Source organism: Setaria viridis, chromosome 5 (assembly GCF_005286985.2).
Source record: "Setaria viridis chromosome 5, Setaria_viridis_v4.0, whole genome shotgun sequence".
NCBI lineage: Eukaryota > Viridiplantae > Streptophyta > Magnoliopsida > Poales > Poaceae > Setaria > Setaria viridis.
In genome coordinates, this window is record NC_048267.2 from 12,130,250 (window position 1) to 12,201,860 (window position 71,611).

General features: G+C 46.3%; 3 protein-coding genes, 1 long non-coding RNA gene and 1 pseudogene across 4 annotated transcripts; 2 read left to right on the forward strand and 3 right to left on the reverse strand.

Moving 5' to 3' along the window:
- Positions 1 to 557: 557 nt before the first annotated feature.
- On the reverse strand, positions 558 to 7,594 carry LOC117858262 (protein GRAVITROPIC IN THE LIGHT 1). The gene is made up of 2 exons (XM_034741301.2): positions 7,223 to 7,594; positions 558 to 2,426 (listed from the first exon to the last, which is right to left on the reverse strand). Exon 2 carries the CDS (start codon positions 2,339 to 2,341, stop codon positions 806 to 808), a length of 1,536 nt encoding a protein of 511 aa, XP_034597192.1. The 5' UTR covers positions 2,342 to 2,426; positions 7,223 to 7,594; the 3' UTR covers positions 558 to 805.
- A 9,936-nt stretch (positions 7,595 to 17,530) lies between these two features.
- Positions 17,531 to 19,641, reverse strand: LOC117858326 (uncharacterized). Its single transcript, XR_004640949.2, has 2 exons — positions 18,767 to 19,641; positions 17,531 to 18,020 (listed from the first exon to the last, which is right to left on the reverse strand). It is a non-coding gene; the product is annotated as an uncharacterized lncRNA (long non-coding RNA).
- Positions 19,642 to 52,569: 32,928 nt separating this feature from the next.
- LOC117856227 (uncharacterized) lies at positions 52,570 to 57,001 on the reverse strand. Its single transcript, XM_072293922.1, has 11 exons — positions 56,870 to 57,001; positions 55,868 to 55,964; positions 55,722 to 55,783; positions 55,270 to 55,326; positions 55,055 to 55,111; positions 54,381 to 54,436; positions 54,201 to 54,268; positions 53,958 to 54,035; positions 53,333 to 53,663; positions 53,117 to 53,264; positions 52,570 to 53,015 (listed from the first exon to the last, which is right to left on the reverse strand). Exons 1-11 carry the CDS (start codon positions 56,999 to 57,001, stop codon positions 52,926 to 52,928), a joined length of 1,176 nt encoding a protein of 391 aa, XP_072150023.1. The 3' UTR covers positions 52,570 to 52,925.
- Positions 57,002 to 57,145: 144 nt separating this feature from the next.
- On the forward strand, positions 57,146 to 60,850 carry LOC140222975 (uncharacterized; annotated as a pseudogene).
- A 1,351-nt stretch (positions 60,851 to 62,201) lies between these two features.
- LOC117856228 (uncharacterized) lies at positions 62,202 to 63,281 on the forward strand. Its single transcript, XM_034738636.2, has one exon. The coding sequence runs from the start codon at positions 62,202 to 62,204 to the stop codon at positions 63,279 to 63,281; it is 1,080 nt and encodes a 359-aa protein (XP_034594527.2).
- The last annotated feature ends 8,330 nt before the right edge of the window (positions 63,282 to 71,611 follow it).

A 71,611-nucleotide genomic window follows, 5' to 3' on the forward strand; every position in this document is an offset into this window, starting at 1 on the left:
TTGCAAGCAAAACTGGACAGGATGCAACTGCTTCAGAGTTTCCATTGCCACACCACACACACGCCGTGGCCTCAAGCTTGTCCTTTCCGGTGTCAACCAGGTGGCTTAATAATGGAGCGACAGTCGAGTTTAACTAGTGCTTGATCACACACTTTTAGCGCTTGATCACAAACCACCAAAAGGAGCCAACCAACTGCAAAACGGCAAATCACAAGTTCCAACACACCAAAGCCGTATCAACAAACGTCCAAAAAGAAACCATTATTGTTAGTTCCTCCTCAATTCACCTCCCCGATGAACAAAACAAACCACTACTCCATCAGTCGGGACCTCATCCATCAGATCGGCGGGCATGCAATGCCGGGGATGCAATCCATGGTCAGATTCACCACAAGATTAGAGCAATCTCGGGAGCTTCCGGTTCCTGCAATGGCAAGAACAACCTGATGAACTGGATCGGATGACCCCAGATCCACCAGCAAACATGGCATTCGGATTGCAGAGCACCATGCCATCCATCAGTAAAGCAACATGACAATAGCAGAGAGCAAGAACAATTACGGCAATGGCGCAATGCACGGATGCAACATTTGGAACTCCAAATACCATTTATATTACGATTACATTGCTACTACATGCCCTGACAGATTTACATAAGACCACCCGTCATCATCATCGCCACCGCCCCAGCCGGCTGCCGGCGGGAGACCTCGACGGCCGACCCAAAATGGGCATTCTTCCCCCATCATCCGCCGGACGCCGCAGGCAAGCACGACTTTTTCTTGGGCCACGGCCATGAGCGCCATCACGGACGCCGCACCGGCCGGGACAGGTAGACCCGGCATTGGATAAGCGTCCGGCCGACCCTGAACCCCGGCAGCACGGTGAACCCGACCACGCGGTCGTCTGCGGCCACGGCGGCGTCGTCGGCGCGCCCGTCGCTGACGCTCTCCATGTACACCTCCGAGAACCGCGCCCCCGTGCGCACCTGGAAGATGGAGGCGCCGTCCTCCTCGGCGCCGCCGTCGAACGCGAAGAAGAGGCAGTGCAGCAGCCACACGCGGCGGGCCATCTCGGCGAACTCCGCGAACCACGAGCTCTCCGGGAACCCCGGCCCGGCGCTGACGATGCCGCGCTGCTCGAGGCGGCCGAAGAAGGCCGTCTCCATCCGCGCGTGCACCAGCGACAGGTACTTTGCGCGCAGGAACTTGCCGAACCCTCCCCACCGCGGGTTCCTGACATCCAGGAAGGCGCTCGCCGGCTCCGCCTTCAGCTCCGTGAACTCCTCGAAGAACCGCCGCCGGTCGTAGAACTCCCGCTCATCCAGGAAGCTGAAGTTGAAGTCGCGGCGGTGGAAATTGGCGAACATCTTCATGGCGACGTAGGATTCGAAGACGAACTTGGTGTCGCCGGCGCGGCGCAGCGGGACGCCCGGGTGGACGGCGACCGCCGCCGCCGCGAGATCCCACCCGGCGGACTGCATCGAGTTGAGCATCGACTTGGAGAAGGAGCGGATCGACTTGACGGTGTGGCGGAGCGCGGTGAGGAAGTGCGTCGGGTTGAGGCCGGAGAGGTGGAGGTCGTCGAGCGACGCGAGGGTCCGGCCTGGGTGGAGCCGCGCCTCCAGGGCGCGCTCGGCGCGGAGCTCGGCGGTGAGGGAGCTCCTGATGCGCTCGGCCTCGGCGTCCTTGGCGCGGAGCTCCGACTCCAGCTTCCGCGCCGTGATCTGATACGTCTTGAGGAGGTGGCGCTGCTCCTCGGCGTGGGCGGCAAGGGTGGTGTGGCCCGCCGCCGCCGCACCCCGGGCCGCGGCGGCCGGGTCCCTGAGGTACCTGCGCTTGGTGTCGGACAGCCTGGTGAGCTCGGCGACGACGGCCGCGTCCGCGGACTGGATCGCCTCCGCGTCGTAGGGGAACTGCGCGAGCTGCAGCTGCGCGTACGCCGCCTTCACCGCCGAGACCCCCGCGAAGAGGGTCGCGAGGAGGGAATCCGCGGCGGCCTCCGGCGTCACCTCGCCCGGCGCCGGCCGCCCCACTCCCCCTCCCCCTCCCGCAGCCGCGGACGCCTTCTTCTCGGCCGCGTTGCGGAAGAAGGCGTCGAAGGAGTAGGCCGCGGCGAGGTTCCCCGACAGCTTGAGCTTGCTGAGGGACGGCACCACAGGCGGCTCCGTCCGCTCCTCCTCGTAGTCGCCGGCCCCGACCACGGACGCCGGCGCCTCGGGGACGCCCTGCGCCGCCGCGTCGGCGCGCTTCCGGCGGAGAAGCTTGGTGAAGGTGCGCGCCAGGTTGGCCGCCTTCTGCTGGTGGTGGTGGTGGTGCGGAGCCGCCACTTGCGCCTCCATTGGAGCCGGGTTGCGCTCTCACCGCCGGCTCCCCTCCTTCTCCAGCCTCCTCTCCCTCTTGTGGCGTCCGTCCGGGTCTGGGGCTCTGTGGGTGGGGGAAAACGCGGGGTGGGATTAATTTTTCCAGGAATATTTGGGGGTTACTGTAAAGTAAAAGGGCCTGCAGCAGCAGCAGGGCAGGGCTGCGCCTGCGCCTACGCCTACGAGTACTGTGTGTGCGCGTGCCTGCGTGGTTCGCCTACCGATGGATGCAGACGGTGGTGAGTTTAATTTGTGGAAACCTGGAGGGGCAAGCGAGCAAAGTTTCTGAAGCACGGCACCACGCGAGAATGGGACGGTTTTCTAGAGAATTCTTGTAGATACATCATAGGATTTTTATTGCCATCTTATGGTTATACCATTAATGAGACCATAGCTATTTGCGATTTTATTGGCATTAAAACCTCATCAATTACTTATTATTTTTTATCTATGAAACCATATACATCTATTCAAAAACTTGCAATGCAGTTAACTACACATAGCTTGAGCTTTCAGCACAAATCAGCACTACAACAATACAGAGATATTTCCTTATCTACATGTAAAACCTATACATAGCGTATGCATGTGTCGTGACGGGCAAATGATTGTTGGATAACTACGGTAACTGGTACCATATCATCAATAGCATAACGTCTCATCTCACCTTGTCTAGTAGAGTTTGAAGTTGCCCTTGTATCGCCCAACAGAAACCTTGTCTCGCCCAATAGAAATTGAAGTTGGCATGGTGGCTACTACCGACAAACGTAACGTATGAGCTAGAGAGAAGCAGGAGGGGCAATTTGACGGTTACAAACAACTATCGTGTCTTTGTCCGTGCCTGGTAGCATCAAGAGAAGCATGGCAGCGCTTGTTTATGTCATCCGTATCGCAACAGCTTTCCTTGTTCAATAAGGTTTGCACTCGACACGGGGGAGATGCTACCGACAAAGCCAATGCATGAGCTACCGACAACGGCTTTCCTCGCCCAATAAAATTTGTACTTGGCACGGGAGGTTTCAAGCGGGAGGATCGACAATTCTTTAAAACTGACACAAGGATTGATCGTTAAATTTTAAAAAAAAGATTATTCCATATAACACTTAAGATCGACTATTGTACCGTGTTACTATTGTACCGTGTTACTATCAGGGTGGGTGGAACTCTATCTAACGTGTACCCTCAACTTATTACAGCAACCTGATTTTAATTCTAAACACCAGAAACATTTTAATCTTTTTTTGGATAGAAAACATTTTAAATCTATAAGGAAAAGGGGCTGCATGTGCATCCATAGGAAGGAACGGATGAAAACGGCTGCGAGCGAGTTAAAAGGCATTCAAGACGGATAAAATCCGGTAAGCTCCAACTTTGACGCCCCAGGGGTGGTTTGCATCCAGCCACAAGCGCTGCTGATACATACCAAAAACAAAAGAGATGGCGTTATCCCTGTGCGTGCAGCGCAATAAATCCGCTGCGCCCGCGTACCACTCCATTGACCCTGCCTGCTTCCCCTCTCACCCAACCCACCGTGCGCGCGGCCCCGATCGGGAGAAATTCCATCGGCCATCACCGTTTCACCGCACACTTTCTCCCCCGACTCGACCCTCGTGGCCTCGTCCCTGTCCCTGTCAGTGACTCGGCGGTGACACGGCCAGGAGCCGGCCGGAACAGGCAGGCCACATCGACGCAGGTCAGGCCGGCCTCGCCGGAAACCGCAGGGAGTGAAGTTGGTGGCGAGCTTTCGCCCGTGCGTGCAGTGCTCGCCAGGGCATGGACACGATGCGCTGCGCGACACCGGCAACCAAACCAAACCCAGATGAGGCATGGTACGACTGCTCCACATGCAGAAAAACGAGGGCGAGAGAACGACGGCGCGCGCGCGGCTCGCGGCTTGACGGTCTTCAGCGCTCACACACACACACATGGGGGCAATGCCAGGGGGCCTGATAATAAAGGAGGGAGCTTTCCGTTGATAGCAACAGTTTGCTTTGGAGTTTTGCCACTGAACATATCATCAACATCCGTGAGACGAGGAGGTTGCTGGTATGGTTAGGTCTGCTCCAGCCAGGGATTAGGATTTCGTTTTTCGAATTCTTCCGGTCCACATTGAAAAGACCGATTTTTGCAAAATTTTAGCCAAAATTTGAACTAAAAATTTTGGGCAAATCGTAATTTCGGTCACCACCGAAAAAACCGAAAATTTGAACACCGGCTCCAGCCAAAAACTATAAAAATAATGAAAATCTTTGTTGTACTACTATACCGAGTTGGTAGAGTTTCGTGTTTGACCCATTTTTGGTGATTATTTAAATACTAACATAAATTGCTATCAGAAACAAAATAGGCAGGTGAGATTGTGCGAAATCAATCAATGGGGGTCGAGATCAAGCAACCCTAGAGGACCCCGAGAGTCCATGTCCCTCGACTGTCCACGGGGTCCTTTGCATTGCACCTAGTTTATTCGCTTCAATGTTGTTCCCTCAACTTGTTGGCAAACTAAACTACGTGCACGTATCTGACAATGTCCTGTTCTAGCGTCTTAACCCCTAGTTTATTTATAACCCCGGAATCCGAGGATAAGCTCGTACGCGGCCATAGATAATCTCTCCCGGACGAGCCAACCTATCTATCTGTTGTAACTGCCACTATGTCCACACCTCTATCGTTCTCTACGGACAGACAGTATCAAAAATTAGACCAACGCCGTGTCAAAAAAAAAACGCCTGGGGGAGGAAGTTGGCATGTGCGCGTCAAATGGCACGTTGTGATGGCTACGCCCAACGCCACGAAAAAGGGAGGGGATTTAACAGCGCACTGCGGGGTTCGGTCGCGCTGTAGCACTAATCGCTTGCTTTATGTTTGTAATGATTTCCACCACTCACACTTAGTGGTGGTACAAACTCACTAGTAAGACTGACACCCTCTTTTGTCGATCGATTGTGCGTGCGTAGTAGGTGAAAGATGTCACGTGCCTGGGCCGATATCTCGGCCAAGAGAGAATTTAGGACGGCCGCGTGGCTTTGGAAACATGGGACTGCTGGTGAAACTCTCAGAAAAGGGAAAACGCCTGACAGAGACGGTCTCTCTCACGGTCATGGCACGAACGCACATTCCCCCTCGAAGAAAAGGGAAAATGGAAACACACGCCTAATTGCTTGCAACTTGCAAGGGCGAGAACGTGCTACTGTAGGGGGCTTCGGTGAAAGTTGTGCAGTGCAGATGGAGATAAAGAAATCCCGAATGGTACAAAAAGGATACCCCTAGACTACGGGCTAATAGCACTGTTATTCCCCAGAAGACCGGCAGCGGTCACGTGCGAGCTTTCTTCTCCTCCATCCGAAGCACCACCGCACAACACAAGAAGTGACCGTGGTAACTTTTACTTTACCCAAGGTGAATCGGTAAATAAAGAATGTAAAACTGGAACAGGCCAGGTTAATCCCGGCCAATCAGTAGTGTTGCCTGCTTAAGCTTAGCAGTCGTAATAATTAAGTACAGTACCCTGCATGCTGTAGATCACGGCTGCGCTGCGCACGAGCCGCGGAAGTACGCCAGTACTGGAAGGGAAGACGACAGATACTGTTGCGGGTGTACAGGTATCTGGAGACTGGAGCACCCTCCCTGATGCCCTGGGGCTACTACTTGCTCTTGGTGACATGGCAGCGTGATGCGGCGGCACATGGAGGGGAATGATGCGCGTCGGGCTGGCGACACGATCGGGTTTAAACCAACGCCAGTGATCAGCGGCCGGGGTCGCCACGGATTCGATCCTGACCAACCAGAACGCGGGGATCGCATGCTAACACTGCAAAGCAGTGGCAAAACCTGAAGAAGGCTTTTTTACTAGTGGTGCTACAAGTCCTTTGACAGCGGTCGAAGAGCATGCATGGTCAATACGTACTGTATGGTGGTAATGTCTCTGTGGGGTTGGGGAGTGGGGACCACGGAGACAAAGGTCCACAAGTGGAGAAGCGGTGCGTGCACTGCAGGCATTCTGCAGGGCTCGCGTCAATTAAAGACTTGATTAGCGGCAGTAACAATCGTGCCCTCCCCTGCAAATGCTCTGCCCTGCGAATGGCCCCGGAGCGCGCGCATCACAACTGGCGCCCACTAGCGGCAGCAAGTCGTGTAGACCAGAGAAGAGAAGAGAACGCTACCGACACCCTCCCGATAGGGTCTGTACAGTCTACCGCGCGCGTAAAAACCAAACTCGGACCACGTACGCGTGCACTGTAGCGGCAGTGCAGGTTAATCTCCTGACGGGCTTTGTGTGGCTGGAGCGTGGGCCCCACGAACTATGTCTCCGCGACGTAGCTCTTGCATAGCTGAAAAAAGAAAAACGCCCCGCGAGCGAAGTCCATGTTTGTTTTCGCAGCGAAACTACACTCCGGCTCCTCTCTCTCTCTCTCTGGTCGACACTCGACAGCGACGTTTCGTTTCCTTGCCCCGTGCCAACGATTCCCCCGCAATTCTTCGGCCCCTCGCGCGTGTGATGCGGATCCTTCTCAGAGAAATCCAGCCGTGGTGACCTCGCGCTCCACAAGCTCTAGTAGTACATTTTGAAAAAACAGAGGAAATGTGGCCAAAGGAAGCCCGAAATCGTACTCTCCCGGGCGCCCTTCTTTTTTCATTCGTCCCCAGGACCCGAACAAGACACGTGCTGCTACGCTGTAGTAACTCGGTTACCGTCAGCAACGGAATTTATTTACGAAGCCCAAAGAGCGAGAGGGTGTACCGTGTACGTGGTGTGGATTCAGCAAACGCAAAGATTCAGAAATTAAGCACCGAGCGAAAGAAAGATCATCCGGCGAAACGTAATGACGAGCGATGGGAAGCGAAGCGGATCAAAGTACTCACCAGCAGATCAGCTGATCAATCGGAGAAGAAACAGCAACTTGATCCAGCTCGTCTCCTCCTGTCTCCTCGAAGCTGAAGCTGATTCGGCTCCCAAGCAAGCGAAAAGCAAACCCTTCCTTCCTTCGCTCGCGGCTCCAGCAGCGTCGAACCTGGGGAACGCGCGAATGGTCGGTCGGCACTCGGCAGGCGCCCCTCCTCCTCCTCCTCTTGAGGTGATCGGCACCGCCCGCCACCCGTCCCGGCCCCTCCCCGACGCCGACCTGCCGCCGTCCCACCCGGGCCAGCAGGAGGACGAAGCCGAGGCGAAGCAACACGCCGACCCGTCCGCGATGGGATTGGCCGCCGATCAAACGTTTTCTAAGGAGTTGAGTATTTTTCCATCCGTGCCCCACTATTTATTCCGGTCCAGGCCCAGCCCCCAGGCCCGGGAGGTTCATTTCAGATTCATCGAAATTGCGTGCCCACGTCCACGTGTGCTAGCTAGCTACCGAAAATGCCCTCCCCACCACGCGTTCCAGACCCAGCCCTATCCGATACGACCACGTGGCGGATCGACGTCGCTCTCCCCGTCAGATTTTGGGCCCCGCAGCGATTGCTGATTTCGTCCCGGTATTTATTAAACGAAAGAAGGGTCCCGCTGATGGGATCGTGGACGATAATGATATTTTTTAATGTGCTTAGTTTCATTGCACAGTTAACTAGACTGAAAATTAAGTAACACCAGAGGAGGATCATGGGATGAAACTCCTCTCTCATCCGATGAAACTTCCTCTATTAATTACCTCGCCAAGTCAGCAATACGAACATGACATTGAATTTAGGGGGTGTTACGCCCCACTAAAGTTTAGCACCTGTCACATTGGATGTTGGATGCTAATTAGGAGTATTAAACATATGCTAATTACAAAACTAATTGCACAGATGGAGTCTAATTGCACAGATGATTTGACAATGTGGTGCTACAGTAACTATTGCTAATGATGGATTAATTAGGCTTAATAGATTCGTCTCGTGAATTAAGGGTTTTGTAATTAATTTTATAATTAGCTCATGTCTACTCCTACTATTAGCATCCGAACATTCAATGTGACACTGCTAAAGTTTAGCACCTAGTATCCAAACACCCACTCCCTATCGATACTGGCCCAATACATCCTAACTTTTTTTGTGCGTGTGCGTGGAAAGCTTTGCAATTAATAAATTGCAATTGAGCGTCTCACCTCACCAGTCGCTTCGAAGATGGGCGGTACTGAACTACTGGCCGGCTGCATGCTGGCCCCACTGGACCAAATAATCTGCGTGGTGTGTGCAGACATGCGGAAAAATAATCCTCCACGTCCACATGTGCTGAGTGTATTGAATGCGGGGGAAAAGTAATGATACGTACGTATTTGCGTCCGATGCAAGGGTTCAGAGGAAATACCACAAGTAGTAGTAGGATGCACGGATTAGTGGCCCTATTGGACCAAACTTTTGTCGAGCAGTACGCGCCCTCCATTCCCCTTCGTGCTCCTGATATTCTTTCCTGCTCTTTTTTATTTTTTCCACCCATCTTTTTTTTCCTGTTTAGACCAGTGTTGTGTAAACATGCACTTTCTGCTCTTTTCGACTATTATTATCAAAACATGTCATTTTGGTTTTTTCCATGTGCACCGACGTCAAGTAAAAAAAAAAAGCAGTCCTCCCACCGCGGGGTAGATCGGGCAACCCGGTCTGGCTTCTGCTCCACGGCCTAACCAGGCAGATCTGTCGGGTAGTGGCGCCGCGCGAAGGTAAAGGGGTAAAAGCCACGCGGTATCGGCCGGTGTGGCAGGTGGTGAATCACTGAACCTGTGAATCTGGGGGCGTTTAGTTAGCGGGGTTAAACTTTAGTCCTATCACATCAGGATTAAACATAAGCTAATTATAAAACTAATTGCAGAACCCCTAGGCTAAATGACGAGACGAATCTATTGAACCTAATTAATCCATCATCAGCGAATGGTTACTGTAGCACCACATTGTCAAATCATGGACTAATTAGGCTTAATAGATTCGTCTCGCGATTTAGTCTAGAGGTTGTGTAATTAGTTTTATAATTAGTTTAGATTTAATACTCCTAATTAGTGTCCAAATATTCGATGCGACGGGGGCTAAAATTCTCCTCCCAAACACCCCTAGAGTCACCGCTGCAAAATTTACCGTTCACCAATCACCATCCACCTGCACGGCTGCACCCACCGGAAGTACGACCGAGACTGACCCACCGGCGTCAGCGGTCCACCCTGTCAGACCCGATAAGATTAGCGTGCTAGTTACCGATACCCGATAAGTATAGCAGTGGTGAATCTTTTTTCTTCTTCGTAGCAGTACTAATCGACGAGTTTGGATTTGAACCGACACGCCGCGACTGACTCAGGGTTCATCTCATTCCATCTGTTTCCTTCTTGTTAATTCTCTCCGTATATTCCTGCATTACTCCATTGCTTATTTTATCCCATTACTTATTTTCTTACTTATTTTGTCGGCCAACGCAACAGCGACGTCCTTCTCAGCGCGGCCGCGTGTGCTGGTTTCCACGGAAAGATTTTAATCGATTTCTCCACGATTCTCGGCCGTGTCTCACCTAACTTTTGTTGGGATTCGCCGGCCGGCCGCTTGCAGGAGACACGGCTAAGCTACTGAAGAGACGGTGAACAGCGCCGGCGACGGCGATGCGCGTGAAGACAGACGGGGGCGGGCGCCGTATCCTCTCCGGTGGCTTTTTGCGTCGCCGCGTTGCTTTCCTGCGTTGTCACGTCGCGCCCGGCATTCCCGGAATCCATCCATCGACATCGAATCCGGCCCAGCACGTCTACACTTGTCCAGCTAGATCTTTTTCCTGTACACTGTACAGTATTCTTCTTGGATACTCCCTCCGGTCGGATATATTTGACGTTTCGACCAGATGCGCTAGTTCCATTTACAAAGGCTGTTTTGGTCTGAACGTCAAATATATGTGACCGGAGGTAGTACCCATCCACAAATCAGAACATGTTTTTCTTTTTCCCTTTTGGTTTGAGCCTGGTCTTTCCCTAGCTTCTTAGCAATTGCAAGTTGCAATGCTTATCATTGATTGGTCTGAGCACTGAGATGTCTCCCTCCTCTTGCTTGCATTGGCATGCACGGTTTCGTGTTTACGACACACGCTTGTTGCACGGCTTTGGCAGCAGCGAGAGGCTTTATAGTTTCCTCTTTAGTTTCGTTCATGCGCGCGACATCCCCACGCGTGCAGTGCAGGCTGCAGGGTGCTTCTTCGCTGCTTTATTTGCAGGGTGACGAGAGCTCAGAGAGCTCGGCCATCATCGGTCATGTGCATGGCTCTGCACTACTGTGACGAGTGTCCGTCCAGTAGTTGCCAGTTTGGACACACACCACCTTTGGGCTTTGGATACGAATACGATGCAGGAGCACGAGCAGATGCAGGCAGCACTGTACTTGCATGCCCCCATGTCTCTTTCCACACGAACAACGCAAACATTATTGTCGCAGGCGCCTTCAAAAGAATCGAAAGGCATCGCATGCACATCAATGGATCATCAGCGCACCATTGACGCGGGAGCTTGCATGCATATCCACATTCTACTGCCAGGCGATCGATCGGCTAATAATATGATGTGTGTTGTCAGAATGTGTGAAATCTCGCAGCAGCTACAAACATCAAGCTATTAGTTATTCTAGCTAAATTGTAGATCATTTTGGATTTTCTAAGCTCATAGATATTATTATACACCTAGATAAAAGTAAAAATAATCTACATTAATCTACATTAACGGAGGGAGTATATCTTTAGGTCGTCTCTAGCTAGACTCTATAGACTCTAGCTTCTGTAATTTTCTTTTTGTTAGGAGGATATATAGGTCCGTAGAATACAGGTTACAGACTTACAGGACATATTCCCATTCACCTACCTACCAAGCTTTGGCTTTGTAGCCAATCAAGCCTAAAGCCGTGGCGAGACGGAGATAACGAAAAGGAAGACAGACCCCACCCCTCCAGCATGATGAGATGACAGGGCAGGACCCAGGTGAACCAAGGCTAGTGCATCTGAGAATATGATCTCAAAGCTAGCCACCGTGGGACCAGAGAGGCCAGTGTGTGCATGCAAATGCAATGCATGGTACTTTGCCCTTTAGATGACCGTCGCGTGGGCCCTCGATAGCTCACACTGCCTTCGAGCTATCATGCCCGGCTATCTTTTAAGTGCTATAAGGATGTTCGGATCCATAGATTAATTTTTAGTTTGGTTTATATTGGATGTTTGGATACCAATTAGAAGAACTAAATGTAAACTAATTATAAAACTAATTGCATAAATGAGAAGCTAATCATGGACTAATTAGGTTTAATAGATTTGTCTCGCGAATTAGTCCTCATTTATGCAATTAGTTTTATCATTAGACTATATTTAATACTTCTAATTAGTGTGCAAACATTCGATATGATAGGGACTAAAGTTTAGTCTGGTTATCCAGACACTTCCCCTAGAACATGTAGTACGCCGAAAGAAGAGTACGACTAGCCGGGAATAAAACTGATCGATCGGGAATCCAGTCATCATTCCCTGCATGGCTTTTTCAGTTTTCCATGTGATCGAGCTACTAGCCTACCAATGCATATATAGGTTCACTCACTCATTTCGCTCCCCATTCATCACGACCTCTCGCTCACCCGCGGTGGCTACGCTTCGCTTGGCTTTCCGTGCAAGTTTCCCGGCCGGCTGCGGAGCTCATGCATGATCGTTCTGGTTTTGGAATGCGAGAAACAAGATCATAATTTCCCAAAAGAAACGAAGATCATGTAGTGATGATCGAGCCGTGGTTGTAGTAGATTAAGCAACGTCGTAGTAGTACGAGAACAAAAGAGATGGCGCGCCTAACGTGTCATGGTGATGATGAGCTCTAATTGCGATCCAAGGACTCGTACAAGTTTGGGCTAGCTGGTAATGAGTGTCAAGCTAGGAGATCATAACAGGGCACGTATGTACGTACGTGGCTCATGATTCATCATACGAACACGCATGTATTCAGCTCAGTAGTCAATCGTGTCGGATGCACTACTAGCAACTAAACAGCTGGTTGCTCTTTCCCTCTCTTCGATTTCCTTGAGGAGAAAAACGGCATTATTAGGACCTTAAAAGATCGTGGAGCAAAGTCAGCATCAAGATTTAAAGACGAGTCATGATCCACATATATATGGTGCACTTTTAATTAACCAATACGGATTAAAGGCGAGAGCGAACTCGACTTGTGCAAACCTACAACTACAAGCCACAAACTACATAATAAACTGACAGAATGCTTGAGAAATTAGAATTATGGTGGAGCTTACAATGAAACCTATGCATCATTAGTAAACGGCCAAAAAAAAATCATTTTTATGAACCATGATCATCATGCGTGGCCCCATTAGTTTAGTAAGCAGCAGGGGTTTGCGCCGCCAGCTGCAGATTATCAGTCGGTCGGGTTGGTGGATGACATCATGATCCATCGATGACGGCCGCCCCGCGCGCTAATTTGCTGGTGTACGTATTAGCCAGGCAGGATTATTGATTGGCCTATATCCTTTGACTGCACGGTACGTGATCTGATGCTGAAGTGAAGTGCTTAATTTTAACATATTTGGCTATTTCGGTTGTGGCTTCTCCAGTGGAGTAGCTTTTTTTTTCTCGCCATCCACGCTGGCGTCAAGCTACAACGTCTCGGCGCCAGCCATCCTGACGCCAAGATCGATGCACAGCTGCTGACACGGGTGCCGATGTGGCGGGGGCTTGGCGCCATCCATCATGGCGCCAAGCTTGGCGCCGTAGATCTTGGCACCGAGCTATCTACCCCGTACCCTTCGCGTTTCGAACTAAACAAGTATAATTATTCTGAGGAGTGTGCAACAAACTAAGCTGTGGTTCAACTGGTTAGGAAGCTTGGCGCCAATATCTACGGCGTCAAGCTTGGCGCCAAGATCCACGGCGCTACGGCTTGGCGCCATGATGGATGGCGCCAAGCGCCCCCGCCACGTCGGCATCCATGTCAGCAGCTGTGTATGGACCTTGGCGCCAGGGTGGCTGGCGCCGAGACGTGTAAGCTTGGCGCCAGCGTGGATGGCGCCAAGCTAAGGGTCTATTTTTGGAATTGGTTCCGTCAGAGGCGTATTTGTGAGAATCTTTCACAAAAAGGACTAAAAAACAAAAAAATCAGCCGGCTTGTCTGGTTGAAAAAAGTTTGGTAAAACGACTTCTCCAAACGGATAGAAAGGTGAAATGTCCATAATACCCCTGTTCCCCCCCTTTTTTTTCTCTCTTTTCTTCTTTTATTTTCTTTTTTCCCTTTTCCCTTCCTATTTTTTTTCTCTCTCCTTTATTTCCCATTTTTCTTATCCATTTTTTCCCTTTTCCTTGTCCGCCGCTACCCAGCCCCAGCCTCCCGTCGCCCCCGCCGTCACCCCCCGCCTCGCCCGTCGTTGGCCAGCCCTAGCCTCCCGCCGCCCTGCCCCATCCTCCCGGTGGCTCTGTTGGCTGCCCGACTTCCGCGCCTGTTGGCCATCGCGACCGCCTCTAGTCCTCGCACCCGTCGGTCGGCGCCGGCTATCTTCATCCTCGACCCCTACTGCAGGCCACCTCCGCCGGTCTCTAGTCGTGGTCGGCTGCTTGGCGCTGCTTGCTGCGGCCTCCGCCTGCCCGCGGGCCCTCCACCGAGGGCAACGATGGGAAATGAGGAGGAGCCGCGGGGAGCCGGTTTTTTAGGCTCCTCCTCCCTCTTTTGGCTCCTCTCGGCGCAAAATGTGGGGCTCCGATAATGAAGCTGTTTCACGTCCTCCCGTTTAGCAGGGTTTCAGAAGAAATTGGTGGAGGAGCTGCTCAAGAAGTCCTGCAAAAGGGAACCTCAACATGTCACGCCACGCAGCAACCACCACCAACCGATCGATCACCATCATGATTAAGTCGTTGCGAAATGAATTATGATGTACAATATGATATGATACAATGCATGCAAAGGGAAGGAGTTTGCAGTTTTGTCACATTTGGTGTCGTCCTTATTGGCTAGCTGCTTGTCATGAAGGCAGAGGTTGGACTGGATAGTGATTGGTTTGGCCCTTTTGCTGGACGTAGTTGCGTCATCTATGATATATCCTTCGCTTATATTTTTCTTGTTCGGTAAAGGAGTTGATGACGGGTCTGCTGACACCGGGAAATCATTTCAAAAGATTCAGACCATTCAGGTTTAGCCTGAATATACACTAGGTCGCTAGCAATGTATTTTTTTTAGGAATCAACGGCCGGCTGAACATTTTCATTCCAGAAGGAGTTTTACAAGATCAGGCACCCGCTCCCGAGTGATCAGGGTACAACCAGAAGGGGAAAGGGAGCCACAAGGGATTACATCGCAGCGCATATACAACCATAAGGATACAAACAATACTGACAGCAAGAGCAAAGAAAGAGAAGATTACATGTTGTCGCCGCACAACAGAGCAGGTGCAAAATAAATAATCTGTTCGGTTGGACTTATAAGCCAGCTGAAAAGCTGAAACGGCTGATTTGTTGTGAGAGAAAAATACTGTTCGGTGGCTGATAAGCTGAAGCGAACAGAGAAAAATCGTCGGCGGACACAACTACAATGTAAACCTGCACAAGAAGACGAAAGGACAAAATGTTGGATCTTGAAAAGTGGCTCGGGAGCATGGAATTTTATCCGGAGGGGAGGACGGGACGAAAGGAGGCGGCAACAACGACGACGGGCGGGGGAAGCCGGGGACGGAGCGCCCCCCGAGTGTACAGAGCTATCACCTCCTGAGTCGCCCCTCGGGAGGGCTCAGGAAAATCGATTTTCGTGTCCAAATGATGCCCCTTATTCCACAGCATTCATCACTAGCAATGTATGATCATATCCTACTAGATCTGCTACAAGAACGGAACAACCTGAACAGCTTAGTACTGAATTACGGTAGTCTGTATTGTTCATTTGGTCTATTGGAGATCGAAGCCACTTGGGCACACGCTGCACCGTCGTGGCGTCGTCGGGAGGAGGAAGAAGAAGCATTCCACTCGCATCTCGCGATTCGATCAGGCGTGGGGGCCCGGATGCCAGGGAATGCGAGCGGCGGCCTCCGCGCTTGTTGTCTACTTTTACGGCGCGCGCGCGCGTGGGGGCCCACGGTCTGACCCTCGTTGAGCCCGTGCTCCATTCCAATATCGTGTGGGCCTGAGCCGTGCGTGGGGCCCCAGTCAGGTCCGGTAGCATTTTATACTTTTACAGGTGGTCGTTGGAGACGGTAGTTATTTTTTTTAGATCCGGGGGCCGGGTAGAGTCCCGCCTGTCAGTGACGCGTCAAACACGGATGGTAAATAAGCTAAAAGTAAATATCAGTATATATTTTTGAAAACAAAGTATAGTAGTCGAACTTGTAGTAGCTACTGTCTACGTGAATAGCTCATTTGGTGATGGCATTTGAAACGACTTTAGTCACCTTGATAATGTGTCAGTAATTCCTGTTAAGGGCCTGCATTCTTTAAACTAAGGGCCTGTTTGCCTCTGATGGATTAAAGTTTAGCACCTGTTACATCGGATGTTTGATACTAATTAGGAGTATTAAACATAGGCTAATTACAAAACTAATTGCACAGATGTAGTCTAATTCGCGAGACGAATCTATTAAGCCTAATTAGTCCATGATTTGACAATGTGGTGCTACATTAACCATTTGTTAATGATGGATTAATTAGCCTTAATAGATTCGTCTCGCGAATTAGCCTAGAAGTTCTGCTATTAGTTTTATAATTAACTCATGTTTAGTCCTTCTAATTAGCATCCGAACATCCGATGTGACACAGTTAAAGTTTAGCACATGGTATCCATACCACCCTACCCTGAGCAAGTGCGGTGAGTAGCAAGCCCTACTACCTCCGTGTGTCTTGTCAGTCGTCAGCTCTCACGTCCCAACTCCTCCAAATTGATTTGAATGAAGATCTCCTTTGGTTCCCGCACCTAAAGTTTAGTCCCTATCACATCAAATGTTTAGATACTAATTAGGAGTATTAAATATAGACTATTTACAAAATTCACTGCACGGATGGAGGCTAATTCGCGAGATGAATCTATTAAGCCTAATTAGTTCATGATTTGACAATGTGCTGCTACAGTAACCATTTGCTAATGATGGATTAATTAGGCTTAATAGATTCGTCTCGTGAATTAGCCCCATCTATGTAATTAGTTTTATAATTAATTCATATTTAGTCCTCCTAATTAGCCTCCGAAGATTTGAGGTTACACGAATTAATCTTTAGTTTAACAACCAAACTCCGCAGATCGTTTTTTTTGGACGGCACGGCGGGACGGTGGCGCGGGCCCACGAGCTGCCTTAAAAGGTAAAAGGATTCACGTTTTGATGGCACGAGGCCGCGGCGATCCGATGGATGCTTCTGTTCTGCAGGTCCCCCGGCATGGTTCTCAAGTTTCTTTCAGCTGTGCGGTGCTTCATTAGAGCTCGGATCATCAGAACTTTGATGTTACCAGCACTGCACACGCATCCGATAGGCCGATGGAGCGTTGATCGATGTGTGTGGTCACGGTCATCAGTTGGACGCGTGCATGCATGGGGTCTAGATAAAGCACGTCGTCGCGTGATGGCGCGAACGAAGCCGCTGCGTCGCCGTCGCGTGGCGCCACCACGAGCTTTAGATCGCGAGTAAGCTCTAAAGCGAGCCTGCTTATCGATGCGAACGCTATGACCATGGCTGAAAGGCGTCGACGCGCGCACGGGCGGGCGCGGCCGAAAGCTGGGAGTTCGAGAGCCTTTGGCTTGTCCAACACGGTCATCAATTCATCATAGTGTGTATCCCGATCGCTTTCCGTGTGTTTCACTCCTCTGCTACCTCTCTCTTTGGCAGCCGCCTCCTTTACTTCTCAATCTCTCCTCTTTACACAGCAATCAATCGGATACTACAGCAAGCGCCAAAAGTTCAGAGTTGGTTGTGGTCAGTTGGACTGGATATACTTGGATACGCTTTGCGGTCAGAGGCTTACTTGGCACGCGTCATGGGGAAAGCCCAAGAAATCGATCAGCGATCATCATGGAGCATAGGGGAGGAGCGGCAGGTGTTGCACGGAACAGTGAGTGCTCCTGTCAGAGTTCGCCCACACCCTGATTCTGACCAGACGGTGAGCCCAGGCAAGCACACGAGCACGGAGCACCTGCCATACTTTCCCCCAGAGGCCCATATCGCCGACCCATCACACATGCCTCTTCCTGTTCCGGTGGTTGTTCCGACGAACCACAGAGATACCCCAAAAGTGCTTCTTCCTCCCACTTCCAGACAACACAAGTACACAACACCGTGCAAAGTGCAAACGTGAGTCGCGTCGGTACAATTATATGTACATCTACAGAAAGACAATCTCTGAGCTCCCAAACGTCCTCTCGGCTTGATTCAATCAACACTACTCTTGCTACAACAAAATGATACGAAACTAACGGGCGCCTGCTCCCAGCGTGCACATGACGAGATTCAGGTAGAGGAGCCACTTCAGTCGCCTGGCCGGGGGGCCAGTTTAGCAGCGGCTGAATGCCAGTGTGCAGCGGAAACACGACAATCTGCTGAGCAAGCCCATCTGACAAGTGTGTGCAGCCCTGCAGTCTTTATACCTTCTTGAAGAATGACATGATGCTCCCTTGCTTGGTGCCAGTGCCAGCCTTCGCAGGTTTCTTGTTGCCTGCTGCTTTGCTTGGAGCTTTGCTCTTGTCAGCGTTTGCTGCTGGCTGTGGCTTGCTTGGAGGAGCCGCCCTGACAGAAGATTGGAGGTTAATGAGAAACAGCAGTAGGTATTGACTTAGCGAAGCAGTGAAACCAGAAACGAATGCATAGGCACAAGCTATCTCATAGTATGATGGTGATCATCAACACAAAACGAGCATCAGGTCAGGGAGGTGCTGCTCTTGAACTGCATCTCTACTGGTATGTCTGTTTTTTTTTAGATTAAGAACTGATATGTCTGTATGTACCAATATTAAGGAATTTCAAGAAGCCAATAGATCTAAGCAACAACAGATTGGCAGATGCTTCTGCCTCACAGGTTAATCCTCCAGGCAGATTTGTATAAAAAAAAAGCAGCCAGTTCCAAAAGTTGAAGGACCAAAGGGGCGACCAGAGGGGGTGAATGGGAGCCTATAAAAATTCTCAACGAGAACTAGGCCTATGTTCCAAATGCAACCCCAAAGCACACATCGCGTTTTATCGTCAAGATGACGCAAGTCAACTCGTGACAAGCTCACCCTAGGAACGACAAAAACGCTCAATTCACAGCGGAAACAAATCATGAATCGACTCCATCAAATTTGAGCAAAAGAGATTAAGCAAGGACACTATTGACCACTAGCAAATCTCACTTTGACTAATCATACAACGATTTAATAAGGATACTTATCTAACAAGCAAGGATTAGCAAGAGAAAGTATCGATTAAATTGCTAAACAACCTAACAGTAAATAACTAGCAGTTGCATGGAATTAACGGAACAAGAAAAAGCTTACAGTGCTATCTGGTAGAAGAAATTGGGCCTGCTGCTCCTTGTCTCCCTTGACCGGCCTGCTAGCTGCGCGCTGGGCCAGGTTTGCTGTGTTGTCACCTGCTGGGCTGCCAGCCTGGCCCGCGAAGCGCTGCTGGTCTGAGCCTGCTGTGCACCTGGTGGCCGGCCTGCTAGGCCTGGCTCTGCTCCTGCTAGGCTGCTGCTTGACGGCCCACCTAGCCTGGACGGCCTGCTGCGCTGTGCTGGCCAGTGCCTCACGTGCGGTGCGAGTGCTCGTGCTCCCGACGTTCTGCACAAGAAGAACAGAAGGAAAAACCACAAGAACACCAACAACTAGCTTCAAACTTCAAACGAAAAATCCGTCCTCAGTATTTCACGAATCGAGATGAAACTTAAGCCATAGATGCGCAACCCCAAGGGCTAATAGATCCACGAAAAAGATCTCAAAACGCTCAAGTGTTCATCGCGAATTTAGAGAAAAACCGAAACCACACAATTTAGGAAAAACTCAAAATCAAGCCGGATTCGTGAGGGATTTGAGGGGGATCATATCAAAGATGCTCTCCAAGGTCCTAGCAACAATTCCCTTCAACCAATCTCACAAGATTCGGGCTCAAACATGATGAACGAAAATTCTCAAAAATAGCTCCGAAAATAGGGAAAAAGAAAAACGCTTGGAAACAAAGATTTAGCACGATTTAAGACAACAAACAAAGCTAAATCACGAGAACATCTTCTATACAAGATGAGGACTAGCCTCCTCCCTTCATCCACCCACTAAAGATGAGAAAGAAAAGAGTAATCACTCTCTAATCTCCCTCTCTCCTCTCACTTTAAGCACATGAATAGCCTCTAAGCCAAAAGATAATGAGTTGCTAAGCTAAGAGGTACTGAAATAACCAGCCCCCCATCCCTCTACAGCTACAACTAGGATAACTACCCACGCAGGGGCATTTTGGTCCAAGTTTTTATCCGCGCATCGGACGGACACGCCGCCTTCATGACTTTGCTTCGCCTTGACGCAAGCTTCGCGATGACGCCACGTGCCCTCCATCTCGAAGCTCCGGCCGCACCGGGCTCGCCCCCGGTTTTGAGGCCCAAACCGGGAAATCTGCCTACGCGGTGGTTTTGAGGCCCAAACCACCCAAACCGTCCATCTTCGCTTGGCCGCTACGCGACCTCCTCGATGTCGACGCGTGTCCGGCCTCCGCCAAGCCTCCCGCTTAACTTGACCGACGTCGTCTCCATCTTATCATGTTCTCCCGCCGTTCCGTGCACCATGTGGACCGCCCGTGACTCCGCCCGAACTCCTCGGGTCCATCGGTCCAAACCTACTCACGTTCATCCTTCACCGCCCTTGGTCCATCGGTATGAACCTTTCGCTTGACCTTCACCGCACGCCGTCAACCGCCACGTCGCATCCTACACCTGCACATCACAAGCCAAGAGCAACATCAAACCAACACAACGTTATCAATCACTTATCATCCAAGGGTGACCATCATTGGTCCTCAAAAGTAAAGCGGAAAATGGATAGGAAGTCAAGTATCTGAGGAAGACTGAATGATTCAGTAATCCACTGACGGGTACTAAGCAGTTTTTCTAGGATTAAGGTAACCTATTGCTTCAGGCAATCAGGCATAAAATTAAGTAACCACAAAGCTTGATAGTTTTTTACTATTACGTTATGCAAGAACTGCTGGTTGCCATCTAACATGCGGACAAGTCATTTGCTCAAGTTTCAAATTTCTCATGCAATAATAAAGACAGATTAATAAAGTTGGAAATATGCCAGCAGAGGTCTGGCCAAATGAAGGCACATTGGTTCACAAATTAACTGCCTTGCATCATCTGTTTTAGGTCAATTTCTCTCTAATTAGACTAAAAATGCTGTAGTCATTTTACAAAAGGAACTATGACAGGATAGACAGATCACTTTTACAGATTTTTGTCTGCTAATTTGGGAGACTGAACAGCAATAAGTAAAAATTCACAATTTACCTTTGTTTCAACATTTGCAAGCCTTGCATCCATAGCACCGACTTTCTTGGTGAGTCCCTTCTGCTTTTCAGTCACCTTTTTATCACCGCTCTTTGCTTCAAGGTGAACATGGAAAATTCCTGTGCTTAGACCAAGAACATAGCACCCAAAGATGCCATAGAGTGCAAAGGCCAGATTGTGATGGAAGTGGGTCCCAGCTTTGAGCTTGCTAACGTCCCTTTTCCAGCAAGCAAAACTTAAGATACTGTATAGTCATGCCCTATCCAAAGCAAAACTTATTACATAATGTATATAATGTATATAAAAGTGTACGGTTAAATAAGATATAATATTTATAGTTACGTGAAAAAATGGATCATGGACTACCTTAGTCCGAGGTGACTTCAAGAGCTGCGAAAGCTCCTTAGCCGATTTCACGGACCTTTATCAGTCAGTCTAATACAGTCAACAACGAGCATACAGTGAACTTAAATACAATTGTAGCAAAACATGAGCAAAATAGCCTAATACAGTTGCAGAATTACGTGAACATAATAGAGAGAGTAGACTAAACAAGTAAACTGTGGGTAATCGTTGCAATAAACTTACATACAGTTGCAGCAAAACATGAGCATACAGTTACAGTAAAACATGAGCATACTAGAGTAGACCTAAATCAGTAAATATTCAGCAATTATTGTGCTAAAATATGAAACACAATTGTAGTGAAACATCAACATAATAAAGCAGCCATGGAGTCCGCCAATGAAATTATCGAATTAGTCTACCGTGGCAAATGATTCTTGTTACAGGGACAAATGGAACATTATGGATCAATTCTCTATCAAGATAAACAAACAATTTAACTTTCAAGTTCTGTTTCTTACAAGTGTTAGTCTCCCGGTTGGGCTATATAGTTTTTAAGTACTTAGTACATAAGTTGTGATCTATCGAAGGTTGGCTCTGCCACCTGGATCACAACGGTCTGGACTTCATCGTAGGTTGGCTCTGCCACCCAGAAGTCAGCTTCATCTGTTGGTAGGCTCTGCCACCCGGAAGTGAGAAGGTGGCTCTGCCGTTGAAAGGACCCGTCGCACTAATTAACTAGAAATTAAAAGAGCTGACCGACTCTAGAGTGAGTTGGTGTCCTAGGTGTAGGTCCTCAAATTAGTGGGTATTAGGGACACCTCAATTTCCAACAATTAGTATCAGGGCTTGGTGGTTCGGGACCGTCTGGAGGAGGCTCTCTAGTATGCATAGGGTGCTTGCTGTGTTCGGTGCAATACCAAGGGGCTAAGAGGAGACTCTACCGGTGCACAGTTTGAGACTATGAAGCTCATTGGTCCAGGACCAAGAAAGCTAACTTGACACCAGGCGTTAGTTACCATGGCAGATTTTACTAGTTGTAACACTCAAAATTCCATCACAAAAACAATGTAAGCAACATGCGATGGTCTAGATTTTTTTTCTAAGGACTTAAATAAATTTCTTTAAATAAATCTCAACCTTTAACAATTTAAACAACATTTGAAGTAATTTTAGAATCGACAAGTGGTTGTTAGTGCCTTTCGTTTGCTTTAGTTTTATTTGTGTTGTGTTTGCAATGTTTAAAAAAAAAGAAAACCCCCTCAACCTCTCTCTAGCCCAACCCAACCAGCCCTTTTCTTTTCTTTCTCCTTTTCCCTGCCTAGACCAACAGCAGGACGGCCTCCTCGTGCCCGCACTTTCGCCGGCCCGGCCCATCTCTCCTCTCCCTCTCTCTTCCTCACATCGGTGGGCCCCACCTATTAGGGTCTCCTTCCACCTCCGGCCGGCACCGCCCGCTCGGACTGTCCCGCGCCGCCTACGTGCCCAAGTGCTGCTCCGCCTCCCGCGCCGCTTGCCCTCCCCGCGCCCCCTTAGCTGCCACGCCTGCTCACCTCCTGCACGCACGCGGCCGTCCCTCCGGTTCCTCTCCCACTGTAACGGCCTCTCCACTACCGGTTCCCATTAATGGCCGGCCGCCACCCTTCCCCTCCCACTGGCGCCACCTGCGCTCCCTCCACACCCCTATAAAGCACCCCCACCTCCACCCGTTGCCCCTCCCCCTCTTCTTTCGCCACCAATGCCTACCAGAGCTACCGCCCGCAACAAGCGCCGCCGCCGCCGTTCATCTTCTGCCGCTGGACCAAGACCGGCCGTTCCTGCCCACCACCACCGCCAGTGAGCACTCCCTCGATCTCCCCTCGCCCTCCTCCACCGCCTGCGCCAGTTGTCCGGCACTCCGCCGTGCCGGAGCGCCGACGAGCTTCGCCGCCAGAGCCGGCCAGAGTCCATGGCATGAGGAAGAAGAAGAAGCCTGCTTCTTTTTTACTTTAGCCCCTGCACTTTTTGCTTTTTGCGCTGCAGTCCATCACAGTTCAAAAATCTTTACATCTAAGTCCTATTTCTTTCGCTTAGGCCCCTGAGCTTCTGTCTAATAGAACCCACCATCCAGCTTGGCTCGTTTGCATGTTAAACCTTCGATTTATTTGCGTAATTATGTTTTAGCCCTTAGTTTCTTGCAGTTTTGCCCTTGGAAGTTTCTAATCCTCGCCAGCAAGTCCCTAGAGCTTAGTTAAGCCATATCTTTTTCGTTTTAACTTCGTTTTCAGCGATTCTTGCGTTCACGCGATCGTCTCTGTATGTACAGTTCTAGGAGTTTGTTTTAAGTCTTTTAATATGTTTGGTGTATGGTTTCTTATTTATTGTTTGTTTTGCTTGTGTGCTTGTGTAGAGGACATGCCGTTCGAGGAAGGCCATGAGCAGCAGTTGGAGGAAGAGTTTCCGCAGTTTATCGAGGAAGGCAAGTGGTTTCCTCCTTCATATTATTTTTTCATCCCAATAACAGCATATTAATTCATTTTATTATTTTTTGTATTGCATAATTTTACGGGATACCTATTAAGGACCTACCTAGTCTTTTTCCCAACCCTTGAACACCGGATTTAAATCTTGTTGGGTAGAAATGGTTAGCTGCTTAATTTGGGATGGTGATATCATAATTTTAAGAATATTAATCATGACTTTATTTGTTGTTCTACCTGGATAATTACAAGATTATTTATTTTAATTGGAACATGGAGAACCAACCAAGAAAACAGTACAACCACAATATCATATGGCTCTGATTTTAGCTAATTAATTAGACATGTGGTTGACTAGTGGCCTTACCGAAAGGGTAAGGAGGGGGAAGGTGTTGGGGTATAGCCCAATCCTCTTGGAGTAGTAGCCTTGGCTAAGGTGCTGACTCATTAGGGAGGGTTATGGTTCGCACCGCTACTGAAACTCTAGCGGGCTACTAGTTATCAATGTGTCTTTGTAAAGGCTTCGTAGTGGACGCCTAGCCACACACCAAAGAAAGTGTTTAAGGACTTTGCAAACCCGGGTGACATGTGGAACACGAGTTGTGGGTAAAATGTACAACCTCTGCAGAGTGTAAACTGGTATATTAGCCGTGCTCACAGTTATGAGTGGCTTGGACCCTCACTGATAATTGAACTTAAAGATGAAAATAAATCGTGGTTCCTTTGTTGTTGGGATATGTTGATTCTTTATGCTTAATTGAGTTGGTATAAACTTACATCTAGTAAATAGGTGCTAACTAATAAAATGTGACCAACTAAAAATGCTAACCGCTGAAAGCCTATCAACCTCTCCTTGTTAGCCTTGCATATTTTTGCCCCCACTTGCTGAGTAGCAACCATAAGTGTACTCACCCTTGCCCAATGCTGCTCAGAAGCTTTTGATGACGTGGAGTACGTTGACGACTTCGAGGAGTTCTAGATATACGTTCACCAGTCAAGTGCCTATGGGAGAAACTGTCGTTGCTTAATCGTGTTAAGTTAACGGTGAAACGATTAAAGACCTTCGTGTCTATTTATCAGAGTGTAATAAAGTTATGTACTATTTTATTTACGTTTTGAACACTGTCTTTAATGTATTCACTTATGAAGTCAACATATGTGTGAGGATGGATCCATGTCTGCCTTTTATGGCCATCTTCTGGCTGTGCTCCTGAGATGTGCATTTTGACTCCACTCCATACAAATGCAGCACCTTCTCCCCTGACCCCTGGCGTACTACACATCAAGACGGAACTCGCCAACTCCTAGGCCAAAGCGTCAGTCACCAAGTCACATCCTAGAGCACGTCAGAGAATACTACGTGCCTATCATTGCCTACATCACGTCTCCCCGAACTCCCAACTTCCTCCTCAAACCGCGCTGCCGCCAAGGTAGTCAAAGCGCAAACAGAAATTACTCCTAACTAGTCTTAATGATCTTTTTTTCCCCCGAACGAACAGGCATGCACCATTTAAGAAGCAGTCTTAATGAGTAGACTAAAAAGTAGTTTCTTTACTCTAATTTATTTCATTGAAAAAAGTTTGCAAAACAACTCATTTTTAGTGAATGGAAGGTATGAAACGTCTAAAATGCCACTGACTACAAGGAAAAATTGATCGTGGGCATCGTATGTCAGTTTTCTCCGTCCCACCTGTCGGTGTTTTAGATCGGCAACCCGCCTAGGGGGTACCCTAGGTGGTCTTTTATGCGGTAAGGATCGTCGAGAATCAAGGAATCAATGGTGACGCAAGGAACACGATTTAGACAGGTTCGGGCTGCTAGATCGCGTTATACCCTATGTCCTGTGTGTTGGTTTGTATTTGGTGAACTGGAGTTGTTGTTGAGGGGGGTCCCTGCCCGCCCTTATATACACAGGAGGGCACGGTTACAAGTCTTGAGTCCTAGTCGGGTACTATTACAGAGTTCTATCGGTAAGGCTCGAGTAGTTTTCCTTAAACATACTTGACTAGTCCGAGTGGGATACGCCTATCCCTTATTTCGATCGTGTCCGAGTACGCCCCTAAGTGGGCCGTCCAAGGTCTACTCGTGGGCCTGGGGTGCATGCCCGACAAGCCCCCGAGTACTTTGTAGTCGTGCGCCACAGTCTTGGGCACTGCGGACGCTATCCGAGTAGCTAGTCGTAGAGGTTGCAGACTAAAGTGCTCGAGTACTGTCGCGTGGCTGGAAGGTACTCTTTTTGTTTCTTCGAGTTGCTTCTGTCTCGAGAAATTTTATATGGTAGTGCGATGTCAATCGCACTCCATATGGAGTAACCCCCGAGCCTTAGGTTGAGTCGAAGAGTCAGGCTTAGGGTCAAACCAGCTTTTATCCATTTTACCCTTGGAAATCTTGGAAAAAGAAAAAACTAACCAACGGGTACGGTACCCGCAGCCCCCGAGCACTTGGGCGATCTCCATCGTTGAAGTGGTCAGCAGTCCATTGAAAAGAGTAGCCGTCGAGTGTTAAAGGCGATTAATCTGCAATTAATCTGTCCGTTGCGCAACTGACGCGTGGAATCCGGAGCTGGCGGAGATAAAAACTGGAGGGCCCCCTTTCGGTTGTTTTTACGCTGCACGGTAATCAGATCTGATTATCTGCCTCCTCCGTCCTCCTGCTCCACATTTGCGCCGCCACCAGTGCTGCCGCCGCTATTGCCGCCTTTTGAGAAAGATCCGAGTGAGAGTGCCGTTCTAGCTTGAGGTTGAGTCCGTCGAATGCGCACCAAGAAGATGGGCAAGATACCCAAGAAGATCCAGGGCAAGGCTTTGGCGACGGGCAAGGCGAAATCTAAGAAGGGGAAGGAGCTGGTGCTGCCGGCCCCGAAGGTGGGGCCGACGAACCAGACTGCGCCGCCACCGCCTGGGGCAACGTGGCAACATTCGGTGATAAAGGATGAAGTGGTCCAAGCACTAGTCGATGCAAAGCTCCTGCAGCCAAAGGAGATTCTTGAGTGGCGCCCCGCATTTCCAAATGCGTGGCAATTTGAGGAACATCCAGGTGAGACAGTGATGCTCGCGCACTTTGTGGAGAGGGGGTTGGTGGTGCCCACCTCCGACTTCTTCAGAGGTATCCTCGAGTTCTACAAACTTCAACTTGTCCATTTGAACCCCAATGGTGTACTGCATATGTCTATTTTCATACACCTTTGCGAAGTTTATTTGGGAGTTCCTCCAAGCCTCGAGTTGTTTAGGAAGTTGTTCCGTTGTAAGCCTCAGCCGAGTGCCCAAAGGACAGAAGTCTTTGGGGGCGCCGGGTTCCAACTTAGGAACTCGGGCGCATACATTGAGTACAACTTGACTGACTCCCATGGTGAGTGGAAGAAAAGGTGGTTCTACATTGGGAACCATGATCCTCGCTTGCCTGTGGTGACTGGTCACGCACCCAAGCACGTGGAAAACTGGGTGAGCGAACCCGAGGACACCCATGAGCTCGATCTCTTGATGCAGCAGATCACTGAGTTGAAGGTACTCAGTCTGACTGGAATCAATGTGGCGGTTAGCTTCCTGAAGAGAAGGGTCCAGCCAGTTCAACAACGTGCTCACTCGGGAAGTGAGTATGTAGGTCTTAAGGATCCATCGCGTATGTCCGATGAGGATATATCTGATGATGATGTAGAGGCGTTGCTGGCCAAGTTCTTCAGGAACTATCAGGGAGTACCAGTAATCCCTGCAGCCCTTCGTCAGTATGACGCCTGGTATGAGCCAGAAGTGGTATGTCTTTTGCACCTGACTTGTTCTCTTTTGTCTTATGTGATATTTGTTGTTGATACCGACTTGTTTTTGTAGTCTCGAGTTCTTGCCGGCTACTTGGCGCAGTTGGAAGAAGAATCAGAATCTGTTGCAGAGGAGTCAGAGGATGAACCCTCTCCTCCTGCCAAGAAGCGCAGAGTAGTCCGCAAGATGTCTGCGGCTAAGTCTGCTTCAACTCCTGAGAAGCCTCGGGGTACCAAGGTATGTAGTCGTTAGCTTATCTGTAGCCGATAAATTTGAACTTGCTATTGTTATGACTGATTCGTCTTTGTCATAAAGGCTGTTGACATGGCGCTTGGTGGTGATGAGGCTGCTTCTGAAGAAGTAGTCGTAACCGATCCGGACATCGGTGATGTATCTGTTGATATGGTGCCAGAGAAGGTGCCATCAACAGAAGTTGGAGTAAACCCCGAGTTACCGGCTCCATTGACTTCCATACTACCCGTTGATGATCAAGCGGTGCTGGGGCTGCCTGCCGGAGGAGCGGGCGTTGCAAAGGAGGTATCGCCAGTACTCGCTACAGGCAGTTTGCTATCCAATGTGATCGCCAGTGGTAAGCATTGTTCCTTCTAACTGTATTCGTTTGAGTTGTATTGTAGTCATGACTTTGGGTTCATAGGCCTTGGCGAGAAGACAATGCCGGCAGCTGTTCCCGCGGCGCCCAGTACTCTGCCACTTGTCGCCGAGAAGAAACATGTGCGGTTGCCGCCACGTTCAACCCGGTGAGCTTTCTTGTCTGTTGGAATGACTTTGAGTTGTCATGAAACCATGTAGTGACGTATTTTGGTGCAGAGATGCATAGGAAACTATCCCTGTAGAAATAGGGGTAGGGCTGTATCCCTCGACTACATTATATGTTTCTTTGGAGGATTTAACTGTTGAGGAGGTACCCGAAGTCGACGCCGGTCGTCTTGGGGCCACCATGTCCATGCTTCAAGATGTTATCTGTTCGGTGGAAGTACCTGCTATTGCATCGGGTTCTGGAAGTGCTGCCTTACCAACATCCACTAGCGCATCGCTGACCGTAGTGGGTGTTGGAAAAACCAAAGAAGCGACTGCTCCAAGTATGTTTATGTAGTCTTTTTATTATAGTCATAGCAGGTAGCTGACATGACAAATGTTGTAGGTGCCACTCTGGGTATGATTCCTCATCTTGCGGAGAGTACCCAAAGACCAGTACTTAGTCTGCCCTCTGACTTGGAATTTCAGAGGGCCATCGATGTTTTCCGGGGCTTCCAGGTAGATTTTCTTGTTGTCGCATGAACCGAGGAACGAAGTCATCAACTGGAGCAAGAATGTGCCCGACTGACAGAAGCTCTGAGGGTTCACGAAGTCGGAGCGAAGTCTTTTACCGTGGAACGTACGGATCATGCGGTTCTGCAGTAAAAACTAGAGAGCCGCTACAAGTCGCTGAACAAGAAGTATCAAGGTAAGTATTTCGCTTACTCTGAGTATATCCAATTGGAGTCGGTTGTGGTTGAGCTTATTGTCTTGTAGAGCTCAAAAAGCACGAGGCGACTACAAGGAGCCAAGTTCTCGACTGGAGAAACGCGCACGACCGAGTGGCGGATGAAGCCGAACATCTTCGGGCCGCGCTGACGGAGGCACAGGCTGCTTGCGAACATCAGCAGGACCGAAAAATGCAAAATGGCGTTATGCTTGCCATGGCCATGGTGGCATGCAGAGATCATGCCCAGACCATGGGAAGACTTCGGGGTGAACTCCAGGAGCTAACTGTAGCAACTGAAGACTTGGTGAACGCCATAGCCCCAGTGGAAGAAGGCGTAGGGCCGCAATCACTAGTCAAGCGATTGAAGGCTGCCCCGAGTAGAGTGGCGGGACTCTGCAAAACTATTTGCAAACAGGTCCTTGTAGTTGCGAAGTCCTACTATCCGATGGCAGACTTGGCGGCAACTGGTGATGGCGTGGCTCGCAACTGCACAGTAGAAGCATATGCGCAGTACCTCGAGGAGGCGGAGCCTATTGCAGCGAAGATGTCGGAGTTTGTCTCATTAGAAGAACCTTGAGCTTTGTATGTACTCTTGTATTTGTGTCGAGTACTTTGAACGATACTTTTGATAAATTAATACTTGGACATTGGTCTTGTTTCTTGAAGTTTGTTGTCTAGCCAAGAGTAGTTTCACTCTATTTTGTCCGACCCAAAGCCCCGGAGTCGGCTGGGCCTGACTCTTTGGGGGAGGAGCTCCGCCTCGCCCGACCCTGAGTCCTGGGGTCAGCTAAGCCTGACCCCTTTGAGGGTGGAAACTCCGCTTCGCCCGACCCTGAATCCTGGGGTCAGCGAAGCCTGACCCCTTCGAGCAGAGGGTTGGGGTAGTCAAGCCCCCTCGAGATAATGGAGTAAGTGTAGGCCACGCTTGGCTTGTAGTAGTTCTGAGTGTCGAGTAGTCGTAATGCTGTCGAGTACTCATCTTTTGAGGTACACGGGTGTACTGTACTCCTTTGTCCTTTGTGGATGCACGGGTGTACTATACTCTTTTGTCCTTTGTGGCATAAGTACCGTCACATGGGCAGAGTCAGGGGTTGTCAGACTCATTGATCACGAGTGCATAGTAACTCTTGGGCACATGGTAGTTGCAGCTTTCGGCTATAATAGAGCCATCTAGAGAGCGAACCAAATCAAGTTCCTGATCAGTGATGGATTGCCTTCGGTTGCTTCTGTTGAGCATAGAGAGCCGTCAAAGAATGCACCGGTGCTAGAAGATTCCTCGTAGATTGAGGCCACCTTCCCTCCACAGACTCCTGCGCTCGTAGGGATAGCCGCAATGCTAGAAGAATCCTCGTAGGAGGCTTTGTCGCACGCCTCATCTTGCAGCTCGTGATCCAGTGGAGTATGCGCTGGAACTCGCGGGTGATGGGTGATGAGTGCCGCGGTCTTTATCCCGCTCTCTGAGAGTTGGAGGTGTGGCCGTAGATTGGATTGGCTCCGCAAGGCTAGCAAAAGAGCAGCCTTGGTTCCCTCTAGGCGCGTCGTGCCGGATTCATCAGTACCGCTGTCAAGGCAGTGGCAATGCTGGAGTTCCTGGCATTGCCTTGGGTAGAGGACCTGGATATGGCTACGTTTTGTGCAGCTTCCTTGCGTGTGGGCCCCTCCCATTGTAGTTGGCAGACCTGAGTGGCCTTGTGATATAGTAAAAGCCTGAGGCTTAAATGCAGCCCGCCAGTAGGCAGTTGCTTGTAGTCTTCGTGTATTCCGAGTACTTGTACTCGTATGTAACCTGATGTATCCTTATTTCAGTAAAGAAATAATGATACGGAGATTTTGTACCAGGGCAGTGATCCTTGTTGAGTTGATAACTCTTGTCAAAGCTGAGGTATCTTGAAGTCGGTAGTCGGGAAGTTAGCCCGAGTAGTAATCATGGGTGCCTTGGAGTGATTACTCGGATGCCACTATGGATAATAGCGATAGAGATGTTCTATATTCCAGGAGTTTGGTACTTGTTCTCCTGAGAGCTCTTGGAGTCTGTAAGATCCAGGTCTCGTAACCTTTGATACGATGTAAGAACATTCCCATGGTGAATTGAGTTTATGCAACCCTGATGTGTCTTGGATACGCTTAAGGACTGTATCGCCCGAGTTGAAAGATCTTTCCTTGATGTTATGGTCATGGTAACGCCTTAAACCGTCAAGGTATCTGGCGGATTGCACTAGTGCTGCGCATCTTGTTTTTTTTTCCAAACTGTCTATATCTGTTCGTCTTGTTTCTGTTGCCAGTTCTTCGTCGTAGTGCTCAACGAATGGTGATTGCCACCTGATGTCAGTGGGTAGTATGGCTTCCGAACCGTATACCAGGAAATAGGGTGATAGCCCCGTAGTCTTGCATGGTTGGGTACGGAGGCCCCACAGAGCATTGGGTAACTCTTTGAGCCATTTGCCACCTTTGGTGTTGCCAACGTCATGTAGTCTTTTCTTCAGGGCGTCAAGTATCATGCCATTAGCACGCTCGACTTGTCCATTGGCTCGCGGGTGAGCGACCGAGACGTAGCAGACGTCGATGCCGCTGTTCTCGCAATATTCCCAAAAGTCATGATTGTTGAAGTTTAACCCTAGGTCTGTGATAATCCTGTTTGGAAAACCATAGCGGTGTTTGATTTCGTCCAAGAAGTCGAGGACCCGGTCTGCCTTGGGGCAAGTGACTGGTTTGACCTCGATCCACTTGGTGAATTTGTCGATTGCCACGAGTACTCGGTTGAATCCTCCTGGCGCAGTTGGTAACGGCCCTATCATGTCGAGCCCCCAGCAGGCAAACGACCATGTTGGAGGTATTGTGACTAGCTTGTAAGCCGGTACATGTTGCTGTTTTGTGAAGAATTGACAACCATTGCATTTCTGAACTAGTTGTTTAGCGTCGGCTAGAGCCATAGTAGAAGCCTGCTCTGAAAGCCTTGCCAACTAGTGTCCTCGAGGAGGTGTGGTTGCCACAGATTCCTCTGTGAATTTCCTCAAGGATTTCCTGGCCATCTTCTCTGGTGGCGCACTTCATGAGTACTCCAGACGATGCACCTTTCCTGTAGACCTTGTCTCCGACTAGAACATAATTTTTTACTCGCTAGGAGATTTGCTCAGCTTTACTTTTGTCGGATGGTAATTGGTGATCTTTGATGTATTCGATGAAGGGTGTACTCTAGTCGACTTCTATCATCATGATTTCACGAGAGACGTCAGCAGTTGGGATTGCTGGCGGTGTGACTTGGTCGGATATGGACGGTTTGTGCAGTTCGTGTACGAAAATTCCTGTTGGAACCTCTACGCGAGTTGAGCCCATTTTGGATAAGACGTCGGCGGCAACGTTGTTGTCATGGACGATGTGATGAAATTCCAAGCCTGAGAACTTGTTTTCGAGTTTACGAACTTCTTTGCAGTAAGCGTCCATGTTGTCCTTGTTCCGGTCCCACTCGTCATTGACCTGGTTTATAACGACTAGAGAGTCGCCGTACACCAGTAGTCGTTTGATGCTGAGGGAGATTGCAAGGCGAAGGCCGTGTAGCAATGCTTCGTACTCAGCTTCGTTATTAGATGCTTCCCAGAATATTTGCAGCACGTATTTGTGTTGGTCTCCCCTGGGGGAGATGAGCAATACGCCTGCGCCGGCTCCTTCAAGTTTGAGGGATCCGTCAAAGTACATTATCTAATGTTCTGGTCGTTCGACTGGTGTTGGAACTTGATTTTTAGTCCATTCAGCTATGAAGTCGACCAAAGCTTGGGACTTGATGGCTGTCCTTGGCTTGAAGTCCAAGGTGAGAGCTCTGAGTTCAACTGTCCATTTGGAGATTCTACCCGTGGCATCTCTGTTGTGGAATTTCGCCGAGCGGGAAGTCGGAGATGACTGTGATGTTGTGCTCTTGGAAGTAATGGCGCAGTTTCCGGGAGGTGAGTAGAATTGCGTATAGGAGCTTTTGTATCGGTGAATACCGAGTTTTGGAGTCCGAGAGTACTTTGCTGACAAAGTAGACAGGTCGTTGGACCTTGTAAGCGTGGCCCGGTTCAGACCGTTCGACTACTATTGCCGTGCTGACGACATGAGTAGTAGATGAGATGTATAGGAGCAAGTCTTCGTTCGGAGAAGGAGCGGTGAGTACAGGAGGCTTTGACAAAAAGTCTTTGAGTTATGTTAGTGCCTTGTCTACCTCTTCCGTCCATTTGAACTTGTCCTGGCGTTTGAGAAGCTTGAAGAAGGGTAGCCCCTGTTCTCCAAGTCTCGAGATGAACCGGTTGAGAGCAGCCATGCAGCGTGTGAGTTTCTGCACATCCTTAATGCTAGCTGGTGCCTGCATGTTTGTGATGGCAGATATTTTTTCCTGTTTGGCCTCGATGCCACGATGGCTAATGATGAACCCGAGTAGTTTGCCGGAAGGTACTCCAAAGACGCACTTAGTAGGATTTAATTTCCATCAAAAAGCGCGTAGAATAGAGAAAGTTTCCTCCAAGTCCGCAATGAGTTCCTCCCGGTTTCTTGTTTTGACGACTACGTTGTCAACATAAGCTTCTACATTGCGATGAAGTTACATTTCGAAGCACATCTGTATGGCCCTTTGATAAGTTGCCCCTGCATTTTTTAGTCAAAAGGACATTGTTTTGTAGCAGAAAGCTCCGAAAGGTGTGATGAACGCTGTTTTGGCTTGATCTTCCTCTTTGAGGTTTATTTGATGATAGCCAGAGTAGCAGTCGAGAAAACATAGTACAGCGCACCCAGCGGTGGAGTCAACCACTTGGTCGATCCTGGGTAGCCCGAAAGGGTCTTTTGGGCAGTGTTTGTTGAGGTCGGTGTAGTCAACACACATTCTCCACTCGTTGTTTTTCTTACGAATGAGCACGGGATTGGCGAGCTAGTCAGGATGAAAAACTTCCTTGATGAACCCTGCCGCGAGTAGCTTGGCTAACTCTTTTTTGATTGCTTCTCGTCTGTCTTGAGCGAACCGACGTAGTCGTTGCCATTTTGGAGTAGCTTTGGGATCGACATTGAGAGAATGCTCGATCAGCTCCTTGGGCACACCTGGCATGTCAGCCGGTTTCGAAGCGAAGATATCGTGGTTAGCCCGAAGGAAGCTGACGAGCGCGAATTCCTATTTAGGATCTAGCCCTGTTCCGATCAGTGCTGTTTTGGAAGGGTCACCCGTCTGGAGGTCAACTGACTTGAAGTCGTGCTCGCTGGCGGGTTTCACCTTTGTGGACCCCGACTTGTTTTCGGGGATCTCTAATTTGGTTGGATGGAGCTTCTTTAAAGCTGTGAAGACTTGTTGCATGGGACTAGGTGCTTGAGTAGTCGCAGCAATTTCCACGGCTTCGGTGTCACATTCGTAGGATCGCCGTAGATCTCCTCGCAGCGTGAGTTCTCCCTTGGGGCCTGGCATTTTGAGTACCAGGTAAACATAATATGGTATGGCCATGAACTTGGCGAGTGCTGGCCTTCCGAGTATAGCATGGTAAGATGTCTCGAAGTCGGCGACCTCGAATCTGATGTACTCGGTACGGTAATGTTCCTTAGTTCCGAAGGTGACTGGAAGGACAACTTGTCCTAGTGGTATAGCCGCGTTACCAGGGACGATGCCATAGAAGGGTGAATCTGTTGGAGTAAGCATTTCAGTAACATCGAGGCACATCTTCCTTAATGTCTTGGCGAAAATAACGTTGAGTCCGCTTCCGCCGTTGATGAGTACTTTGGTGAACTTTAAGCCTGCCAGAACCGGATCCAGGACTAGTGGGAAACAGCCTGGTTCTGAGAATTTGGTCCATTGATCTTTTCTGCTGAAAGAAATTGGAACTTCTGACCATTTTAACGGTGTTGGATCCGTTGGTTCGATGGCCATGATCTCCCTGAGTACTAGTTTGTTGGCTCGCTTGGATGCGGTGCCTGGGATACCGCCGAAAATGACGTTGACGGTTTTTGAGGCTGTCTGGAAGTCACCTTCTTCGTCTTCGTTGTTGCGGGCTTTGTTCTTACCCTTATCTCTTTTCTTGGTGTACTCTTCTGGCGGTGGTGGTGCGGGTAAGTCTTGCATGACTCGGCGCATGCTGTAGCAGTCTATCGCCGAGTGCTTGCTAGTCGGGTGCCATGGGCACTGCTTTTTGAGTAGTTCAGTGAAAGTTGGCCCTTTATCATTTCTGCGGGGTTCCTTTTTCCCGGAGTTGGTCATGGCGGCAACAGTGTTGTCGGGCTTCCTTTTGCGATTGTGATTACTCGAATAAATTTTTCGAGCATCATTATGCCGGGTTCTATCTGGGTCATTGTTGTGGTTGTTGTCGCGTCCACGGTTACGGTGGGAGCTGAACCGTTCTCGCTCTTTGTCTTCTTCATCCGCCCACTGTTGCACCATGACTTTGAGTTCTTTGACATCAGCTGGTCGTCGGCGACCGAAGTCTTGGTATGTTCGTCGATCGTAGAGTCCATTCTGGAAGCACTCAATGATGTCTGTTTCGGAGATGTCAACTATGGTAGCCTTTTGTTCGAAGAACCGTCGCAGATAGTCGCATAGGGTCTCGCCTTCTTTTTGCTTAATTTGACTTAAGTCGATCTTGTTGCCTGGTCTAGCCATGGAGCCGGCGAAGTTGTTGGTGAAATCCTTTGTCAAGTCTGTCCAAGAGTCAATGGACTTGGGTTTGAGTGACTCAAGCCAGGTCAGTGGTGCGGGTTCCATGCATATGGGGAAGTGGATAACTTTGGTGTCGTTATTGCCCCTAGCTGCTTGGACGGCTAGCGAGTAGCATCGTAGCCATTGGATTAGGTCTTGTTTGCCATCGTACTTGGTGATTCCGGTTGGCTTGAACTTTTCGGGTAATTTTGTTTTCATTACCCGGTTTGTGAAAGCGGGAAAGTGATTGTAGCTGTTGACTTCTCGCTCGCGCCGGCTGTTGATAATTTCTCGCAGATCACTGAAGTTGGACACTTCGTGGTTCTTCCGAGTAGGGCGGATGCTTTTAGCCGAGTTGGTGCAGCTGACCTCACCAACATCCTTATGTCGAGCAGGGGCCTTATGCTTACTTGGACCTTAGCTGTGTTGCCAAGGTTGGTTGACTGCGTTGCCATTTCTTGGGGCGGTGTTATTGTCTGTAGCTCCCCTGCTACCTTCTTGGTGAGCTGTGATGCGAGGAACAGATGGAATTGGTGATTCTTTGTCGAGTAACTTGTAAGCTTGCTCCGCGAGTTGTGTGATCAGTTCGTTACCGCGCTGCACGAGTTGAGCTGTGGCTTCATTATCCTTATCTTGAGGCATTAATGTTGTTAAAAGGTTGATTGAGGCGATAGCCGCGAGTGGAGTGTTGCTGTCCTGAGCCTGAACTACGTTGAAAGCCCTTTCAAGATTTGTAATGGGAATATTTGTAGCCATCGACTGTCGTCACTCGGCTCGAGTAGCGTTGCGCTTCCTTCTTTGGTTGCGCTGCTCGGAGGTTTCATCGTGAGGGGCGTCAGCTGTAGACTCATCTTCGGAGATGTTGTCAATTTGTGCTAATCGCCTAGGGGTTCTGTTCTGGCTAGTACCCGGGTTGTTATTTTGAGTAATAACAAGTATCTCCCTATCCGGGTAGTAGCTCCTGGAGCTTGATGTTGCGACTTCTGTGGAACTTTCCTCGCGGTTGGAAGTGAGCGGAACACCTTCTTGATATGGGAGGTTGCCTATATGGGCGACAAGGCGCGAGTCATAGCCACGGTCAAGGAAAAACGGTCGCAATCCCGGCCAGTGGATGACTCTGCCATGTGATGTTGAAGTTATTACCAATCCTTGGGCTGGACCAGATAATGGTGTCTCTAGCGAATAGGACGAGTCAGAGTCGACGTCTTCATCATGCCCGAGTTCGAATCGGGTTCGAGTAAGAAAGCCTTGGTGAACTTTGGTTGTGTTGCGGAGTCCGTGCGGGAACCACTCTGAAGTCGAAACCGACTCGGGCACTGGCTGGAATCGACTAATCCGAGGCAAGTCCGACTCCAAGTTCTGGGGTCGGTTGAGCCCGACCCTTTGGGGGGTGAACTCCGCCTCGCCCGACCCTGAGCCTTAGGGTCGGGTGTGCCTGACCCTTGAGCAGAGGGTTGGAGTAGTATGAGGCGAAGTTGAGTTCGACGTGTAGTCAAACTCGAATTCGTCGATTTTGAAATCTTGATTTTTTTATCAGATTTTCTGGTTTCTTCTCCTGAGCGTCGACGATCTGGCGCTGGAACGAACCCGAGCCGTCGGCGATGCAAAGCCAAGATCCGAAAACAAAGGTGGCGCCAGCTTCGATGAAGAAAACAGGCCTGATGATGATCTTTGCTATTGAGTTCGCGCTGAGAAACTCGATGAGGTCCCCTACCTGACGCGTCAGCTATCGGTGTTTTAGACCGGCAATCCGCCTAGGGGGTACCCTAGGTGGTCTTTTATGTGGTAAGGATCGTCGAGAATCAAGGAATCAATGGTGACGCAAGGAACACGATTTAGACAGGTTCGGGCCGCTAGATCGCGTAATACCCTACGTCCTATGTGTTGGTTTGTATTTGGTGAACTGGAGTTGTTGTTGAGGGGGGTCCCTGCCCGCCCTTATATACACGGGAGGGCAGGGTTACAAGTCTTGAGTTCTAGTCAGGTACTATTACAGAGTTCTACTCGGTAAGGCTCGAGTAGTTTTCCATAAACATACTTGACTAGTCCGAGTGGGATACGCCTATCCCTTGTTTCGATTGTGTCCGAGTACGCCCCTGAGTGGGCCGTCCAAGGTCTACTCGTGGGCCTGGGGTGCATGCCTGACAGTCATGGCACGACGAATCTCATTCCTCTAGGAGCCATGCGGAGCAAAAGATTGCCTGCATAGTAGCTAAGTGTCGTGGCGTCTCCTCCCTTGGGATCAATGGTGCTCCTGAAGAATGAATTAAGCACATAGTAATAGGGTAGCAAGTTGTTTGCCTTTCCATGAATAGCCACCAAAGGATTATAGTACATGAAGGATATATCCTTGGTCTTGAGTGTGAGCTCATTATGGATTGGATCTCTTTCTTCATCCTTGGTTCTAAGTCCCAAAAGGCAAGAAAAGGTCATGTAATCAATGAAATAATGCTTACCCATAGTGGTCCAATGAATGGAATTTGTGCTTGCCTCAAAATAGTATGAACAATGAAACTGTCCGATGATCTCAGCATTCCAATCATACTTGAAACCCATAAGCTCATAGAGACCATGTGCCTTACATTTTGCAATGATTTTCTTAAAAGTGTCATTGTCCTCCTTGTCATAGTACTCCCAATCAACATATCTCATAGGAACAATGGGAGCTTTCCTTGGATTGTGAATGACCACGGAGCTACAGAAATCCAAATGAAACTCATTCTAGAACTGTGAATCAATACCCTCCATCTTTGTGTACATGAAAGGATTGTTACACCTTTCATCCTTGAGAGCCACTGACAAGTTGTGGTAGTCCTTCCCCAACCTCAGAGTGTAACCAAAAGGACATGCAGGAGGAGTAAGAGTGGGGCAAATACGCTTAGATGTTTGATCTTGATCAAAAGTGGCAATGAGATGCTCGGGAGTATTAGGACAGACACCATGAGCTGTTCCCCTAGCCCTCTTGACTATTTTGTGTTGAACGGGCATAGAAGGCATCCTGGAGGGGGCTCCTCGACCATGAGAGGATCTACGGGATGTCTCAACGGCCAGTTCCTTTCCCTTCCTCCGTGGCACAACAACAAACTGATCTTCTTGTGGGGATTCTTCCTGCTCATATGCTTCTTCATCTTCGTCTTCTTCTTCACTCAACACCCTAGGAGGATTAGGATCATGTCTAGCTTTGGTCCTCCTTTGAGTGGCACTAGCACTGGAAACTCTTTGCCTACCCATCTGAATAAAACCAAGAATATGACTAGAATAAGTAAAGATTCATGAAAAATTCAATGAGTACTTGACAAAAGAGATTTGGGCTGCGAGTTTTGGATTATTCCGAAAAAGTCCAACTTTCCCGCAACTTGCGGAGATTTTCGAAAAAATGTCCAAAAATTTCCGCAAGTTTTGGAATTTCCAAAACTTCTCCGAAATATTCCGGAACTCACAGACCAAAACCCTAACATCTCATACACGATAAATCCATCATGGGATTGATATGGAATAGAAGATCCTAGGCCTATACATGCTAGTGACGATATCTATCCAAGAAAAACCTAAGGAACAACCCACATTGAGAGATCAGGCAAAAGGAACTTGGGGTACCTTAGGGGAGAGGAGAGGATAGACTTCAAACTTCAAAAATAAATGCACCACGTGATTCCCTTTCATGCAACGAGTCTCCCTCGATGATCTAGAACGATTTTAACGGTGGAAACCCTAGATCACCTGGGGTGGGCAAAAGGGAGAGGAGAGGGAGAAGAGAGAAACCGGTAGGGTAAAATGAGTGGGTGAAACCGTAACTTCTCAGGGTAAAAAGGATATACCCATTAACTTCCAGAATTTTTCGAAAAAAAGTTTCGGAATTTTCCGCACATTCTGAATTTTTCGAAAAAAGTTCCGGAGAAATCCATTAGATTTGAGTTGAATTTGATTTGGGATAGATTTGGATGACTATGGCAGTAAAATCTATATAAGCATGAGTAGTTCTATCACTTGGGATCAGTCAACAAGCAAACAATGAGAACAATGATCCAAGTGATAGATCTAAGGTAACTCCAAATATTTTCAAAGTAAAACAACACTTCAATTTTAACAAAGATTTTCATTTTGAAAGCATTCTATCCTATGTCACTCAAATATGCACATGATTTCAAGCTATGTTACGAGAATCCAAAATATTTTGTTCACTCCTCAAAGCACAAAACCTTTGCTCATCAAGAGGTTTTGTGAAGATATCAGCTAGTTGTTTTTCGGTGCTCACATGACTAAGAGTGATATCTCCTTTGGCTTCATGATCTAGGAAATGATTTATTATGTCAATGTGCTTTGTTCTAGAGTGGTTCATAGGGTTGTTTACTAGTTTGATGGCACTCTCATTGTCACACAAGAGAGGTATTTTGCTAAACTCACAACCAAAGCCTAAAAGGTGAGCCTCATCCATAGTAGTTGAGCACAACAAGCACCGGCTGCACATACTCGGCCTCGGTGGTGGATAGGGCAACGAAGTTTTGTTTCTTGGAACTCTAAGACACCAAGGACCTACCAAGGAGTTGGCAAGTCCAGAATGTACTCTTTCTATCTACTTTGCAACCGGTATAATCTGAATCGGAATAGCCAAGTAGATTGAAAGTGGAGCCTTTGGGATACCACAAGCCAAGGTTAGGAGTGTGTACTAGATATCTTAAGATTCTCTTAACGGCCATAAGATGACATTCTTTAGGATTAGCTTGAAACCTTGCACACATGCACACACTAAGTATAATATTGGGTCTAGATGCACAAAGGTAAAGCAAAGAGCCAATCATAGACCGATATACCTTTTGATCCACACTCTTACCGTCTTCATTTAGATCAAGATGTCCATTTGTTGGCATAAGGGTCTTGATGGGCTTGGCATTTTTCGATGTTAAACTTCTTTAGCATATCTTGAGTGTATTTGGTTTGACTAATGAATCTTCCATCCTTGAGTTGCTTGATTTGAAAACCTAGAAAGAACATCAACTCTCCCATCATGGATATCTTGAATCTCTTAGTCATGATCCTACTAAACTCATCAACCCACACTTTATTAGTGGAACCAAATATTATGTCATCAACATATATTTGGCACACAAATAAATCATTATCCTTTTTGTGAGTGAAGAGTGTAGGATCGGCTTTGCCTATTTCAAAGCCTTTCCTTAAGAGAAAATCCTTAAGGCATTCATACCATGCTCTTGGAGCTTGCTTAAGCCCATAGAGCGCCTTATGGACCTTGTAGATGTCGTTAGGTAACTTGTGGTCTTCAAAGCCCGATGGTTGCTCAATATAAACCACTTCGGAGATTGGTCCATTCAAGAATGCACTCTTGACATACATTTGATATAACTTGAAGTCATGATGGGCGGCATATGTTAATAATAAGGTCTTGCCACCGGTGCATATGTTTCTCCAAAATCTAATCCCTCAATTTGAGTGAACCCTTAAGCAACCAACCTTGCCTTGTTTCTTGTCACCACGCCATTTTCATCTTGCTTGTTGCGAAACACCCATTTAGTTCCAATGACATTTTGCTTGGGGCGTTCCGCTAAGGACTAGACTTCATTCTGAGTGAAGTTGTTCAACTCTTCTTGCATGGCCATCACCCAATCCGAATTGTCCAGTGCCTCATCTACCTTAAGAGGTTCCAAAGAGGAAACAAACGGGTAATGTTCACAAAAATTTGCTAAATGAGAACGAGTGGTTACCCCTCTTTGGATGCTTCCCAAAATGTTATCAACGGGATGATCACGTTGAATACTCTGAAGTACTCTTGGATGTGGGTCGCAAGCTTGATGTTGTATCAAATCCTCATTTATGGCTTGATGTTGTGCACCTTCATCAACACATTCAGATTTTTTGGAAGTTTGTCCAGAATTTTCCATAGTTCCGGAATTTTCGGAAGTTCCTCCAGAATTTCCAAAACTTGCGGAATTTCCGCAACTTTCTTGGGAATTTCCAGAGCTTGCAGCAGTTTCTTGATTTGTTGGCCCATGAATTGTAGCACAATCATCTTCCTTGTTTTGAGGCTTGACTTCTCCTGTGGCCATCTTCTCAATAGTTTGTGATGGAGGTTCTTCATTTTCTACAACATGTGAGGCAACTTGCTCTACTTGAGAGCTATTAGATTCATTAAATATCACATCACATGCAACTTCAACACAACCGGTGATTTTGTTGAAGACACGATAGCCATGAGCATTTAAGGCATAACCAAGAAGAAAATCCTTCATCAACTTTAGGTGCAAACTTAGAGCTTTTGGGCTTCTTGTTGAGAATGAAGCACTTACTTCCAAAAACTCTAAGACACATTGGGCTTTTTACCAGTTAGGAGCTCGTAGGCAGTCTTGTGCAACATCTTGTAAAGATATAGACGATTGATAGCATGACATGTTGTATTTACCGCTTCTGCCCAAAATTGATCCAATGTCTTGTATTCATCAAGCATTGTCCTTACAGCTTCAATGAGAGTCCTATTCTTCCTCTCCACAATCCCATTTTGTTGTGGCATGTATGGGATGGAGAACTCATGACCAATGCCTTCCTTATCAAGATACTCTTCGATGTTGGTGTTCTTGAACTTAGTGCCATTGTCACTTCTTACTTTCTTGATCTTCACTTCAAACTCATTTTGTGCTCTAGTTTCAAATTTTTTAAATATTCCTTGAACTTCACTCATGTCATACAAAAAAAACACCCAAGTATACCGAGAGTAATCATCAACAATAATAAATCCATATCTATTCCTCCCAATGCTAACATATGCCACGGGACCAAAGATATCCATATGCAATAATTCCAAAGGTCTTGTGGTGGTGAGAATGCTCTTGGAGGGATGAGGAGCACCAACTTACTTGCTGGCTTGACACGCACTACAAATTTTATTTTTCACAAAATGAACATTTGTTAGTCCTAGGATGTGTTCCCCCTTTAGAAGCTTGTTGAGATTATTCATCCCAACATGAGCTAGCCGGCGATGCCAAAGCCAACTCAAGCTAGACTTTGCCATTAAGCATGTGTCAAGTTGGGCTTTATTAGAGGTGAAATCCACTAGATAAAGCTTTCCCTTGAGTTCACCCTTAAAAACAACGGAGTCATCGCTTCTTCTAAAGACGGTCACACCTTCATTAGTGAACAAACAATTGTAACCCATCTCACAAAGATGTGACACGGATAACAAGTTGTAGTCCAAAGATTCAATCAAATAAACATTGGAAATTGAATGATCGGTGTAAATGGCAACATTACCTAAACCAATGACAGTTCCTTCACTATTGTCACCAAAAACTATCTTCTCCTTTGGATTTTTCTTCATCTCACATGTGGAGAACATCTTTTTCTCGCCGGTCATGTCATTGGTGCATCCACTATCAATAACCCATTTTGTTCCACCGGCGGAGTAAGCCTACAAAACAAATTAGGCTTGTATTTTAGGTACCCAAAGAAATTTGGGTCCTAGAGCGTTAGTCACAAGAGCCTTGGGCACCCACATACTTCTTTTGATCAAAGTGTTCTTGGTTCGGTTACCCACATACTTGGCGATCACTTTACCATTATGATCCTAAGTCAACACATAATCAGCATTAAAACCATGTTGTGATGCATGTGGCTTGGGCTTCTTGACTTGCTTAGGTTGAGAGATCATGGGCTTGCTTTGCACGGCATGGGGCTTCACTTGTCTTTCATGAGAGTTGTGGAACTTGATGGGCTTGTTGTACTCAAGTTGCTTACCAACAAATTTTGCCCAAGTGGCTTCATACCATGAACCACTTTCTTTGACCCCATGCGTGTGGTGTGATTGTTCTTCATGAATGAAATGGGGTTAAGTGAGTCTTGCTCAAACTTACCTAGTCTATTTCCATCCTTGAATACAAATTTGTTCATGTAGCTTGACCGAAAGCCCTTTGTATGATTTTCAAACTCACGTGTTCTTTTCTTCATTGAGAAGTGAGTTTGGCAACCTAGCAATTTCTTTCTTCATTGCATGCATTTAGGCAAGGTTAGTAGCACAAGAATTTATATCAATATTATAACACTTTGCACAACCATTGCTTGTAGAGGCACTAGAATATATGGATGCATCATTAGAGTTAGATGAAGTGCTTTTCTTAAGAATGTCAAGTTGAGCTTCAAGTGTCGTGTGATTGGCTTCCAAACTTGTGAGGTTCTCTTGAAGCACAACCTTTTCATTCTTAAGACTAGCACTAGTGTCCTTAGCTAAGGAAAGCTCCTTAGTTAATTCATCCACCTTCATCTTCTCTTTAGCAAGAGATTTTTCAAGGTTAAGAATTGTGTCAATCTTAGTGTTGAGAAAGTCCTCTTGCACCTTGAAACCCTTCTTTCGTTTTCAAGGGATTTTTCAAGGGTAATGGTTTTCTCTCGCTCAAGCCTAAATAACTCTTCTTGTACCTCAAGAGTCTCATCCCTATCTTCTATTTCCATCATTAATTTCATTATTCTCTTAGATGCATGTTTGCCTAAACCTTTTAGCACTTTTCATCATCACTATCATCATCATCATCATGAGAGGGATTTTTGGATTCTACCTTAGACCCTCTAGCCATGAAGCAAGTGTGGGTGAAGTCATCTTCATCATCAGTGAGATCATCAAATAAAGATAACTTGGAGATTGGTACCTCAAAAGCCATTGTTGCCACACCCACCTCCTCATCGGAGTTCGAGCTTTCTTCATTTGAATCCCACTCTTGACCCAAGTGAGCTTCACAAAACTTCTTCTTGTACTTGCTCTTGTCAAACTTGGATGAGTCATGTCTCTTTATCTTGACTTTCGGGCCATTAGCAATGAAGTGGCCCTCCTTGCCACATCCAAAGCACGACCTCTTTGACTTCCTCTTGTTCTTGTCTTTGTCTTTGTTCTTGTCAAAGAAACCACCCCTCCTCATCACTTTCCTTATTCTTCTCATGAACAAGGTCATTTCTTCCTTATCCATGCTCTCACTATCACTATCATCATCATCCTTCTTGATGGTTGCCTTTGATGATGTGCTTGCTTCTTTCTCTTTGTTCTTGTGGCTTGCCTTGAGAGCTACCTCATTGTTCTTCTCAATTTGCTCATGAATCTTGGACATTTCTTGGGATAGCTTGGATTCTTTGACGATAATGAGATGTTCTTCAATCATTCCAATCATATCCACCGGTGTGAACTTCTTGAATCCTCTCTTCTCCTAATCAAGATAGGAAGTTGAACATCTCTAGCCATGTAGGCCGAGAGGATCTTCTCAACCACTTCTTTTCTTCCCCACTTGTCACTCCCAAGAGATCTTATCTTGTTGATGATCTTGTTCAACCTATTGTACATCTCTTGAGGTGTTTCATTTTTCTTGATAATGAAATGGTTGAGTTCACTCTCCAAGGCTCTTATTCTTCCTTCTCTAACTCTTTTTGTGCCTTGATGGTTGATGAAGAGAGTGTCCCACACTTCCTTGGCAGATTGCAATCCATCCACCTTATCAAACTCTTGATAAGATGCAAGGCTTGATAGTTGCGTTGAATGTCAAGAGCTTGATCTTGTGTGAGAGTGGCATCTTCTGATGGAAATGTGATACATACATCAACAACTTCCCAAAGTGCGAGGTTGACCGCTATCAAATAGTCCCTCATCGAGTTTTTCCACTTGGAATAGCTTATCCCATCAAAATGAGGTGGCTTTCCTAAGTTGATAGACCTGAATGAGGTATTAAAATTTAAGCGATTGTAATTGAACGGGATTTGATGATACTCCCTTTGTTGAATATGACGTCCGGAACGAGTTAATCTTGCATCATCATAATCGAAGTCATCATCAGAGGAGTCATCACTTTCTTATGCCTCCTTGCACTTGTACTTGCTCCACCAATACGTCCTCCTTGAGCACTTATTTGTGCTCCTTGTGGCACCACCGGTTGTTGAGAGGCGTTTGGGTTGGAGACATCACCTCATAGAGGCACTTCTTGATTCCCCGGCGTCGACATCTCGATACTCAAAGCGGTTAAGCTTTAATCCGGAGATCAAATCTCTGATACCAATTGAAAGGATCTAGGATGTCTACTAGAGGGGGGTAAATAGTTAAACCTGAAAATTTTTACAACTTCGAACAAGTTTATCAGCGACTTCCAGAAATTTCCGGAGATTGATAAATCTTCGGATTTTTCCGAACAATGACAGATTTGAACTACAACCTCAAGATAGACTTGCTGAAAAGTAAATCAACGGATATAGCTGATATAACAGGTTGTTTGAAGCCCCTGACACAAGATAGCACAACTGAAAACTTGCTAGAAAAGTAGATCAAGCTCAAACCCTAAAAAAATGTTCTATGCATAAATATTTACGAATTTAAGAACAGTAAGCACCAGAGACACAAGGATTTGTTTCCTGGAGTTCAACTTCACACCTTGAAACCTATGTCTCCGTTGAGGACCCACGAAGGGTGGGCTTTTTACTCCTAAGCCACTTTCCTCCCTCTTGCAACCACAAAGATCAAGCTAGAGTCACTTACTCAATCGTCGGGGTAATACAAACTTCCCGAGGCAGCCACAAAGCTTGGATGCTCAACCGACCAACGCCTAACCGGCTAGGAGCTTAAAGCTCCAAGAGTAACAAACGCGGAACACCGGCTTGACGAAGAAACAAGGTGCTCAAGAGATGGAGATTTAACTCACTAGCACTCTCCCTTGCTCTCCCTTGAATCCCTCCTTAAATCCCCCACCAAATCTTCACCTAAAGGCCAAGAGGAGACTGTGTGGGGGGTGAGGGGGTATTTATACCCCGTCACCCCGAAACTAGCTATTGAGGGTTAAGTTCCAGAATTTTCAGGAGCCTTCGGAATTTTCCGAAAAACTTTCCGGAAAAATCTGGACCTCCGGAACTTCTCTGGAGACTCTGAACCTTCGGAATATTCTGGAACTCCCAAGTTAGCACCAATCTAAGTATCCCCATGTGATGTGCAGATGCAAAGGTGTCTCTCATAGGTTTGTTAGGTCATCTTGGGCACCTTTTTTCAACGTAAAGACCAGAGATCATGCATCCCTCTTAATAGTGCAGCATTCCTATACTCAAATTCAAACCGAAAATAAATTTAGACTTGAAGGTATGTTGTTTATCTATTCATTTCCTTTTGACAGGTCCATCACAAGTGCCTCATGACCAATAATCCTTTTAACCTGCTTATTCACTTGAAACTTTGTTAGGCACTTAAACTTGCATCATTAAATCACCAAAACCCACTTAAGGGGGCCAAGATACTCTTCACACACGTGGAGCCGGTAGCTGGGGCAGAGCAGACGGCGCTCGTAGAGCCGGCAGCTAGGGCGGAGCTCAACAGCACGCCCGGAGCAGGCGGTTAGGGATGCGGGCGGCACGAGGGAAGCATATGAGGAATTGAGGATAAGGTTGTGTGGTCTATGGAGAAACGAGAAAGAAGGAAGAAAGAAAATTAGAAACAAGTAAGGGTACAATGGACATTTGATCCCCTCTATCAATTGTAAAAAGCTAGGTGAAGCCGTTGTACCAAATGTTTTTCCAACAAGACAAGCCAGAGCCACGAAAATCTACTTTTCTAGATGAGCCAAAACCAGAGCAGTTTTTCATGAGTCAGAGCCGTGCCAAGCGGGACCTTAATGTTTGGTGTGACGAAGAAGCTAGGCAAGACTCTATTTTTGGCTCATCCTCCTCAGTTTAAGTCGTCAAAGATCATCCTCCTCAGTTTAAGTCATCCGAGAGCTTTTTTTTATCTGCTTCATGTTTGGGAGGGCTTCTCCATAAGTCGGTGGAGAAGCTGACAAAAAAATCTTCCCAAGAAACACTAAATAGACTTTTATAGATGGACCCACACAAGTGGACTTTTTTTCCAAAATCCAAAATATATTTGAAGACAACGCTAGACATTAAGTTGGACCAACAAATAGGTGTCACCCTAGCATCTTCTCGCTCATATTCACTTCCAAATAACTTAGATAGACAGGTGAGTCACGTTTTTGCCATGTAAATTGTGTTATCCTGAGTGCCTTGACTTCAAAAATAAGATGAAAAAATCATGAAGAAATCGGTGAGTGCCTTGATTTTAAAAATAAGATGAAAAAAATCATGAAGAAACCGGTGTAGCCCCCCAAGAGTCGTTGTCATCGAGAGGCGTACACGAACTAGTAGTCGGCACATGGCCAATCATGTGGAGAAAATGTAAAAAATATTATATTAAAAATAATTATACAAACTAACTTAACTTGATTCATGTCTAAATTGAATAGGCTGGTGTGTCATCCTCACGTTTGGACTAATAAGTCCCCAAAATTCACCTCGATCATCTTGCTCATCTATTAAGGAAGTTGACTCATCCCTAGCTGATTATTGTGCATATCTTGTTCCCGACTAGTTGTCGAGCATGCGGGATCCCCTCCAACCTTCAATGAGCATTTCAGATCCGAGTGGTAGAGACCATTGCTAGAATGTCATAGTTTGCGGGCTTTATCCGCGTAGCAGTACATGACAGAGATATGTGTTGTTTAGTCTTAATCGAAGATTATGAGTAAATTGAATGCTAGAAATTCACTTGAGAAAATACATGAAATAAAATGCATGCACTCTAAATACCTCCTACTCCTGTTGTATATGACACCATTAAATTTTTTCATTCAGTTGACTATTCATTTTTTCTTCATATATTTATGCAAATAGAGAAATTTATAAGTTAAATCTACAATATTTTTTATAATAGATGTAGTGGTACTTATTTTTGAGGATACAAGTTAAATCACTTTTTTAATAGAAATAATCGTATGCTAAGGAGATCCAATTGGCTTATTTGGTGTCTGAGAGAAGGAATTCCGAGAGATTTCTGATCGTATGCTGAGGAGATTTGTGAAGCAGAAACCCCACTCCACGGAAACGCAACACAACCCACCAGAAAGTTCTCACGTGTAGAGAGAGAGAGAGAGAGAGAGGAGGAGGAGGAGGAGGAGGAGGAGGAGGAGGAGGTGGTGACGCGAGATGAAGCAGAGGGAGATGGTGGCGCTGCGGTCGACGTTGGCGATGCTCAACCGTGGCTCATCTGGATCTTCAGCAGCCACGTACATGGGCGATGGGCGGAAGAGGGATGGGGATAAACCAAGTTTTCCATCGCGCGGCGCCGCCGCTTCACCCCGCGGCCATACGTAACATTGAGGTGAGGAGACATCCCATACTAAGTGCTTATTAGTTTTAATAAAGCTTTGATCTTTGCATATTTGTACAGATCTGTACCCGCAAAAATATTTGTACAGATCTGTGATCAGAAACTGTGTGAAACTTAACATGTAATTTTCACACACTAGGGTTTGTTGGATAGGCAAAAATCCCCACGGATTAGTGGGGATTGATGGGTATGTTAGTTCATTTTCCTTTCAAATCCGAAGATAGAGGATTTTACCTGCACTATCCAATGGCTCCACTTACTGTTTGTGATACATGCAAATTGGGCAGGTCGCACAATTACCCATACTTCATTCGTATAAGGATTTGTTTTAGTTTGGACCATGGGAGCTGTTTGCCAAGAGTTGTTTGCCAACACTTATTTTGTTCTTGCACATGGTATTCATATTCAATAAGTTTGATTTGTGTGAATATTCTGATGTCGGGTGACTGAGCTATGTAAATTGGAACTTCAATTATTGATATGGCATCAGGTACCAATTTGCCCCTAACTCAAAGTTTGGAAATTCAATCTTATCTTGTCCTGGGTGAATTTTGCATTTTAGTGGAGTGGGTGGTGCATGCACAGTTACTTTTTCTTGAGAGATAGCTTCAGTTTGTTGGTTGTGCAGGTCCTTAACCTGTCCTTGTAATATATTTGCTTGCCATCCAACTTCTGAATAATTTGATTACTAATAAAATGTGTTGGAACTGAGTATGCCTATCCTATATATTCATCTGTTCTTCTTTTATTTATCCCTCACTAACCTATACTAATAGATTTGCACATTAACTTAATTATTTCTTAAAATAAATCTAGTTATATAATTTTCATATAGCCAAATAATGCATGGATATTTGTTCCTTGCTCTAATCTATCGCTGTAAGCTGACAGTGGACTCTGCTTTTATTTGGTACTATGCATCAGTTGTGGTGCATGTTACACATATGTGCATTCAACACAGTTGATAGTACGAGGCTCACCCATTTCTAGGCAAATACTAGGAAAAAATTACTTACCTGAGACATTTGTTTCCTTGCTTTGCCATACTCAAGCAGCCGTAATGAGCTACATTAGGTGTTTATGTTTCATGTATGTCCTATGAACTGTGTTTCTTTGTCTAACTGTATGCTACTATCGTCGTGGTTTTAATGACCTATACAATTGCTCTAATATATATAGTGGGTGCGTGCTCAGCACTAAATTTCTTTGCTACAGATTTTAAAAACTCTGTTCTCCACTTAATATGATCACTAGTGAAGTTGATGGCTTGAGTAGAGTTGAATTTGTTGTTTTTCTTGTTCTTGAATTTGATATCTGTATCTTGGCCTTCATTGCAAACTGTGGTTTTGGTGAAGTTATTTTCGGTGCATCCTTAACTTTGTAGTCATTTTGCATCCACTGTAGTTGATGCTTTCAACATTTGTACTTGCTCGTGACGATTTCACCAATGGGCATGTTATAGTTTGAGTTGTCGTTGGCACTTACTCTCTCTGTCCCAAAAAACATGTCATTTTAGGAATTTTAAGACGTATTAATAAGAAGGTAAAATGACCTTATTTGCCCCTATTTATTAGTTATATTTGACGGTGATTGATATCCGCATGCGCATGCACATACCAAATAGGGTAAAACGACTTGTTTTGGGGATAAATTTTGAATCATAGAATGACATGTTTTTTTGGGACGGAGGGAGTAAGCAGTAATAATAACTCTGCGACTGCCCTAATGTCATTATTTGAAGTTATTTTTAGCGTAACATCATTAACCACCTCATGAACTAGGGAACAACTCACCCTTCTCCGATCTTCCTTGTTGGTTTGTCTAATATTCTATAAAGTTTTACGCAACAATCATGTGACATGTACATTTATATTGAACACAACTTCTATTTACCTTGCATTTTGAGTTAAGCTATAGAATAAACTTGAGGAATATAATGCAAATGTTCTTCTTTATTGTCCACCCTACTTGTTACATGTAATCTTTTGAACTTCGATTAATCAGAGTGCTTGTTGCAGGGCTGTCGGCGTTTCTCAACTGGGATGAGAGAGCTAGCAGACAAAGTTGGGAGTGGTCTGCGCATGTGGTGGCAACGGTGAGTCATGAGAATATGATGCAACATTGTTGGTTGTTTACATTGCAGAATCACAAATTCTGTTTTGAGAGACTGCATATTCAAGCAATTTATGTTTGTTGCTGGCAGATAGATTGTCACTCCCACTTACGATTCACCTATTTGAGTATGTTCATGTACGCTAACTGCACCAAAGTTTTCAGAGGAATATTCGATTTTTAGTTAAATTTTAATAATTCCTTCATATTTACACATAAAAGGGTACATCCAAAAAAGAGTACATACACCAAGTCTATAAAAAAATGCAGCATGATGCACTATATTTGTACCCTATATGGCGACTTTTCTTCAAATATTGATTAATTTTACCAAGTTCACTTTGATTTTTGAGGGCATTACTATTCAACCGCCAATTGTATGTGTCATTTGAAAGAATAGTGAACTAGGTGATACTAATCAATATTTGAAGAGAAATTAGGGTACAGTATAGAAATCACTGCTAGGTCTATATGAAATAATCATAATTCATCATCATTGTGGCGTTAATTACTTTTTTAGTACATATAATTTGTGCACTAAGGGGGTGTTCATGGACTAAAGTTTAGTTCCTGTCACATCGAATGTTTAGATACTAATTAGAAGTATTAAACATAGACTAATTACAAAACCAATTGCACAGATGGAGGCTAATTCGCGAGATGAATCTATTAAGCCTAATTAATCCATGATTAGCACAAATTTACTGTAGCATCACATTATCAAATCATGGACTAATTAAGCCTAATAGATTTGTCTCGCGAATTAGCCTCCATCTGTGCAATTGGTTTTATAATTAACATATGTTTAATACTACTAATTAGTATCTAAACATTCGATGTGACAGGAACTGAACTTTGGATATGATAGAGACATGTGTCGTTTAGTCTTAGTCGAAGATTATGAGTAAATTGAACGCTAGAAATTCACTTGAGAAAATACATGAAATAAAATGCATGCACTCTAAATACCCTAACGCTAGAAATCATAGTTTGCATGCACGAGATACAGTATTGCAGTCTCAGTGTCACTAATCGTTACATTGTGATGTGCTGTTAATAATTGCAGTTTTTGTGTTAGGTGTTGATGCAAGCAAGTTGTTTTTGCAGATTTTTCGTTTGTTTAGTTTGTCAACGAGCTCGATAAGAGATGCTGCAGGGTCAAAATTCCATCGTCAAGAAAGCTCCAAGAAGACCAACGATTGGAAGAATTCGGAGACATACAAATTGCCAAGTAAAATGCTTCTTTCATTCACCTTTGTGAAGCGCAAACGGTGCTGCAGAGGTGGTCTTTCGCAAAGGGTTTGGAGAGACTTGATGATGCGGCAAGAGCATGCCTCCCATTTCTTCTTCTTTCTCCACCAAAGAAGAGCAGAACTGTCTTCCAAAGTTCCAATAGAGACCTGCTTTCTATCCATTTCCTCACCACATGCTGATGAGAGGGGGAAATTCGCAGAAACGCCCTCCACAAGAGATATAATTCCTGAGGCAAAGACTGAAACGTCAATATGGATGCCCCTTTGTTGCAACTAGTAATGTGAGGGGGCAAAGGGGGAAATGGACGACATAACCCAGAAAGCTATCCATTACAAGCGACCAAGCCAAACTGCAGTCACTCACAACATTTCGCTGCAAAAAAAAAAAAAACTATATCAATAGTTTGCAGGCACGAAGGCACTCAAAGCAGTCGAAGGCAAGGCGTGCAACAGAATCATTCTGAGACAGTCGAATTGGTTCGATGATTATACTGCTGAAAAAATCAGCCATTTAACTGTCAGATGTTCGTGGCATATATGGTGTTCCGGAACCATCAGTTGCAATCTATAGGAGCAAAAAGATAAACACATCTCAACATATTTAATAAAAATCATGCCCGCCAACACAGCACAACGGTTTTCCTCAAAAACCATATATTCGTTTCACAATATAACATTGATATACATTCAAACTCTAGCTAGAAGCCCGAAAAAATATCACATCGAAGTAAGAAAATAATAAATAGTTTAGCGGCTCCATTCCATCCTACAACTGATATTGCAAATTGCTAAAGCTATCCACTCAGAGAACTATCTGCTGCAGGCTTGGCATCATGATATGTCTCTGGACACTGGAGTCAGGACCAACTCAAGACAGACGGGCAACATTCACTACCTCAGAAAATTGTCCAAATAGCTGACGGCCCACATTAATCTATCTACCGAAAATTGTATACTTTGACCACCTTGGATGTGTCGCACACAATCAGATTATCTGAATCAGTTGGAGTAGTACACAACCAATTTACCTGCAACAAATTTATTGGGCCTAAGAACTCATTTTTTTAAATTGCAACAAATATATTTTGTTTTTGAACCGTGCATATAAAATTGAAGATCCAGTTCTGACCTTTTTCTTCACATCAATATCCAACACCAATTCAGCATTGCTGTTTGTTTCAGAAGAAAATCCTTTGGACCAATCCCATATCTTTACCGATGCATCATTGCCGCCGGAAACAAGGAACTTCCCCTTCTCACCGAATGCAGAAAATGTACTGTTAAGCAGCTGATTAGTTAAAAAAGAGATATGTAAGTGATACATCAACAGAATGGAGGGACTTACACACAAGAAACAGCTGCAGTATGGCCACCCATCGTGTAATCAAGATGGATCCTTTTCACTTGACTTTGATTACTGCTTCCATCTCCAACTTCAGTTCTTTTTGAACTCATTGTTGAAGTTGCTGCCCAAGGAGGTCCTTTTGATTTTGCAGGGGCCAGTTCATACTCGAGATTAACTACATCAACAGCACCATCCCCCCTTGCAACAGCACAAACTTTGTACAGCCCTCCCAAAATGCCCTCTTCAGAAACTGCTAGCGAATGAACAAAAGCAGGGTTGAAACATTGCCCTGCACTGCCAGAAGAACTGCCATTTTGCAATTCAGGTGATCCTGAAAGTCAACAATAGATTATTGTGTTGATTGATCCGAATTGGAAAGTATTTTGAAGTGAAAAAAAAACGTATGCAGCTTTCTAATAGATCAACATTTTGTTGCTGTGTAAAGCAATTTGAATCCACTTTCTAACAAAAAATATAAGGGCTCAATTTACCATGCTTAAAGCAAATATATGAGATCCTTTGGAAACTGTTAGAATTTTTTATTACAAAAGACACAGATAGAACTTGGAGCAGCTTAAGTAATGCAAGCCATTCACATGCATTTAATAGAAACTAAAGGATGTACCGTAATCAATAGAAAATAGTGTTCGCCCTTGGGAGAAATCCCATGCAGCGAGCTTCGAGTCAAGGCCACCAGTGATTGCTGCCGAATGAAATCTATCTATTAGTGAGTATGAAACACTGAAGAAATTCAGCATTAACCAATCCAAGAATTTTTCTAGTATTTGCTCCCTAATAAGTTAACAAAAAAAAGGAGCAACAAGACTACAAGATTAAGCCAAAAAGAAACAGAAATTGTAGCACTAACCTGTCCAAGGTCTCCAAGGAATGAATTGTACACTGCTGCAAATCTGTACAGAAATCACTAAGGAACAACTGATATACAGTTTGCATGAAGATGAAAACACAGGACAGTTTAAATATAAATTGGCACTGCCTATTCAAATCAAAATTATTAAAAGCTTCCAGTTGCACTAAATAAGGATACACTTGTGTGGGCTCCCTCAATCTTTTATACAAGCATTTCTGAATGGTATTGACAATCTGCAAAATGAAACCAGAATATCAAGAATAACATCATTAAACAGGAGTACAGGACTAATCCTGCTGATCAATGCGCTGCGCATATCTTTCTTCTAACTTGAGGTCCATTCGTTCTACTGTACTTAAGTTCTCAAACTATCAATTCACTTCTGATTTAAAAAATGAAATATAATGATCCTCCTTGTTTTCAAAACAAAAGCTCAAAAAGATAAGCCAGGAAATTTGTCCATAATGACAAAAGTTCTTAAATCAAATAGATAAGCCAGCAAAGTTGCCCATAATGACAAAGGGTCTTACATAAATCTTATTTGATATTCTAACTTGGATAGCTTGTGCCTAACTATGGGTCAATTGTTTGTGTCGTTTTGGAAGTAGAACATTCCAAAAGAACTGCCATATAATAGTTTTTATCACTTAACTGGAAAAACAGTGCACCATAGAATTTGTTTTACTGATCCAGTAAAAGAAATTCTTTCACCAATTTCACGTGACAATGTCAAAATAGCCAACACCAAAATGTGGTGCACATGGTATTTCATAGTATTTATTAAAAAGTGATAGAAACATCTGCAGTACTCTTCTACATTTATGTGCATACACTTGCAACATACTCAATACCTTAACATCCCCACTGTCATCTGCAGCAGCGAGAAAACCTTTAGAGCTGACAGCAATCTGCATCAAAAGTGGAAGTATCATATTCTGAATCTTTACCCAACTCAATGTTATCACACACCATGAACTGAACTGTACAAGAAAGTTCAGACAGTGACAACAGCAATTCATGCTAAATAAAGGATATTTTATAGTAGCGTTGTAGAATAGCATTCTACCTGATTGATTTCATCTCTATTGTAGTTATACGTCTCTAATGGCTTTGGTTGAGGTCCCTACAAGAAAACCACTTTAGTCATGTTACTGACAAGAAACCAAGGCCTTGTTTAGTTGGCTATTTTAGGAGATGCAAAATTACTGTGCCAGTACTGTAGCACACTGTAGCATTTCATTTGTATTTGTGAATTATTGTCCAAATATTAACTAATTAGGCTCAAAAGATTTGTCTCGCAAAGTACAACAAAACTGTGCAATTAGTTTTTAATTTCGTCTACATTTAGGACTCCATGCATGTACCGCAAGTTTGATGTGATGGGGAATCTTCTTTTTGCATAGTGTCAAAGTTGGGAATTGGAGGGTAACTAAACATGGCCCAAGGTACACACGACATAATAGTAAGTTAGATCGTACACTTTCAAACTAAGAATAAATATTTGGATGCTGAACTTACCATACGAACATCAAAGGACAATATTTCATTTCCAGCAGAGGCATACACAAAGTCTTCATTTCCTACAAGAACAAATTTTTTAAGTACAGATGTTTGCATGCCCAAGTATTCGATTCAGGGATGAGCGATTTGGAGGGCTTACTGACTTGGTTTAAAGCAGATGGAAGAAACTGGCTTATTTGCTGCCTCAATGGTCAAAATCACATCTTTGGTGCGCAGATCAAACCAGCAAAGATATCCATCCTAAGGTGATAGAAGTCATGACAAGATGAGAAAAAAACCAAGGTCCGAGAAATAAGAGGTACCAAATAGTACAAAATCATATGCTTAAAATATTGCAAATTTGCAATAGACTCGCCACCAGTGAGGAATTTTTGAAGCAAAAAAGGCCTACACAAGGAAAGCATCTAACAGCCTATGAACACAATACCACAATTTCCCAGTATAGTGATCAAGTCATTATCTATGCTTGGTTTTCTCTTCAATGCCTACAAGTACTTTCTATCACATGAGGAAATTCTTATCCCTTCCTATTAGTACTTTCTAAATAGCATGAAACTTTTGACGATGCGACAGTTGAACAGCCAAAAACACATGGTGTGGCATAAGGTTGCTACCAAGTAGTTTACTTCCATGGAGACGATCGCAATGGTCATTGAGCGCTAAAAATTTATCCGCGCTGCCAACCACAAGGGTATTGCCATTCAGTGAATTGGTAGAATACTAGAATGCAAGGAGGAACCGAGGAACCCACAGGTCACAACACGCAGTAAGTTGCTCCAGCAACGCCAAGCTCGACTTGCCCGTTAGTAAAGCAAAAGCGTCACATACTGGCGTACGGTTTCCCCCCACCCAGTTTGACGGTGACCGAAAAATTACCTCAACCGCTCCCTTCTAAAGATCATGAAGCGCCACACTGAAACTCAAAGGAGCACCCAGCAGCCAGTGCTCATGAGGTGTTCGACTCGTGTCCTCAGCGGAAGACAGCATGCCCTATTGCCCTGCGACTATTGGCAGTTCGAGGAAGCCCGTGGACCAGGGCGCTCGGACAAACTCGAAACTCCCGAGCGGGACGCCGATTCTACGGCACAATCTTCTCGGAGGAGTAGAAGGCCAGCGTGAGTAGAAACGCGAGCCGGCGCGACTACGCCCGGGCGGGCGGACGACGCGACGCAGCAGGTGACGGCGCCCTTCTTGTGCCCCCGCAGCCGCCAGGGCTTCCGCTCCTCCGCTGACGCCGGCGCAGGGACCGCCGCCGCTGCCGATTCAGTCTCCGACATGGCGGCGCGTGGCTGGTGAAGTCACGGAGCCTTTTTCCGCTGTCCGCAGCCAGTAGCCCAAACCCCCCGGAAGGAGCGTGGGCCGTGCTTTCGGAAATTGGACGGTCCAGATCCCTTCGTTTTCGGTCCAGTTTCCAAGCGGGTCTAGCCGGGCCGGCCCAATGGGGCTTCCCGCCGGCGAGCTCTCGAGGTTTCGCGGTCCTGGCTTGACCAAGGGCAACGACACCGGGGCCGGTTACACGCTCGTCGGACTCTCTCCAGCAAGCCTTGGAATCCCCCACGATGGTCACCAATTACACGAGGGTGGAGATGACCTCTGATTGCCTAAATGTTGTAAACAACTTCAAGGAGAACAGCATAACATTATGAACATAAGGCATGATGCTGACTTGCTGAGTGCTGATACATGAACCGGCAACGAAGCAAGCTCATAGTCGCAAAAGGCCGCTGTCTCGCTTACTTCTGTAGCACTGAGAGAATGTGACCCTCGAAGAAAACATTCAGATACACACATTATTATTAGACCTTGGTTGGCTCAAGTGATAACAGGCATAATAAGGGCATGTACAACGACGTCTTTTTTCTCGTCTCCGTGTTGGCATTTTTGCCGAACCCCCCCTCCCCCCACCTACGCGCGGCCTGTCGCCTCGCGAGGCGACGCCCAAGTCCCGTGCTCCGAGGCAGAGGAGACGGCGGTGGCTCCGTTGTACGGCTTCGTCTTCTTGAGGCGACGACGCGCTCGGATCCCGCGCGAGAAGCAGCAGATTTGTGCTCCCGTGAGCGCCCAATCCATCTCCACCGCCTCTCCCCCGGTCGTCACTTTCCCCCAATCCGCCTCTTCCATCTCCACCTCGCTCTCTCCTCGTCTCCGATTTGGGCGCGCTCGAGATGTCCATGGCGGCCGCAGCTAGGAAGAAGAAGACATTGGATGCGGCGGCGGCGGCCCCAACCCGTACCCTCGGTCGCGGTTCATTCTCAGCGCCGACGGCTCTCTCTCTCTCGGTCGTGGTGGCGGCTTGGTGCTGACGGCCCGCTCTCTCGGTCGTGGCGACAGCTCAGCAGCAGCAGCGACCGGTGGTGTCGGCAAGGGCACGGCGACGATGCCATCCTCCATTGATGGATCCAGCAGTGGCTTCCCTAGCTTTTCGTCGTTTCCTCATTCACCGTCTCAAGCTTGGTTTGATGATCCCTCTTCTCCTGGATCATGGTAATCTCTCTAAACTCAGATATGTGACTCCAAGTTTGGAATGGTTTCAATTTACAATCAAGTTTAAGATCCAGTAGAAGAATATTAGAAGAATATATGATCCTGTCATACATTCTTCATGAACTAATGTGATATAATGTTATTGACATACATGATGATCTTGGTCTCGATCTGCCTCTGGTTTGCATGATGATTGCTCTGTTCAGGATAATTTGTTTGTACGCCTAATTTTTGTGATGGGAAGTGTACCTGATACTTGTTATTGGAATATGGAGGCAAGCGGAGTGCTCAGAATTCTGCGGTTTTTGCATTTGGCATGTTCCTCTCATGGTAGTCAGTCTCATCAGAAGGTTTAGTTATGATAAGATATGGTTACTTTGGTGTGTTTGGAATTTACAAGTATATGGTGTCAATTTCCTGTTTATTTCGGCAAGCAGTATTGGTCGGATTATTTGGTGCTGGTTGTGAGGTGTATATAGATCCATGCACTGTATGAATCATGGATTCATGGTTGACATAGCGATGCTTTATTTGGCTGTTAGAACAGGATTTTGATTCAGTACTATTGACATACTCATGAAGGTGGCTTCTTGTTCTATCATTATCAAATAGTCAGCTCAATTGAAAGGTTCATTTCAAGGAAATTCAGAATGTGGGTTTTATAATTGCTACATCTGTGCAGTGTAGTTTAGTGCTAGCTACATGTGAAGCCATCTGCTTGAAGATTCTTCTAAGTACTATTCTTGCTTTGAGGGCCATGGATGTATGCTCTAAGTTGTGGTTTTCTTACTAATGTGCTACTGATGCATGTTTATCAAGTGGTACCTTAAGGTCTTCTGTCAGATTATGGTGTAGTGCTTTGGTCTGAATCTCCTAGTCCTCTGGTGATACTTCAGTCACATGGTTTTGAATGAATCTTGGATTTCAACTTCTTATCATCTTATTATGTTCCTTCATTTGCTGGACCATGTGCCCGTTTCAGTACCAGCTTTTTTTTTTTTGAAATTGGTTTCAGTACCAGTTTCCTTCTATTGTAACTTATTTTTGTATGTGTACTGTTAACCAAGCATCTTCTCTATGTCGAGAGTTGTACTGTTAACCAAGCATCTTCTCTATGCCTCGCCTAGCACTATAATGAACAAACAGTGGAGATAGTGTAAAATCCAGATTTGAAATACACTGTAGATGAAAAAAACATTAATTTCCATTCATGTCTAGGTCCTTATTGAGGTCTGTTTATGGAGTATTGTAACCAAATTTTAACAATTCTGATGCAACATGTGTTGTAATGAATCATACCGCAAGATGTGTACAATATGCATTGTGTTACATCCATACTGAGTTTCTAACCCTTGGGGGTTGGTGTTGTATGCTACTCTTTTAGACACCTACTGTTCTTTTTTATTTTTAGAGTTAATCATATTTTTTAGGTGCACAGTAAGAGTTTAGATTAGGAGGACACATCAGTAATGTTCTATTGTCTAGTTTTCTAGTCTAGAAGTATTATGTGATTCAGATCCTTTCTTCAGTTTTCTTTGACAAACCGTGTGTGAGATTTATACGACTAGATGACAGTTAAATAGAGCCTTTAAGCATGAACAGAGCCTCAAAATATACAGTTAAATAGATGACAAATAGGGGGTGTTCCACATTTTCTAGAATCAACTGAAGGACATCCTTTTCCTTTTCTATTCTGGTTATCCCTTTTCTAGATATTTTTATTTTGATAGTATCCACTCATTGAACATAGTTTTTTATATGTTTGATAGCAAGTGAAACTTTGATAGGTGATTGTGCTATATTCTGCAACTCAAAGCCATAGTGGTTATTGTTTGTTTCCTGCAGGGACAAAGATCCACGTCCATCTGGTGGTTTCATGAGCTACTTCAGAAATCAGCTTGAAGTAGAAATATTACTTGACAATGACAATGTTAGGACTGAGAAGAGGATCCTATGGACAGAGGAAGAGGATCTTAGATTGATGAGCGCTTGGATAGAACATTCAACAGACTCTACCTGTGGAGCCGATAAGGGTGGTAACCAGTATTGGGGTGAGGTTGTTGAATCCTACAACAAGACTACCCCACCACTTCGAAAGACAAATCTGAAGCAATGCAAGGATAGATGGCACAAGATTAATAGGTGGACGGACCTCTTTGAATGTGCTTATGTAAAGGCTCGCAGAGTATTTACAAGTGGATATTCCGATCAAATCTGGATTGATGCAGCCCACAAGTTCTATGTGGAGGACAACAAAGATGCAAAACTAGGACCCTTTGTTGGGATTGAGGTTTGAAAAATTTGTCAAGAAGTGTCAAAGTGGAAAATATACAATGAAGAGCTGAGGAATGCACGTAAAAGGAAACCATTTCACCTTGAAGAAGAAAGGGATCAGGAAAATGATGAAAGTTTGGAAGAGATGCCAAATCGACCAATGGGTCAGAAGGCAGCTAAAAAGGCAAGTCAAAAGGCTCCAGCAGCGATGATGGTAACTCAAAGGAATCTGCTATTGATCTAGACAAATTAGGTAGATTTAGCAAAATCCAGGAGGAAACAAATGCAAACCGTATGAAGATATTGGAACTACAATAGAAGCTATCATCTGAGAAGCTTGAGACCACAAAACTTGCCCACCTTACTGCACAAGAGACCAAAGAGGGAAAGAAGCTTGAGAAAGAATCAAAGATGATGGAGGCTTATAATAGCCTCATCTTACAAGATACAAGTTCAATCTCTAATGTGGAAAAGGTGGAGCGAGTTGCTGCCATGAAGTGTCTTAGGAAGACCCTTTTTCCTGAAAGTGACTGAACAGGTAACTTGAGCAACCTGTCATTGATATCTTTTATCTGAACATGTCATTGCTATCTTCTATCTGAACATGTCATTTGAATTTGAGTGCTATCTGAGTTGAATGAGAATGTTATTTGAATCTGAGTGCTATCTGAGTGTCTTAAGAATTAGACCCTAGTAATATTCTTGGAGATGTAGACAACATTTGTTCTTTAGAACTGGTTGGCGTGGAAATGTACAAGATGACAGTTGTTCTTTATTAATTGTGAATCCACTTTGAGAATTTGTGTGCTAGTGATAAGATTGTTTCCTTGTGATTCCAGCCTAGTAATATTCTTGGAAGATGAACCTATGCAATTCAGCATTCTGATTTTATTTCCATTGGCACTGTGACAAGGTACTGCAGGCGAGTGCCTATGCTAGAACAGAAGGGCTGCAGAATCTAAGAAGATTTGAGCAACCTGTCATCTGCGTGCTATCTACTATTTACCTGAATGTTATGTACTAGTGAACATGCCATTTCAATGTGAATGTTACCTGATTTAGATTAATGCTGTAAGAATCTTTGCTGAGAGGTCATGGCCTGATGGAACATTTGCTATTTACCTGAGTGCACTAGAGCCATATGTCATCTCCTTTAGCGCACATGGATAGGTATCTTTTTATTTTCTGTCAGAAAGGGTGAAGCTCTTCTAGCGCACATGGACATGTATTTGAGTGTGAATCTGAATCTAAATGTGAATGTGCTATCTAAATGTGAATGTGCTATCTAAATCTGAATCGGTGAGCTATCTGAATGTGAATGTGTTATCTAAATGTGAACATGTCATTTGAATTTGAATGTGCATCATAGAGATGTTCACCGCATACTATAAATTGGCACTAGTCCACCGCAGATATGTTCACCGCATACCAGTTCATTTTCCACTCTAGTTAGTTCCTATGGAGCAAGTTGAGGTGCAACATGCCGAGGACTTTGATCCTGCAGAGGTGTTCACCGTAGAAGATATGCTAGCGGAGGATGAAGTCTTAGAAGATATGATACAAGAGGAATTGAAGGCCTACAGCGATGGAGAAGCATCAATAGTATCTCGCCGTCGCCGACAAACTGGACCGCGTAGGTACATACCGAGGAATCGAGAAGCAGCTCATGATGATCTTGTCGCTAATTACTTCTCTGCAAATCCTATCTACACCGATGAGATGTTCCGTAGGAGATTTAGGATGAATAAGCCGTTGTTCTTACGTATCGTGCATGCACTCAGTGATTGGTCTCCTTATTTCACCCAAAGACCCGATGCTACTGGGAGGAATGGACTTTTACCGCTTCAAAAGTGTACCACGGCTATCAGAATGCTAGCTTATGGAAGCTCGGCTGATCAACTTGATGAGGTGTTAAAGATAGCTGCAAGCACTTGTTTGGAGATTTTGGGAAAATTTGCTAAAGGGGTGATTGAAAAATTCGGTGAAGAATATCTACGCCCTCCAAGAAGCGATGAACTGGAAAAAATATTAGGAGAAAATGAGGCTCGTGGTTTTCCAGGAATGTTGGGAAGCATTGATTGTATGCATTGGGCATGGAAGAATTGTCTGAAAGGTTGGGCAGGCATGTTCACGCGTGGTGATAAAGGCGTTCCTACTATGATCCTTGAAGCGGTGGCAAGTTGGGATCTTCGTATATGGCATGCTTTCTTTGGTACCGCTGGGTCTCAGAACGACATAAACGTTCTAAACAAGTCACCATTGTTCATTCAAGCAATAAAAGGGGAAGCTCCTGCGGTACACTATAATATAAATGGAACACAATATGACATGGGTTATTATCTTGCCGATAAAATATATCCAGAATGGGCAGTATTTGTGAAGATAGTGACGGCCCCTCAGTCGGCGGAAGACAAATTATTTTCATTGATGCAAGAAGGGGCGAGGAAAGATGTCGAGTGCGCATTTAGTGTGCTGCAATCACGCTTTGATATTGTTCGTCGACCAGCAAGGTTATGGAAGCAGGGGGGCGTTATCAACATAATGCAAGCTTGTGTTATCCTTCACAATATGATAGTGGAAGATGAGAAGGATTCAATTAGAGAAGTCTTGGATTTGAATGAGAATCCAAGTGCGACGATAGTGCTCCCACCTGAAGTGCGTACAAGAGACAACCCTAATCCTACCTTCGCAGAGGTACTTCGTAGAAATTCCACTATCAAAGCTTGGCCAACACATAGGAAACTTAAGAAGGATCTAATCAAGCACATATGGCAACGCTATGGAAACAAAGGAAATTAGATAAAAGATGTTGCATCTATATGAAATATAATTATTTATATTGATGGTTTTTAAAAATATTGTAATCATGTTGCTCTTATTTTATCAAGATATATTTTCTACCAAATAGCGACATAATGGTATACAAAAATTTATTTATAGTTGATCCTAGCTACATGCAAAAGCATTAAACAATATAGAGACAGACCCCTTGTCTATGGGTTGTATGACCTGTCTGTATAATAGATTCGAGGCGCTTAGAGACGAACACCTGTCTGTGGGTTGTACATGCCCTAATACCACATACGTTTCACTGGACAACGATAGTGGCGCTACAAATGACCATAAATATTGCAAACGACCACAGAAGATGACTTTGATGGCTTATGTTTAAGAAGTCACCTAAACACATATTACTCCACAAAGGAAGATAAATAGGACCAACCAGGAAACCACAAAAGTGCAGCCTAGCTGCTTGATGATCTAGTCTTCGTCTTCATCATAAGCGTAGAAGATCCCTTGTTGACTTTGTCGAAGCCCAAAAGTGACAGCAATGCCGACCAAGCTGGACCAGCCGGTCAGACCGATCTCTATGGGCGGCCTGACCGGTCTGGTCACTGTAGCTGGTTTGGCACACGACCATCGGTCTGACCGGTGGTCCCGACCGGTCATGCCGATCGCCCTGAGTTCGAGACGAATTTTGGAATCCTGGTCTAATTGGAGTTAAAACGGGACTTCCTTACGGGAAAAGACCTCCCACCCTATCAATACAAAGGGCCCTGGCCAATTGAGGGCAACCAACCCAATCGACAAACACTTTTATCTACTTTTTATCTCCAAACCCTAGCTTTTCAAACCCCTTGCTTTCCTCCTTTGTCTCAACGGCGGTTGAGGACGTTCTGAGTGGACCGCCGATCTCAGAGCAACCCTAAGTTCGCCATCTCTGACGGGATCCCTCCCGAGGTGGTGGACGTAGGTTTTCGCGACGCCCCTGTGCTGGACTGGCCTGATCGGCCTGCCTGACCGGTCTGATCGGCCGGGAGCAGGAGCTCTGACGAGGCGATCATCCGATCCGCGCGCGAGCTAGCGCACTCGTGTGTTGGCCAGAAAGGGCGCCAACACATTTTTGGCGACTCTGCTAGAGAAGAAAGATCTAATTTTTACAACCGTTCCGAAAAACCCTAGCAATATAGGATGTACTAAGGAGATTGATAAGGACAACATCATCACGGCTTCCATGGAGGATCTCAGTGAGGAGGAGTAGCGGAACATTGCGACGCTCCAGGAATACATCAAGATGCAATATCTAGTGGGCGTCAAGAAAGATCGCAAGGGCAAGGCGACAAGAGCCCAAGATGTCAAGATGCTTGCGATCAAGATGAAAAATAACATGATCGAGGAAGTGTGCAATAGAAGTAATTCCCCCCATCAATCTGCTATGAATGAGGAGTTCCAAAGGGCTCTTAAAGTTCAAAATTAGATTGTGTTGACGCCAGATTTTGACACGTGTGAAATCGGCGACACGAAAGGAAGAAATCAGGAGATGCGGCAAAACACAGAAGTCACAATTGGAAATCGGCCGATTAGTGCTACAGTTGAGGATCGGCCGATTGGTGCTGCAGTGTTTCCGCGGATGGAGTTGGTGGAAATCGACCGATTAGGAGGCTGGAGCGATTGGGCCGGTATGGGCTTAAAGTGAATTATGAAGATGAAAAGGGAGTCAGCCCATGAGAGCGCGATGATCAACTCCAGTACGAATCATACTTGAAATATTTGTTTCGTTTAAAATTAGAGATAGAGTCCTAGTCGGTTAAGAAATTGGTTGTAACAGGCTATAAATAGCCACCTTCATAGATCTGTAATCATCACCAAATCAATACAACAAACTACTATTTCCTCGCACTTACTTTCGAGCAGGCGACTTCGCCAATACTTTTCTTCTTTTCACGAGTTCGTACGGGTTGGCGGGGCTGCATCAACTTGACCTCCAGCCGATTCTGTAAGTTTCGTTTATCGAATAATATCTAAGCTTTAACTTTGGGCGCATCGCTGTCATTTCGTTTAGATTTATTCACTAGTTATCGATATTGACTAGAATTCTAGGTCTTGCCTGTTGTTCTAGTTTTATCACCAGTTATCCAGCTAGGAATTGGAACTTTCGGCTCTTTTGTACTTCGTTACTTAATCTATCGCTTTCTGCATAGCCGATTCAGATCTATTCCTAGTGTAGTTACTGTAGCGTTGTTTAGATTATTCTAGCGGTTTTCTTTACTAAACGCTGCACGGTAATCGGCCGCATTATAGCCGATTTCTTTATTACAGCAAATCGACCGATTCGCTGATAAGCTTTCTCGAGATCGGAACCTTAGCCGATCGCAACCTCTGGGATCTGACACGTTTCTTTCCTTGCCAATCAACAGGTCAGATTGGCTGGCACGCCGCGCAAACCGCACCAGGGCGATCACCCGAACAGGAGTTAAGCAGATTCTCCCGGATCGTGTGTCCGACGCTGGAGATTCGATCGGCCGATTTCTAGCGCCAACACACTTTTAGCACGCTCGGTGGGACCAATACAACCGCCACTATGTCAAAAGCTGCCGAAGTCTCAGAAGACAACGTCATCGAGGTGACGGAAGCAGACCTCAAGGACGACCAGAAGGAAGAATTGGAAAAGCAGGTGGCATACTACCGGAAGACGTGTCTGCAATCCTTCAGTCGTACCAGGAGCGGGGAAACTGTCAAAAAGACTCCATTTCCAACTCCCCGCTAGATCACAATCGCCGAGGACTCGGGCAAGATGTCCGAGATGGTTCAACAGTCTGTCTATCAAGCTTTCATTGATCAATCCCCGGTGATTTCTAATACGGTATACAATGTCGTCATCAGCTCCTTGGCCAACAGAGTGTCCCAAGGATACCAAGGGCCGGCATATGCCCCACCCATCACGGCCCCGACCAGGAGTTATTCAAATATACCCTACTCGGCTCCTCAGCCGATCCAGGCTCCAATTGGAGGTCCCGGCGCCTCCTCGTCGTCAATCCCTCTGGGGCCTAATGGCGCACCATATCTCCAGCCGCAACCCATTCAGTTATCCTCCATGCAGTTGTCTCCTTTGAATTCAATGCCTTGGGGGGCACCATCGGCGACGGCCGTCCAGGATCAATCGGCTAGTCATGGAAGCTCTCCAATCCAGGCACCTTTCCAATCGGCCGCGCGGCCGATGATGCCACAATATCAGCCAGTCGCGCCGGAGATGAGCAGGGGGCAGAAGCAACGGAAGCACTTCGGGGCGCTGCGCCGATCGTACTATATGACGAAGCGGCCGGTTCACTCAGACAGCCGATCCCGACTACGCAGCTGGCCACGTCACATCAAGCGCCGCACGCTTTCGCCCACCACCCGGTCATCCCGCCGCCGGTCTACCAACACGTGCCGGTTCCCCAGTCGATAGTCCATCAACAACAACCAGACTGGACGGTACACATAGCGGAGGTGATTCAAGAGCAATTCGGTTTAAAACCAAAGATGCAAACCTACACATACAAGACGCCATACCCACATACTTATGACTTACTGCCGTTTCCCCATCGGTACAAAGTGCCTGATTTTACCAAGTTTTCAGGGCTGGATGATACCTCAACTGCAGAATACATGAACAGATTCATCATCCAATGCGGGGAGGCAGCTGCACAAGATGCTCTATGGGTGCGCCTTTTCTCATCATCCCTGTCCGGGTCGGCCTTCCAATGGTTCATCACACTGCCACCCAACTCGATAATTACATGGGCTGACCTGGAGAGGCAGTTCACAAATACTTCTACGCGGGGGTACACGAGATGAAACTTTTAGATTTGACCAGCCTCAGATAGAGGAGTGATGAACCAGTACCCTCGTACGTGCAGAGGTTCAGAGAGATCAGAGACAAATGCTACACCCTAGCCCTGACTGATGCACAATTGGCTGACATAGCCTTCCAGGGTCTCCTGCCTCATATCAAAGAAAAATATGCTTCACAGGAGTTTGAGAGCCTGAGCTAAATCATGCATCGGTTGTCTGGTCAGGAAGTACGCCCCTTTGATCCGCGGAGGAATTTCCAGAAGAAGGTGGCGTACTTAGAAGAGGTTGAATCCGAAGAGGAAACAGAAATCGGCCTGGCGGAATGGGTTAAAGGAAAAAAGCCAATATCATGTCCGTTCGGGAAAAAGGAGCCTGAAGCATTCGGTTTCGACACATCAAAGGCCGATAAAATTTTCGATCTTCTCCTCCAGGAAGGACAGATCAAGCTCTCGCCATACCATACGATCCCGTCGGCCGAGCAACTAAAGAAGATGAAATATTGCAAGTGGCACAATGCCACCTCCCACAATACAAATGAATGCAAAATCTTCCGGCAGCAGATACAATCAGCCATCGAACAAGGCAGGCTCAAATTTGAAGTCCCAACAAAGCCGGCCAAGCCGATGAAGATTGACCAGCACCCCTTCCCCACCAACATGGTCGACACGGGAAAGAATTCACTCCAGACCAAGGTGTTGACATCTGAATCGGCTAAGAAAAGCGGTGCCGTAGACCCTAGAAATCATGCGGCGCCCGAAGACATCAAGGGGAAACGGCGGATGGATGATGAAGGCGATGGATCAGGAGAACCACGCAGGCCCGTCACCTCCCAATTCCTGCTCAACAAATATCAACGGCAACAAGAAAGTTCAAGATTCTGGGAGGAAGCGATGCGGCGACATGAAGATCACTGGCGATGCCCATTCTTCATCCACTGCTGGGAGAGCAACCTTAGGTTGCCGTCGGCCGACAATTGCCCATATTGTAACAATCGGCCATTCAGGAGGTCTCGTTCCCGAGATGGAAGGCCAGAGCCGATCAATAGGAACTGGCGCGAACAAGAAGACCGGCGCCCTTCGGTGCGTGATCGGCTGGGGGGATGAAGTGACCGATATGACCGGTTGGAAGACAGGCGTGAGCGAAACGATAGGCTAGGGGGCAGATTCGATCGGCGGAACCAACCAGAAGACAGAGTCAGCGCTCAGGATCGGCTAGAAGAGATGGCCGACGCTCGGGTGTCAGACGAGAATCCCTTGGGACGCGAACCAGAATGGGAACGCACCAAACCATTGACTAAACCTGTAAACCCTAGGTGGTGCCCTGACGGATTAACTAAGTCTCAGAAACGAAGAATCCAACATCACTGCCAATGGGAACAACAGGAAGAAGAGCAACAACATATGATGGACAAAAAGAGCGACAGGCCTCGGATTTGGCGCCCCAAAAGAAACGACAGGGAGGACGATGACAACCAGGAATTGGCAGCCGACGTCAACATGGTTTTTATTCTGCCGATGGAATTCATGACTCCTGCCGACCGACAGAACATGTCGGCAATAGAAGAACAGATGGCGCAATTGGCTTTAGAACCAATGATAGCCACGTTCGAGAAACCCGAGGACGACAAACGACAACACCTAAAGGCATTATTCCTCAAGGGGCATGTCAACGACCGACCCATCACCAGCTTACTAGTAGACGGAGGAGCTGCTGTTAACATCATGCCAGACGCCATGTTCCGGAAGCTAGGAAAGAGTGATGACGACCTGACCAGGACAGACATGATGCTCAAGGACTTCGAAGGCAACGTGTCTCCCGCCCGCGGCGCACTCTGCGTCGACCTCACCATCGGCAGTAAGACCCTTCCCACTACTTTCTTTATTATTAATGGCAAAGGGTCCTACAACATGCTACTCGGCCAAGACTGGATATATGCAAATTGCTGCATCCCCGTCTACAATGCACCAATGCCTCGTACAGTGGGTCGGCGACAACATCGAAGTGGTCACCGCCGATTCCGCATACAGCGTCGCGGCAGCCGATACACAGCAATGGAGCTGCGAGAATGTCAAGTGCATATCCGGGAGGATATGGGACACTGATTTCCTGAAGGTGTCGGATTTTGGTCTACAGCCGATCTGAGCAGTCGGCTCCGAAGATTCAAATTAAATGGATCAGTTTGTCCGGGAAGATGGAAAGCTAGGGCATGGGTTCACGTCGGCCGATTCATTAGAGATGATAGATTTGGGCGATGGCACCAAGCCAAGGCCGACGTACATCAGTGATAATTTGGATCCAGAATACAAATGTAAATTGACAAGTTTATTAAAAGAGTTTAAAGATTGCTTTGCTTGGGAGTACCATGAGATGCCCGGATTAGACTGGTCCATTGTCGAACACCGGTTACCCATAAAGCCGGGATATCGGCCATATCAGCAACCCGCATGGCGGTGTAATCCTAAAATCCTACTCGATATAAAGGCCGAAATCACGAGGCTAATCGAAGCAAAATTTATTCGGCAATGCCGTTATGTCGAATGGATCTCCAACATTGTACCCGTATACAAAAAGAATGGGAAGCTCCGCGTATGCATCGATTTCAGGAATCTCAATCAGGCCACGCCGATGGACGGATACCCAATGCCGACGGCCGATGTGCTAATAGATGCCACCGCAGGACACAAAGTTATTAGTTTCATGGATGGAAATGCTGGATATAATCAGATACTAATGGCCGAAGAGGACATATCCAAAACGGCCTTCAGGTGCCCGGTCACCTTGGTTTATTCGAGTGGGTGGTAATGACTTTCGGTTTGAAGAACGCCGGCGCTACGTATCAGCGAGCCATGAATTACATATTTCACAAACTTATCGGCATTCTAGTCGAAATTTACATCAACGATGTTGTAGTCAAATCAAAGGGACACTAGGAACATCTGACCGATTTGCGGCAGGTACTGGAATGCATGAGGAAACATGGGCTGAAGATGAACCCGAACAAGTGTGCTTTCGGCGTATCCGCCGGACAATTCTTGGGATTCATGGTTCACGAACGTGGGATAGAAATCAACCGGAAGACCATAGCGGCCATCAATAAAGTCGTGGCCCCGCAGAATAAGACTGAGTTGCAGTCCCTAATCGGCAAGGTCAATTTCATCAGAAGATTCATATCTAATCTATCCGGGCGTATCCAGGCCTTCACACCATTGTTAAAGTTAAAACCCAACCAAGAGTTCGTATGGGGAGAAGAGCAACGCAAGGCACTAGAAGACATCAAGCAGTACTTGGTCTCGCCACCAGTATTGGTTCCACCTCAAACTGGTAAGCTGTTTAAGCTGTATTTATCAGCCGATGAATGAGCTATCGGGTCGGCTTTGGTTCAGGAGTTTGAAGGAAAGGAACGGGTAATATACTATGTTAGAAGAGGACTTCTGGATGCCGAAACAAGATATTCCCTTGTAGAGCGGCTATGCCTATGCCTTTACTTCTCGTGCACCAAGCTCAGACATTATTTGTTATTGGCAGAATGTGTAGTCATATGCAAAGACGATGTAGTAAAATACATGCTGTCATTGCCGATTTTGAAAGGACGAATCGGAAAATGGATCTTGGCTTTATCTGAGTTCGATTTACGATATGAATCGGCAAAAGCCATCAAAGGTCAGGTTATGGCCGATTTCGTTGCCCAGCACTGCGGACCAGAAATCGCCGTCGTGGAGCTAGTGCCGTGGACCTTATATTTTGATGGTTCGTCATGCGGGGCCGGATCTGGAATCGGCATCGTTCTCATATCGCCTCGGGGGGCAAGCTATGATTTCTCTCTGCCGATAGAAGCATCCGCCACTAATAACCAAGCAGAGTACTGAGCCGTGTTAAAAGGATTACAATTGTTGAGGGAGATCAAAGCCGACGCCGTCGAGATTTTTGGTGATTCCATGCTTATCGTGGACCAATTGACAGGAAGGTCCGAATGCAAAGATGACATATTAAGGATTTATTACGAGGATTGCCTCCAACTTCTGAAAGAATTCAAGTCCGCGGTTATTGAGCACATCCCTAGGGATCATAATGAGGATGCCAACAGGCTTGCCCAGCACGCGTCCGGGTATCGGCCTATTCAGGGCGCCATGACTCTAGAGCTCGCGGCCGACGACTGGCGAAAAGAGATCGCTGATTATTTGAAAGATCCGTCTAAGAAAGTGGATCGGCGGATACAATTCCAGGCCACAAAATATGTGTTACTAGAAGATGACTTGTTCTACCGGACGATTGATGGTGTTCTACTCAAATACCTAGGAATAGAGGAGGCGAAGACTCTGATGGGAGAAATCCACGAAGGAGTATGTGGAGCCCACCAAAGATGAAGTGGATGATTAGGAATAATGGATACTACTGGCCGACAATCCTCGAAGACTGCTTCAAATATTATAAAGGATGCCAAGATTGTCAGAAATATGAGAATGTGCAACGCGCGCCCGCATCGGCTATGAATCCAATTATCAAGCCGTGGCCGT

What these genes read in the sequence shown, in the direction of transcription:
- LOC117858262 (XM_034741301.2), bottom strand. Translation starts at nt 2,341, where the DNA reads ATGGAGGCGCAAGTGGCGGCTCCGCACCACCACCACCACCAGCAGAAG.
- LOC117856227 (XM_072293922.1), bottom strand. Translation starts at nt 57,001, where the DNA reads ATGTCGGAGACTGAATCGGCAGCGGCGGCGGTCCCTGCGCCGGCGTCA. An exon ending in ACTGCAGCTGTTTCTTGTGT is followed by an intron (nt 53,265 to 53,332) that starts GTAAGTCCCTCC and finishes GCTGCTTAACAG; the next exon opens with TACATTTTCTGCATTCGGTG. An exon ending in ATATTGATGTGAAGAAAAAG is followed by an intron (nt 53,016 to 53,116) that starts GTCAGAACTGGA and finishes AATTTGTTGCAG; the next exon opens with GTAAATTGGTTGTGTACTAC.
- LOC117856228 (XM_034738636.2), top strand. Translation starts at nt 62,202, where the DNA reads ATGTTCCGTAGGAGATTTAGGATGAATAAGCCGTTGTTCTTACGTATC.